The following is a 72,089-nucleotide window of genomic DNA, read 5'->3' as shown; positions in this document are numbered from 1 at the left end:
GATCTGACTGATGCTAGTATATCAGATGAATTGATCGAGGAGTCAACTGAGACTGCTGTAACAAATGAGTCAATTGAGGCTGTTGTACCAAGAATAAGAAGTCAGAGAGAAACAAAAACTCCAGGTTACCTTGATGACTTTGTTTGCAATGTTGTGATAGCATTAGCTATTCCATATTGGCATATCGCAATGCAAGAGGAGCTGGAAACACTCAAAAAGAATGATACATGGAGTCTTGTTCCCAGGAAAGTAGGTATGAATGTCATTGGCTCGAAATGAGCGTTTAAAAAAAAAAAGGTACAGAGAATGATTTTGAAAGTCTGCAACAGTAAGGATAGTTTTGAAAGACACCTCACAGTTCCTTGATAGCAGGGGCGGATCTATGTAGGGGGTTACAACTGTGAGCAATTGTAACGACTACAGGTATCTGCTTTTCTTAAATTTAACAGTAATGACTACAGATATCTGTCGATTCTCACATGATACCAGACCTTTCTGAAATTTGAAACTAATTTCACATAGAAGAATTGATACATGGCTTGTGCACTCTTTGGTGCACCCATCATACAAATCCAATTATTACTACTTCAGTGTTACTTACTAAAGCTTGAAGTGTAATTGTTTATCATAACTAAATTAAATAGAAAAGAGAAACATATTATAGACTATCGTCTTGTTTATTGGAAGGATGTTCCAAGATTTATCCTGAAACTTGTTTTGACTGCTCATTTAAATAATGTTTTGTTGCTACAGGAAGCTATTATGAATGTGAATTGGAGCTGACTTCACTGTTATGTGGTAAACTTTCTTGCGTTCAGCTATCATATCCATCGGTGCAAAATGATTCAATCAGATACAGATTCATCACCTCCAACTGCAGCTAATGTTTCGAGTTCAAAGACAAGCACGTACGGAAGTGAACATGCTGCACAAGATCAATCACTTCAATCTAATCAAGCTTCACCGGTATTATGTTGAGACAGGGCAGTAGCTTCCAATGGAAAGGAGACTTAACTGTAGAAGAGAGTGAAGAAATATTCTGCATTCTGTAGCTGCATCTGGCCCAATAGGTTGGCCAAGATCGTTCAACTCAACATGTAAAATGCCATCATCTTTTCCCCATCCCGAGTGCATTTTAGTAGGACCCCTAGGTCGCTTAGATTGTTCTTCGCTAGCATCAAGATCTGTTTGATTGGGACAAGAAACTCTGCTTTCGGTTACTATTGAATTTTCTGATTGATTGGGACATTTTAGCAAGTGTATTGTTTATGTTTGCATTTGTTATGTTCGTTATAAAACTGATGCCACCTGAGTCCAAGTGGGGAGCGTTAGAAGAAATTAAAGCATCAGTGACATTGAAAAGACAGATTATTACTGTACAAATTACTTGTCTACTATATGTACGTTAGTGTCTACACAAGCTTAATGTTGACGATATTGTATTTTGCTAGTGGTTCTTGTACGTATCAAAGGCATATATATAGTGCTAGACATCCACAATTTAAAAATAACTTGTCTTACTAAGTTTAATGCTATGAGTTTTAAAATAATACGTACACAAATTAGTATCGGTCTTTCAACATTAGAGAAAGAAAACTTTAGATCAATACAACAGAACTTCCAGATAAAATCTCCAAATGATATAAATTTCTATAGTTATCTTCATTGATATAAGGGAAAAACTGAAGCTCGGCACATGGGACAATCCTTTTTCCTCAGCAACCATTGCTTGATGCAGCTTGCATGATATTCCTTCTACTTTTATAGTAGTGTGGGTTAAGATGTTGGTATCAACATGTATGTTTATTATTCAAAATCAAGTTCAGTTTTCAATTTTCATATTTAGGCTTTTTTAAAAAAATAATAAAAATATTTAGACATTTGATACTTGTCCAATACTATTTTTCTTTTTGACAAAACGGGAACGGGAATATCATATATATATAATTACGAACTGGACATTACATTATCACTATTAGTACTTGCGATTACAGATAGGTTGCCAAAACGAGCTAACTTATTACATGTAGACCATACTACTACTTTACTAGAAGATACTCCATTTTGATCTGCCTGAAGCTTCTTCTTTACTATATCTGGTGGAGTTAGAAGGATACATGGATTAGTGGCCTGTGTTAGCTTGCAACCTAGTCTGGACAAAACGTCGGCTACCTTGTTCCCTTGCCAGAGGCTATGGCGTACCACTGGATTCCCCAACTTCTTCAATATATATTGATCTGCAATGCAAAACAATGGAACTGTAAGTTGGGTGCATATTTTCCAAGAGTTCTATGGCTTCGATGGAGTCAGTTTCGACTTCAATAGGCATTAAATTATGGGATAGAGCCACATTTAGACCATTTAGGAGGGCCTCCAGTTCAGTCATGGTATGATTGTGACTACAACTTCTTTTGTGAAAGCCCAAGATCCAGTTTCCAGTGGCGTCTCGGATAACACCACCAATTCCACCCTTTCTTTTATGTTTTGAGAAAGCACCATCTGTGTTTAGCTTATAAAAACCAGCATGGGTGGGAGGGGGGGAACCATTTGAGATGAATATCAACAGTAGCATTGTGATTACTAGGGGAGTGACAGTGACTGATATATTCAATGGTTTTATTCTTGACCACAGATGTGAGAGGGAGATCACTTTTCCCGTTGTGGTTTCTGTTGAGCCAAAGTTGCCATAGAGCAAAGGGCATGAGGTCTGATACTTAATATATAATTCCTTCCATTTTAGATTTACATATCATTTATTCCTTCACTTAATTTTTACTTGTCAACTATATTTATTAAAAGTATATATTTATTTTTGTTTGTCTAGATTTATTAACTTTAGTTTATAATTTATCATTATTATTAACTATTGTCATTCCATAATATATTTTTCAAAATATTTAATTTATTAAGTAAAATTGTGATTCTATTTATTGTTTCTTAAGATTAGAGGTGGAAGCGGGGTTCGTGAGTTCGGACAAATTCACTAGCTTTTTCGTATACCCTATATTCGTATTAGAAAATTATATATATATATTTGATTGACAGCTAATTAGTAGCAAGGATGGGTGATGGAAATACTTTTCACACTAGTGTTGTGTGTTTGAACCCCACTATCAACATGCTTTGCAATATTTTTCTTTTATGTCCTAATTGAAATTTAGAACCCCAAACTCCAAATCGAATAATTGTGGCTCAACCTCTGCCTAAGAGTTAAGAAGTGTGAGAAGTCAATACTAGACAAGTAAAAATAAACAAATGGAGAACTGTTAATTCTAGAAGAGTGTGTTAAGATTTGGATATCTATCTAATTTTTATGATGTTTTTCTTTTGGGATAAGGGTCTGAAAAATACCTCAATTTTGGTCGAATTTGCTGCTGCGATACTAAACTTTCATGAGGACCTATTACCTCCCTAGATGATTTAATACCGTATTTTAAACATATATATTTGCCCACGTGGACATAAAAAATAATGCAAAATTATAAATAGTAATGTATCCACGTGAGCACATATATACCTTTAAAATACACTATTAAATAGTTCAGGGGGTAAAAAATACGGTATTAAATAGTCTAGGGATGTAATAGGTCCTCATGAAAGTTTAGTATCGCAACAGCAAATTTGACCAAAGTTGGGGTATTTTTCAGACCCTTATCCCTTTTCTTTTCATTAAGTGCCGCTTTAGGTCCTTTCAATTTTTACAAATAATATTCTTTTCGTTTCACCTTTTGAATTTAGAGAGTTAATTTTAAATAAATTTTTGACATAAAATCTATAATAATAATAATCATCATCATCATAATAATAATAATAATAATAATAATAATATTAAAGTTTTTTACATATATGGAAACGACGTAAAAAAATACTACAAGTCACAATAATAAATAGTTTTAAAATATTTAAAACACATTTTGACTAACCGTTTAACATGTATTTTTCACTTAAGTAGTATTTTTATGTACTTTTTAAATATCTATATTTTAAATTTAAATATTAATTTAATCTAATCTGATTTAATTTTAAAAAATAGTTAAATTAACTTTAGAGAACTAAAATATGACAAGTATTTGAAATGAAGGAAATAGTGAATTACCACCATATTTAAACTACGTGACTATTTTTCGAAAACTATGTACATTAATTTTTTAAAAATCTATTGGACTTAATCATATTAATTTATAGTTAATTCATATGCTTACCTTTATATTGCGATATACGAACTCTCCAATCATATATAAAAAGATATTAGCATAAGAGGGAATTACAAATAATTCAAGGCATTAAATTATGATAATAAGTTCATATTTTTTATAAAAGAAAATAAATAAATTCAGAAAGAGATATATAGGGAATAAAAGAAACCTCTATTAATGAAATAAAATTGAACCCTTCATTTCAATTATAAAAATAACGATCAATCTGCTAGTTTATACTTATCTATGTTATTAAATAACTAGTAAACTGAACCGCGCCTCGTACGGTATATTAGTATTTCAAAAATTAAATTGAAACAAATAATATTTTATTTAGACCCGCAACTTTTTCTTTTATATATCAACAAATCATACCAAAAAATAAAACAAATCATCAAAATAAGGTGAAACACCATAAAAATAATCAGAAGAAAAGATAATTATTTTTTTGAATTGGATTTGCCTCGTCAAAAAAAAAAGTAATAACATTATTTATTTTTTTAAATCTATGTCCGAACACCTACTTAAAAGATTTTAGGGATGTTGAAATTGTAAATGGACTTTGCATATTTAAAATCGTATCTCAAATGAAAAAAATTGTAAGAATAATATTTCGCATCTACTTTACTTGTTATGTTCTTTCTTTCCCTTATTTGCTATCACGTCAATTGCTCATTAAATTTTATTTTAAACACTATGTAACCCATAAAAAATATCATTACATGCTATTCAAAATCAATATTAAAAAACAAAGAAAGTGAGTAATGACCTAATGAAAAACTCAAAAGGGAATATTAGCAAAGAATTGACACCGTAATAACCTTTAAAAATTATAGAATTTCAATATAATTTTCAAATGTTGTTTTTTTTTTCACACAGGTTTTGGGCTTTTAAATATAAGGGGGTGTTTGTATTGAATTGTTTTAAGTAGCTTATAAGTTAAATGATATATAAAAGTCATAAGTTAGGAACACTCAATTTTTGGCTTTTAACTTTTTAAAAAATAAAATAAAATCAATTAAAGCACTTTTTGTATTTCCCAAACGCATTCAAAGTTTTTTTTAAAAAAAAACTTAAAAATCGAAAACCACTTAAAATATATATAGAGAGAGAGAGAGAAAGAGAGAGAGAGAGAGAGAGAGAGAAAATGGTAGTTATGAGGAAAGAAACATCTATAGCATTAATTTTCGAAATTGTGTTTTAGTTCTAACAAATAAATATGAATGTTGAACTAAGAAGAGTGTCATGTCACTTTTTTTATTTTAGCTTTATTATTATGATTATTATATAATAATAATAATAATATTATATAATAATGATATTATATAAATATTATTCAAAAAATTTTAAAAAGGCAAAGCAAATTCGGTAAAATTATTTTTTGCAATTCTTATTAAGTTATAATAACATATTTCTAGGAATAAAAAAATAAAAGGAAAGGAAAAAAAACAAAAGAAAGAAAGGAAAATAAGTGATTTAAGGAAATAATATAAATAAAATTAATGATGACATTAAGGGAAGGAAGTAAAAGAAAAAATAGCAATAATGATCATAGGAATTATATATGGTTATTTTTGATATTTTATTTAATGTAAATTTTTCAGTCTTTAAAAATTAGGAAAAATATAATTAAAGTAAAATAAATATCGTTGCATAATTTTATTTTAACTTTATTATTATAATAATAATAATAATAATAATAATACTAATAATAATAATAATAATAATAATGATGATGATGATGATGATGATGATAGTATATAATATTATTTAAAAAAAAGGCAAAGCAAATTTTGTAAAATTACTTTTTGCAATTCTTATTAAGTTAAAATAACATATTTCTAGGAATAAAAAAATAAAAGGAAAGGAAAAAAAATAAAAGAAAGAAAGGAAAAATAAGTGATTTAAGGAAATAATATTAATGATGAGATTAAGGGAAGGAAGTAAAAAAAATTAATAGCACTAATAATCATAGGAATTATATATGGTTATTTTTGATATTTTATAAAATTTAATTGTAAAATTTTCAATCTTTAAAAATTAGGAAAAGTGTAATTAAAATAAAATAAATATTGATGCATAATTTTTTTTGAAGAGTAACTTCATTTTTGAGCATTTATTTTAATAAAAATGTGTAAAAAAATATCAAAAGAATTGATATAAATAAATAAATATCAATGCTAGACTAAGAAGGGTGTTATCCCATTTTTTATTTTAGATATTATTACATATAAATATAAATCATAAGCAGTAGAAATGATCTAAAAGATATGACATATTAAATTTTCTCTCTCTATATATATATATAATTCGTATAAAGTTATAATAACTAATTTCTTGAAATAAATATATATTAAATTTTGTTTAGCAATTCTTATTAAGTTATAATAACATATATTTAGGAATAAATAAATAACAAAAAAATAGAAAAAAAATAAAGTGATTTCAGGAAATAATATAAATGACATTAATAATGAGATTAAGGAAAGAAAGTAAAAGAAGTTAATAGCACTAATGGTCAAAATTATTATCATTTATTGTCCAAATTTTTCATATTCTTTATTGAAAATCAAAACTCATCCACATATTGATATATGAAATCATTGATATTCGCTTTTAACTTCTTCATCTTTATGTAGTGTTTGGATTACATAATTTATTTAGTTTCTATACAAAATTGATATTTGAGCTCTCTTGTGTATTTATTATTTCTAATTTTTAATGTAATTTTTTTACGAAATATCAATTTTTATGCCTTTCATATGAAAGTTTTGTGTTTTTCGTATGCCGGAGGGATATGAAAAAGATACTTTCAAAGTAATTCTGCTATTTCGAATATTCCATAAGTTTTTAGATATTCGCAAAGATATCATAAAAACATTAAATATTATTTTTGAATGATCTCAAATATCTCATAAATTATTAGATATTTATAAAGATTAAAATCTCAAATATCCTATAACTTTTGAATATTCACAGAGAAATCATAAAAATATCAATATCGTCTTTCTTAAAGAAATATCGAATATTTCATAAATTCTTAGGATATTCATAAAAAGATCAAGAAGATCTAAAATCAAAGGATAAACAACTTTGTAACTATAATATTTATCAATAAGTTTTTATTTCTTCATAAATAAATATAAGAAAACGATCGTAATTGGGGTAAACGGGCGATAACACTAAAAGTTTGACATGGCACCTCTCTTTGGCCAGAATTGTCATTTAGCTATTTTGTCAATTTTTTGAATTTTCACATAATTTATTCTTAAAAAAAAATAAAAAAATATGCAGATTTAAATTTTCTCTTTTTCATTATTACTACACTATTTATATCTTCCTAAGATTCCTCCCTTTCCTTCTTTATTTTCCGTTTTTTTCCTCACCAAAATAATTGTGCTTTTAATTCCCTCCTTTTCCTTCTTCATTTTACGTTTTTTTTTTCTTACCAAATTAATATTTTCAGAAAATACCTACAGGCTACACGCTTACAATTTCTCTTTCCTCATTAATATTATACTATTTATATCTTTCCAAAATTCTTTCTTTTAACTTCTTTATTTAATTTTAAAAACATTTACAAATATAATTGTAATTAAACTATAACAAACGTATTTGTTATTTATATATGCATGAATAAATAAAATCGGATATAGGCCAAGTTATATTTATCTCTTTTTTCTCTTTTTTTTTTTTGTTTCGATTTTTTTCTAATTTTTCACAGTTAATTATTTTAAAAACTCTTAAACTATTATAAACGTAATTGTTATTTATATATACAAAAATAAATAAATAAGATATAGACAAAGTTATATTTATCTCTTTTTTCTCTTGTTTTTTTTTTTTTTTGATTTTTTTTCTATTTTTTCACAATTAATTTCTTTTTTAAAAAACTCATTTTTGTAACTCACATCTCTACATTTATAAATGATACTCTTTTAATTATATTAATAAAATACTCATAATTATCTTATCTTTCATATTTATTAATTTCATTATTTAATTTTGCATGTCTAAAATATGGGAGAAAGAAATATTTACTTATTTTATTTTTAAAAATTAAAAAAATATTTATTCAACTAATCAACTTTTCACCTCCTACTATAATTGTCTTCTTTATTATAGATTTTAGTGTATATGCATGTATTCACCCCCCTTCAATTTTTATAATTCTTAATTAATTTTATTAATGTAGAGTAATAATATACTAAAAGATGGGAGATGAAAAGACAAAATTTAACTTATATATATCTTTCACTACCAAACTATGCTACCAGACTATGTATATATGAATCAACCATTTTAGTTTAGTTGTTCAATCTTTTAAAATTAGGAAAAATGTCATTAAAATAGAATGAATATCGATGCATAATTAATTTTGGAAGAGTAACTTCATTTTTTGTGCAATTATTTTAATAAAAATGTATTTTAAATGTCAACATAATTGATATAAATAAATCAATATCAAATGCTAGACTAAGAATGATGTCATCACATTATTTAATTTTATATATATATTATTATTATTATAAATTTCAAAATAATTGATATAAATAAATAATTATGTAAATTTTGTTTTGCTATTCTTGTTAAGTTATAATAATAACTTATTTCTAGGAATAAATAATTAAAATAAAATAAACAAAGAAAGGAGAAAATGTGATTTATGAAAATAATATAAATACTATTAATGATGAGATTAAGGAAATTAAGTAAAAGAAAACAATAGCATATAGTAGTACTTAAATATGGTCATTTTTTTTATATTTTATAAAATTTTAAGGAAAATTTTCCAAGTCTTTTAAAATTAGTAAAAAGGCCAAAAAATAAAATAAATATTGAGGCATACTTTTTTTGGAAGAGTAACTTCATTTTTGAGTAATTATCTATCTATATATAAAAGGAGAAGAAAAAGGGTCACGTGTCAGCACCACAAAAAAAGAATTTATTAATTATTAAAATTAATTTAAAATATAAAAATCTAAAAATAAAAATTTCAATCACTAAAAAAAAAACTGTCTTTTAACGTTTAGAACTTTTCTTCTTCTTCCTCTTTTTTTGGAAGTTTTCAAATTTAATATTAATTATTTATTTAAAAATAAATTTTAATTATATAACATATTTGAAAGAACTACCCACGTTCTTTGGAAAAAACATATATTCATAATAATTTATATATATATATATATATATATATATATAAAAAAAAAATTAAATAACAAATTACTATTTATTTTACAACTAAGGTTTTTTTTCTTAATTTAAAACAATTCTAAAAAATAGGATGCGTGATTCCTTTTTTAGTGGAAAGTTATCATATTTTTATTATTATTAATAATAATAATAAAAATAATCTTTTATATCTATCTATATGTATCTATCTATATATCTAAAAAACAGATATTTTTAATAATTAATATATATGTAAATAATCAAATAATAAAATAGTATTTTATTTTATAACTAAACGTTTCTTTAAAATTTAAAACAATTTAAAAAAATATAGAGTTTTTACCATAAATAAATAAATATATAGATTGTCTTATTCCTTTATTTTTTTTTGGGGAGGGGGTGGAGTTTTCATTTTTTATTAATAAATAATAAAAAAATATAATAATAATATTAATAATAATTTATTTAATATTTGCAGCAAAAAAATTATTATTTATATTATTAATAAAAATATGAAAACTTCCCCCAAAAAAAGAATATGTTAAATTCGAAATTAAAAATAAAAATTATATACAATTTTTTTTATATATTTTTATTTCTTAAAGTTTTAATTTAAATTGATCTGAATCCTTATTTGATTGATGTTTTTTGAATTTCAAATTGATGACAACTTAACGTAAACGGTTTATTAACTTTTCTGAATGTCTTTTTACTGCATTGCAATTATCCTATAAATAAACTACCCAGTAAGTCTTCTAAACCAACCCCACTCACTTCTTCTAAAAAAAAAATACCGCAATTCGAAATTACTATACATTGTTGTATCTGTTCAAAAGTTTTATTATAATTTGAATATTTAATATTTAATTATTTCAGAAGGGCAATAGTCTTCTCATGCGTGATGATGGAAACAATTCATCAAGAAAAAATATGAATATGAGTAGGAGGTGCTAGACAGATATGTATTTAATCACTCAAAATATGAATTTAAATGCTTTTCATGATTTTCTTAGTGCCAAGTTATTAAAATGTCACTGAGTCTTTTTGGTATGTATATCAGTTACTCCCTTTAGTTCTGCATACTTCTTTTTTGTTTTTTCCATGAATTGTAGTTTTTGATATATAGTTCGTTTTGTATATTTTGTTATTCATTTTTTAGATTTGCAACTGTATTCAAGATTTTGCAAGTTATATGGGATTAAGTTTTACATGTGTTACTAACTTTATTAACTATGGAAAGAAGCATCATGTAAGTGTTTCTTAATAGTTTCACATTATCAAAAACTTATTAAAGTTATTAATAATTAAGGAGTTGATTGTTAATGTTGATGTACCCATTGTTCGTAAAATAACTTTATCATTTTAGCTACAACAAGAACACAAGTTTAGATGTGGAAGAGAGCATAAGCAAGACGAAGCATAAGAGGAGCACAATTCTTTGTAAGTGTCTTGCTTCTTATTACAAAATTTTAGAGTTATTGAATTCAAATTAAAGACAATATTTAAAGTTCACATATTATTATTATCAAAAATAATCTTTAAAGGATACTAATACGTCATAATCTTTAACAAAAAAAAAAGAATAAAAAGATAAATTCATAGAAGGAACAAAAAAATATTAACTACTAACAAATATGTGACTGAAATAATGCTACATGCACAATGAATAAAGATTTGTTCAAAAGATAAGGATACTTTTCAATCTGAAATAAAAAATAAAAAAAATCGAGAAAAGGATTAAAAATAATTAAATTTGATTATAATATGTTGCAATAATAATGCTGATAATTATCAATACAAAAAAAAATCACTATATTAACCAAAAAAATTACAAAATATTACGCTTATAAACGTTATAATTTTAAAAATGAATTAATCTTTATTTTAGAAAAAAACATTTATCCAACTAAATAAAGAGGTTTTAAAACTTCTTTGCCAAGTAGCTAAAAATTAGGATTAGATAACTACTAATTAATTCATATTGAATTTTGAATTTTAAGTTTTAAACAACCCAATTAAATATTAAATAAATAAGTTATGAATATATTAATTATTTAAATATTATATAAAGTCATATATTAAATTAAATATAACTAATCACTTTTAAATTTCATCAATCTTTAAGCAATTGGTGAAAAGGATTTACTCTCCATTATGCAAAGAAATCCTAAATTTCATTTTGTCAAGGTAATCATCAATTTTTATCACTTCTTTTCATATTTTGGTATTGAAAATCTCATGAATCAATCTTCATCACTTCTTTTTATAGTTTGGCATGTATAGGATTGTTTACTGAAGAAAACAAGAATACGACTCCTATAATTTTTTAATGCAACAAAGAAATAGTAGAAAGATTTACAAGTATGAAATTTATTATAGGCCAAATCATAGATCTATTTGATATATGCTAGAGAAAGAGATTTTGTGCTTGAAGTGTATCCACAAATATTAGATATGTATTGAAATTTTCTTAATTTTCAGTTTTCTATTAAAAAATCAACAGAACAAATGATTTTTATCTATAAATTTTGTTTTGACTTTTTATTAATGCCTATATCTTTTATTTTATTTTTGGATTAATTTTCAGGTTTTTCTTTCGTTTATATGAATGATGAAAGAGATGCGATGGTTGATATTGCTTGCTTTTTTATTTCTTCTTTTGAGACTAAAGAAGATAAAATAGATGGCAGAAACTAGAAAGTTTGATTGCAGTTTACATAATCATGGTTGCTTTTTTTAATCATAATAATAAAAATAATAAATAAGTATACAAAGATTTTACTTGAAGAGAATGTAATAAGTAAAATTATTATTATCATTATCATAATAATAATAAAGAATTATCTTCTTTTTAAAGTCTTTTATAAAATTATTTAAATTTAAAATTGAGAAGTTAATTAGTTTTAAATGATAAAAATCTAAGGGTGAGTGGTTCCCTTTTTTGTGGGAAGTTATCACATATTTAATTTGAATAATAATAATAAAAATGTCTTTTTGTACGGTTATTTTTTTAAAAATAATATACTTTTAAAAAAAGTACTTTTTTTTTGTTGGCGGAATTGTAAACAGAAAAATTGAAACTCGAAACTAAAATTTAAAAAAAGTAAAATACAGAATTCAAATTTCCACATAAAAAAAAATGAAACATGTCAAGTTTATTTTTTTTAATGAAACGTAATCTATCTATATAAATAAAATATTAAATTTATTTATTAAAAGATTACTTAAAATTAACGAAATATAATCATTTTATAATTTTCAAAATTTATATAAGATAATAACTAAAAAAATTAACTATCCAAATCTGAAAAACAAAAAATAAACATTGCAGAACATGAGTGTGATTATTAATTTAAAATTTTAAAAAAATAAAAATAAAATTGCTCCACGTTAGTCAGTGGATAATTTTAAGGAACAATTCAATTAGTGGATAATTTTAAGGAATAATTTCACATTTTAAATTATTATAAAATAAAAATTACAAACTTAACTAATAATAATAATAATAATAATATTAATATTTTTTCAGAAATGTTCCAAATGACAGTCACACATAAAATTCTTTTCCCGGTATCAATTTTCAAAATAAAATTCCCCCAGAAAAATTCGAAAATATTAAAAATATACAAAATCTATATTTTTTTATTTTTTATTTTTTAATTTGAATTGATCCTAATCCTTATCTGATTGATGATTTTTGAATTTCAAATTGATGACAACTTCTTATCAACGATTTATTAACTTTTCATAATGAATGACTTTTTACTGCATTACAATTATCCTATAAATAAACTACCCCACTTCTTCTAAACCAACCCCACCCACTTCTTCTCCTTTTGTTTTTTTCCCCATTAATCAACAGGGAAAGAAATACTTTGGGATGCATACACTTACTTTGTTTTCGTTGTCTTCTTGAATTTATTTTTCATATTGAAAAAATCTCTGATAGTTCAAATTATGAGTTTTTTGATATAATATATTATCATGATTATCTATATATGATTAGTTTTCTCTTATATATATATCAAAGTAACACATCCAAGGAGGGATCAATCCTCCATTAGTGAAGGAGATTTTCTATATGCCAATATCCAATCAAAGAGTACAATTCTATATATGTCAATATCCAATCCAAGAATACAATAGTGGTACAATTATTGGTTTGATGAAACTAACGGTAATTTATGCTATCCTATCATGTAGAAGTCTAGAGATCACTTTATTTATGAAATTGCTCAAACTAATTGGCCTTAAGTCAGAAAAGTTCTGGACGACATCTTTTTTAGGCACTAAGACCAAATTAGTATGTGTAATTGATGCAATTGGTTTTTAGTTAATTTATTTTTCTGGCTAAATCTTCGACGATATCTTTCCCTTAAAACTTATTATGATTCACTCGTTAATAATTATTGATTTTGGAATTTCTTATTTTTTATTTTGAGGCTAATACATCGTAAGTTCATTATGTATTGAAATTCAGACGTATTATTTCATTGTTGTGTATATCCTCTACCGTTCTACCATAATTAATTTTGGGATGCTAATTAGAGACATTGCTAAATCATTATGTATGGGTTCGTACGAATCTAATAACTTTTGCTTATAGACCATGTAATTTTATTAGGAAATCTATTAAATGTATCTAAATATATAGGTGTCAAGTTGAGAATCCATATGATATTATTAAAAATGGAATTAAATGTATCTAAATCTATTAAATGTGTACAATATTTTCAAAATCACTTTATGTAAGCATACACTTATATGCAACAAAAAAAGTAAACTTATTTATGCTTTCCAGTTCATTCTTTTACATTGAAACTGTTTCTCTCTCTAATTGTTGTTATTTAAAAGTTATAGAATTCATTCAATATTTTATTATTTTAAATTTACTTGATTTCTTCTTGTTTTTTAATCTGTATACGATGCATGTACATGTGAAGCTGCATAATTTATTATTATGCTATAAAAATCTTATGATATTAGTAAATAATTCAATTTTTTCAGCCTTATTATTCAACGTAATGGATATTAATTTTTTTTTATACATGGTCTTCAAACATTACATCTTCACAACTAATAATTTAAGTGCAACCTACATATCAGGATGATAATATTTTAAAAACTATTTGATATTGTAGTCAGATTGTCCATTTGATATTAAGTCTTAATTTGGTGTTACACTTCCTTCTCTTTTGATTACTTAATTTTATGAATAACTATTTTATGAGATTTCTTTAGAAGATAAAGCAAAAATAAATCATTCAGATTCGAAGATAAGTTTTTTTTCAAATAAAAATTGTTTGCTATAAATAAATTATCTTTTTTCAGTTTGATAATGGTAACAAAGAATAACATTCCACAATGTGATTAGTTCCAAATCCCACCTTGAACTATAGTAAATTTGATAGCAACTGAAAAGAAATAGGGAAATCAATGTTTATTATTATTATCAAGTCTATGCACAAGTCTTGCTATAGAAATTTGAAAGAAAGCTACAATACACAATTTCATTCAATTTGATGAAAAATTCAAAAGCTTGCAAAAGAAACAAAAATAGGAAAAAACAAACAAAGGAAACTGTTTTTTGGTTCAAGAACCAGCAAATCTTTAAGCTGGATTTAGACATTTATTTAGCTAACATATCTACAGTTTACATTAATTACAATTCAAAACTTACTTTTAGCTATATTTACGTTCTCTCTCGCCTCTCGCCTATCTTCCTCTCTTTCTCCCGCCTCTTTCCCCTCTCTCTGAAATCTTGCTCATCACTCTCCTCTTTTTCTCCCTTGCCTCTCTCGTCTCCCTACCCAATCTATTTCTCGCTTCTCTTCTGCCAATTTCTCTCACGTTATACAAACAAATGTATAATTTGTGTTTGTGTTAATACAAAGCGAGAGAGACGGGATATACAAATACAAATACATATCTTCCCGCCCTATACATTTATAATTATACAAATACAAATCTTCCCCTGTCCAATTCTCTTTTTTCTTACTCTCTATCACCTTATAGAATTTTTTTTTATACAAATACAATGTATAATTTGTGTTTGTATAAAACGAGAGAGAGAGAGAGAGATTAAATATACAAATACAAATGTTTTAACTTGATTCAATTGTATAGGAATTCAAATTGTATGCAAATATACAATTATAATAATTGATACATATATAGTAGTTACATATATACAATTATCTAACTGAAAAGAAATAGGGAAATCAATATTTGTTATTATTATCAAGTCTATACACAAGTCTTGCTATAGAAATTTGAAAGAAAACTACAACACACAATTTCATTCAATTTGATGAAAAATTCCAAAGCTTGCAAACGAAACAAAAATAGGAAAAAACAAACAAAGGAAATTGTATTTTGGTTCAAGAACCAGCAAATTCTTACGCATGATTTAGACAATTATTTAGCTAACATAGCTACAATTTACATTAATTACAATTCGAAACTTACTTTTAGCTATAATAACGTTCTCTCTCGCCTCTCTCCTCCCTCCTCTCTTCCTCTCTTTCTCCCGCCTCTCTTCCCTCTCTCTGAAATCTAGCTCGTCACTCTCCTCTATTTATCCCTGGCCTCTCTCGTCTCCCAACACATTCTCTCTCCCGCTTCTCTTCTCTTTTACCAATTTTTCTCACTTTATACAAACAAATGTATAATTTGTGTTTGTGTTAATATTAAGCGAGAGAGACGGGATATACAAATACAAATACATATCTCTCCACCCTATACACTTATAATTATACGAATACAAATTTTTTCCTGTCCAATTCTCTTTTTCCTTTTTCTCTATCGCTTTATACAAACACAAATTATACAAATACAATGTATAATTTGTGTTGTATAAAACGAGAGAGAGAGATTGAGTATACAAATACAAATGTTTCAACTCGATTCAATTTTATACGAATTCAAATTGTATGCAGATATACAAATACAATAATTGATACATATATATAGTGGTTATATATATATATATATATATATATATATATATATATATATAATTATCTAACTAAAGAAATAGGGAAATCAATGTTTGTTATTATTATCTAGTCTATACACAAGTTTTGCTATAGAAATATGAAAGAAAGCTACAACTCACAATTTCATTCAATTTGACGAAAAATTCAAAAGCTTGCAAAAGAAACAAAAATAGGAAAAAACAAACAAAGAAAACTGTTTTTTGGCTCAAGAACCAGCAAATCTTTACGCTTGATTAAGACATTTATTTAGAAAACATTGCTACAATTTACATTAATTACAATTTGAAACTTACTTTTAGCTATAATTACGTTATCTCTCGCCTCTCGCCTATCTTCCTCTCTTTCTCCCACCTCTTCCCCCTCTCTCTAAAATCTCGCTCATCACTCTCCTCTTTTTCTCCCTCCCCTCTCTCATCTCCCTACCCAATCTCTCTCTCGATTCCCTTCCACCAATTTCTCTCACTTAATACAAACAAATGTATAGTTTGTGTTTGTGTTAATATAAAGCAAGAGAGATGGAATATTCAAAAAGAAATACATATCTCTCTGCCCTATACACTTAAAATTATAAAATTACAAATCTTCCCCTGTCCAATTCTCTTTTGCCTTTCTCTCTATTGCTTTATACAAACACAAATTATACAAATACAATGTATAATTTGTGTTTGTATAAAATGAGAGAGAGAGAGATTGAAGATGCAAATACAAATCTTTTAACTCAATTCAATTGTATATGAATTCAAATTGTATGCAGATATACAAATAAAATAATTGATAAATATATATAGTAGTTACATATATACAATTATCTAACTTAAAAGAAATAGGGAAATCAATGTTTGTAATTATAATCAAGTATATGCACAAGTTTTGCTATAGAAATTTGAAAGAAAGCTACAACACACTATTTCTTTCAATTTGATGAAAAATTCAAAAATTTGCAAAAAAAATAAAAACAGGAAAAAACAAACAAAGGAAACTGTTTTTTGGGTCAAGAGCCAACAAATCTTTACGCTTGATTTAGACATTTATTTAGCTAACATAACTAAAGTTTACATTAATTACAATTCAAAATTTAGTTTTAGCTATAATTACATTCTCTCTCGCCTCACGCCTCTCTTCCTCTCTTTCTCCCGCCTCTTTCCCCTCTCTCTGAAATGTTGCTCGTCACTCTCCTTTTTTTCTCCCTTGCCTCTCTCGTCTCCCTACCCAAACTATTTCTCCCTTCTCTTCTGCCAATTTCTCTCACGTTATACAAACAAATGTATAGTTTGTGTTTGTGTTAATATAATCCGAGAGAGACGGGATAAACACATACAAATGCATATCTTCCCGCCCTATACACTGAAAATTATACAAATACAAATCTTTCCCTGTCCAATTCTCTTTTTTCTTTCTCTCTATCACCTTATACAAATACAAATTATACAAATACATATGTATAATTTGTGTTTGTATAAAACGAGAGAGAGAGATTGAATAAACAAATACAAATGTTTTAACTCGATTCAATAGTATACGAATTCAAATTGTATGCAGATATACAATTATAATAATTGATACATATATATAGTAGTTACATATATACAATTACCTAACTGAAGAAATAGGGAAATCAATATTTGTTATTATTATTAAGTCTATGCACAAGTCTTAATATAGAAATTTGAAAGAAAGCTACAACACACAATTTCATTCAATTTAATGAAATATTACAAAGCTTGCAAAAGAATCAAAAATACGAAAAAACAAATAAAGGAAATAGTATTTTGGTTCAAGAACCAGCAAATCCTTACGCATTATTTAGACATTTATTTAGCTAACATAGCTAAAGTTTACATTAATTACAATTCAAAACTTACTTCTAACTATAATTACGTTCTCTCTCGCCTCTCTCCTCTCTTCCTCTCTTTCTCCCATCTCTCTCCCCTCTATCTGAAATCTCGCTTCACACTCTCCACTTTTTATCTCAGGCCTCTCTCGTCTCTCTACCCAATCTCTCTCTCTCTCGCTTCTCTTCTCTTCTACCAATTTCTCTCACTTTATACAAACAAATGTATAGTTTGTGTTTGTATTAACATAAAGTGAGAGAGACGGGATATCCAAGTACAAATACATATCTCTCCGCCCTATACACTTATAATTATACGAATACAAATCTTTCCCTGTCCAATTCTCTTTTTCCTTTCCCTCTATCGCTTTACACAAACACAAATTATATAAATACAATGTATAATTTGTGTTTGTATAAAAAGGGAGAGAGAGATTGAATATACAAATACAAATGTTTCAACTCGATTCAATTGTATATGAATTCAAATTGTATGCAGTTATACAAATACAATATTTGATACATATATATAGTGGTTAGATATATATATATATATATATATATATATATCTAACTAAAGAAATAGGGAAATCAATGTTTGTTATTGTTATCAAGTCTATCCACAAGTTTTGCTATAGAAATTTGAAAGAAAGATACAACTCACAATTTCATTCAATTTGATGAAAAATTCAAAAGCTTGCAAAAAAAACAAAAATAGGAAAAAACAAACAAAGGAAACTGTTTTTTAGCTCATTAACCAGTAAATCCTTACGCTTGATTAGGGCATTTATTTAGATAACATTGCTACAATTTACATTAATTACAAGTTGAAACTTACTTTTAGCTATAATTATGTTCTCTCTCGCCTCTCGCCTATCTTCCTCTCTTTCCCCTCTCTCTGAAATCTCGCTCCTCGCTTTCCTCTTTTTCTCCCACGCCTCACTCGTCTCCCTACCCAATCTCTATCTCGCTTATCTTATGCCATTTTCTCTCACTTTATACAAACAAATGTATAATTTGTTTTTGTGTAAATATCAAGCGAGAGAGACGGGATATACAAATACAAATGCATATCTCTCCGCCCTATACACTTATAATAATACAAATACAAATCTTCTCCTAACCAATTCTTTTTTCTCTTTCTCTCTATTGCCTTATACAAACACAAGTTAAACAAATACAATGTATAATTTGTGTTTGTATAAAATGAGAGAGAGAGATTGAATATACAAATACAAATGTTTTAACTCGATTCAATTGTATACGAATTCAAATTGTATGCAAATCTACAATTATAATAATTGATACATATATACAGTAGTTACATTTATACAATTATCTAACTGAAGAAATAAGGAAATCAATGTTTGTTATTATAATCAAGTCTATGCACAAGTCTTGCTATAGAAATTTGAAAGAAATCTACAACACACAATTTCATTTAATTTGATGAAAAATTCCAAAGCTTGCAAAAGAAACAAAAATAGAAAAAAACAAACAAAGGAAACTGTTTCTTGGTTCAAGAACCAACAAATTCTTACGCTCGATTTAGACATTTATTTAGCTAACATAGCTATAGTTTACATTAATTACAATTCGAAAGTCACTTTTAGCTATAATTACGGTCTCTCTCGACCCTCTCCACTCTTTCTCTCGCCTCTCTCCCAAATCTCACTCGTCACTCTGCTCTTTTTCTCCCTCGCCTCTCTCGTCTCCCTACCCAATCTCTCTCTCACTTTTCTTCTGCCAATTTCTATCACTTTTTACAAACAAATGTATAGTTTGTATTTGTGTTAATATAAAACGAGAGAGGCGGGATATAGAAATTCAAATACATATTTTTCCGCTCTATACCCTTATATTATACAAATACAAATCTTTTCCTGTCCAATTCTCTTTTGCCTTTCTTTCTATTGCTTTATACAAACACGAATTATACAAATACAATGTATAATTTGTGTTTGTATAAAACGAGAGAGATAGATGGAAGATACAAATATAAATGTTTTAACTCAATTCAATTGTATACGAATTCAATTGTTTGCAGATATATAGATACAATCATTGATAAATATATATAGTAGTTACATATATATACAATTATCTAACTTAAGGGAAATAGGGAAAACAATTTTTGTTATTATTATCAAGTCTATGCACATGTCTTGCTATAGAAATTTGAAAGAAAGCTACAACACACAATTTCATTCAATTTGATGAGAAAAACCAAAGCTTGCAAAAGAAACAAAAATAGGAAAAAACAAACAAAGGAAACTGTTAGTTGGCTCAAGAACCAGCAAATCATTACGCTTGATTTAGACATTTATTTAGCCAACATAGCTACAGTTTACATTAATTACAATTCGAAATTTACTTTCAACTATAATTACGTTTACTCTCGCCTCTCGCCTCTCGCCTCTCTTCCTCTCTTTCTCTCGCCTCTTTCCCCACTCTCTGAAATCTCACTCGTCACTCACCTCTTTTTCTCCCTCGCTTTTCTCTTCTCCCTACCCAATCTCTCTCTCTCTCGCTTCTCTTCTCTTCTACCAATTTCTCTGACTTTATACAAACAAATGTATAGTTTGTGTTTGTATTAACATAAAGTGAGAGAGACGGGATATCCAAGTACAAATACATATCTCTCCGCCCTATACACTTATAATTATACGAATACAAATCTTTCCCTGTCCAATTCTCTTTTTCCTTTCCCTCTATCGCTTTACACAAACACAAATTATATAAATACAATGTATAATTTGTGTTTGTATTAAACGGGAGAGAGAGATTGAATATACAAATACAAATGTTTCAACTCGATTCAAGTGTATACGAATTCAAATTGTATGCAGTTATACAAATACAATAATTGATACATATATATAGTGGTTAGATATATATATAGGGAAATCAATGTTTGTTATTGTTATCAAATCTATCCACAAGTTTTGCTATAGAAATTTGAAAGAAAGATACAACTCATAATTTCATTCAATTTGAAGAAAAATTCAAAAGCTTGCAAAAGAAACAAAAATAGGAAAAAACAAACAAAGGAAACTGTTTTTTGGCTCATTAACCAGTAAATCCTTACACTTGATTAGGGAATTTATTTAGATAACATTGCTACAATTTACATTAATTACAAGTTGAAACTTACTTTTAGCTATAATTATGTTCTCTCTCGCCTCTCGCCTATTTTCCTCTATTTCCCCTCTCTCTGAAATCTCGCTCCTCGCTCTCCTCTTTTTCTCCCTCGCCTCACTCGTCTCCCTACCCAATCTCTATCTCTCTTCTCTTATGCCATTTTCTCTCACTTTATACAAACAAATGTATAATTTGTTTTTGTGTAAATATAAAGCGAGAGAGACGGGATATACAAATACAAATGCATATCTCTCCGCCCTATGCACTTATAATAATACAAATACAAATCTTCTCCTAACCAATTCTTTTTTCTCTTTCTCTCTATTGCCTTATACAAACACAAGTTAAACAAATACAACGTATAATTTGTGTTTGTATAAAATGAGATAGAGATATTGAATATACAAATACAAATGTTCTAACTCGATTCAATTGTATACGAATTCAAATTGTATGCAAATCTACAATTATAATAATTGATATATATATGTAGTAGTTACATTTATACAATTATCTAACTGAAGAAATAAGGAAATCAATGTTTGTTATTATAATCAAGTCTATGCACAAGTCTTGCTATAGAAATTTGAAAGAAATCTACAACACACAATTTCATTCAATTTGATGAAAAATTCCAAAGCTTGCAAAAGAAACAAAAATAGAAAAAAACAAACAAAGGAAACTATTTCTTGGTTTAAGAACCAACAAATTCTTACGCTTGGTTTAGACATTTATTTAGCTAACATAGCTACAGTTTACATTAATTACAATTCGTAAGTCACTTTTAGCTATAATTACGGCCTCTCTCGACCCTCTCCTCTCTTTCTCCCGCCTCTCTCCCAAATCTCATTCGTCACTCTGCTCTTTTTCTCCCTCGCCTCTCTTGTCTCCCTACCCAATCTCTCTCTCACTTTTCTTTTGCCAATTTCTATCACTTTTTACAAACAAATGTATAGTTTGTATTTGTGTTAATGTAAAACAAGAGAGGCGGGATATAGAAATACAAATACATATTTTTTCGCCCTATACCCTTATATTATACAAATACAAATCTTTTCCTGTCCAATTCTCTTTTTCCTTTCTTTCTATTGCTTTATATAAACACGAATTATACAAATACAATGTATAATTTGTGTTTGTATAAAACGAGAGAGATAGATGGAAGATAGAAATATAAATGTTTTAACTCAATTCAATTGTATACGAATTCAAATTTTATGCAGATATACAAATACAATCATTGATAAATATATATAGTAGTTACATATATATATATATATATATATAATTATCTAACTTAAGGGAAATAGGGAAATCAATTTTTGTTATTATTATCAAATCTATGCACATGTCTTGCTATAGAAATTTGAAAGAAAGCTACAACACACAATTTCATTCAATTTGATGAAAAATCCATAGCTTGCAAAAGAAACAAAAATAGGAAAAAACAAACAAACGAAACTGTTATTTGGCTCAAGAACCAGCAAATCATTACGCTTGATTTAGACATTTATTTAGCTAACATAGCTACAGTTTACATTAATTACAATTCAAAACTTACTTTTAACTATAATTATGTTTTCTCTCACCTCTCGCCTCTCTTCCTCTCTTTCTCCCGCCTCTTTCCCCTCTCTCTGAAATCTCGCTCGTCACTCACCTCCTTTTCTCCTTCGCTTCTCTCGTCTCCCTACCCAATCTCTCTCTCGCTTCTATTCTGCCAATTTCTCTCACTTTATACAAACAAATGTATAATTTGTATTTGTGCTAATATAAAGCGACAGAGGCAGGATATACAAATACAAATACATATTACTACGCTATATACCCTTATAATTATACAAATACAAATCTTTCCATGTCCAATTCTGTTTTGCCTTTCTCTCTATTGCTTTATACAAACACAAATTATACAAATACAATGTATAATTTGTGTTTGTATAAAATGAGAGAGAGAAATTTAAGATACAAATACAAATGTCTTAACTCGATTCAATTGTTTACGAATTCAAATTGTATGCAGCTATACAAATACAATATTTGATAAATATATATATATATATATATATATATATATAGTAGTTACATATACAATTATCTAACGTAAAAGGAATAGAGAAATCAATGTTTGTTATTATTATCAAGTCTATGCACAAGTCTTGCTACAGAAATTTGAAAGAAAGTTACAACACACAATTTCATCAATTTGATAAAAAAATTCAAAAGCTTGCAAAAGAAACAAAAATAGGAAAAAGCAAACAAAGGAAACTGATTTTTGTCTCAAGAACCAGCAAATCATTACTCTTGAATTAGACATTTATTTAGCTAACATAGCTACAGTTTATATTGATTACAATTCAAAACTTACTTTTAGCTATAATTACATTCTCTCTCGACTCCCCCCTCTCTCCCAAATCTCACTCGTCACTCTCCTCTTTTTCTCCCTCGCCTCTCTCGTCTCCCTACCCAATCTCTCTCTCGCTTTACTTCTGCCAATTTCTTTCACTTTATACAAACAAATGTATAATTTGTATTTGTGTTAATATAAAGCGAGAGAGGCGGGATATACAAATACCAATACATATTTCTCCACCCTATACCCTTATATTATACAAATATAAATCTTTCCTTGTCCAATTCTCTTTTGTCTTTCTCTCTATTACTTTATACAAACACAAATTATACAAATACAATGTATAATTTGTGTTTGTATAAAACGAGAGAGAAAGATTGAAGATACAAATACAAATGTATTAACTCGATTCAATTGAATACGAATTCAAATTGTATGCAGATATACAAATACAATAGTTGATGAATATATATAGTAGTTACATATTTACAATTGTCTAACTTAAAAGAAATAGGGAAATCAATGTTTGTTATTATTATCAAGTCTATGCACATTTCTTGCTATAAAAATTTGAAAGAAAGCTACAACACACATTTTCATGAAAAATTTCAAAGCTTGCAAAAGAAACAAAGTTAGGAAAAAACAAACAAAGAAAACTGTTTTTTGGCTGAAGCACCAGCAAATCCTTACGCTTGATTTAGACATTTATTTAGCTAACATAGCTACATTTTACATTAATTACAATTCAAAACTTACTTTTAGCTATAATTACATTCTCTCTCGCCTCTCGCCTCTCGCCTCTCGCCTCTCGCCTCTCGCCTCTCGCCTCTCTTTCTCCCGCCTCTTTCCCCTCTCTCTGAAATCTCGTTCGTCACTCTCCTCTTTTTCTCCCTCGCCTCTCTCGTCTCCCTACCCAATCTCTCTCTCGCTTCTCTTCTTCCAATTTCTCTCACTTTATACAAACAAAAGTATAATATGTATTTGTGATAATATAAAGCGAGAGAGACATGATATACAAGTACAAATACATATTTCTCCGTCATATACCCTTATAATTATACAAATACAAATCTTTTTGTGTCCAATACTGATTTGCCTTTCTCTCTATTGCTTTATACAAACACAAATTATACAAATACAATGTATAATTTGTGTTTGTATAAAACGAGAGAGAGAAATTTAAGATACAAATACAAATGTTTTAACTCGATTCAATTGTATACGAATTCAAATTGTATGCCGATATACAAATACAATAATTGATAAATATATATAGTAGTTACATATACAATTATCCAACTTACAAGAAATAGGGAAATCAATGTTTGTTATTATTATCAAGTATATGCACAAGTATTGCTATAGAAATTTGAAAGAAAGCTAACAACACACAATTTCATTCAATTTGATGAAAAATTTAAAAGTTTGCAAAAGAAACAGAAATAGGGAGAAACAAACAAATGAAACTGTTTTTTGGCTCAAGAACCAGCAAATCATTACGCTTGATTTAGACATTTATTTAGCTAACATAGCTACAGTTTACATTAATTACAATTTGAAAGTTAGTTTTAGCTATAATTACGTTCTCTCTCGACTCCCTCCTCTCTTCCTCTCTTTCTCCCGCCTCTCTCCCAAATCTAACTCGTCACTCTCCTCTTTTTCTCCCTCGCCTCTCTCGTCTTCCTACCCAATCTCTCTCTCGCTTTTCTTCTGCCAATTTCTCCTACTTTATACAAACAAATGTTTAATTTGTATTTGTGTTATTATAAAGCGAGAGAGGCGGGATATAGAAATACAAATACATATTTCTCCACCTGATACCCTTATATTACACAAATACAAATCTTTTCCTGTCCAATTCTCTTTTGCCTTTTCCTCTATTGCTTTATACAAACACAAATTATATAACTACAATGTATAATTTTTGTTTGTATAAAACGAGAGAGAGAGATTGAAGATACAAATACAAATGTTCTAACTCGATTTAATTGCATACGAATTTAAATTGTATGCAGATATACAAATACAATAATTGATAAATATATATAGTAGTTACATATGTACAATTATCTAACTTAAAAGAAATATGGAAATCAATGTTTGTTATTATTATCAAGTCTATGTACATGTCTTGCTATAGAAATTTGAAAGAAAGCTACTACACACAATTTCATTCAATTTGATGAAAAATTCCAAATCTTGCAAAAGAAACAAAAATAGGAAAAAACAAACAAAGAAAACTGTTTTTTTGGCTCAAGACCAACAAATCTTTATGCTTGATTTAGACATTTATTTAGCTAGCATAGCTACAGTTTACATTAATTACAATTTGAAACTTACTTTTAGCTATAATTACGTTCTCTCGCGTCTCTCGCCTCTCTACCACTTTCTCCCGCCTCTTTCCCCTCTCTCTGAAATTTCGCTTGTCACTCTCCTCTTTTTCTCCCTCGCCTCTCTCGTCTCCCTACCCAATCACTCTCTCACTTCTCTTCTGCCAATTTCTCTCACTTTATACAAACAAATGTATAATTTGTATTTGTGTTAATATAAAGCGAGAGAGGCGGGATATACAAATACAAATACATAGTTCTCCGCCATATACCCTTATAATTATACAAATACAAATCTTTCCATGTCCAATTCTCTTTTGTCTTTCTCTCTATTGCTTTATACAAACACAAATTATACAAATACAATATATAATTTGTGTTTGAATAAAACGAGAGTGAGAGAGATTTAAGATACAAATACAAATGTTTTAACTCTATTCAATTGTATACTAATTCAAATTGTATGCAGATATACAAATACAATAATTGATAAATATATATAGTAGTTACATATACAATTATCTAACTTAAAAGAAATAGGGAAATCAATGTTTGTTATTATTATCAAGTCTATGGAGAAGTCTTGCTATAGAAATTTGAAAGAAAGCTACAACACACAATTTCTTTCAATTTGATGAAAAAATCAAAAGCTTGCAAAAGAAACAAAAATAGGAAAAAACAAACAAAGGAAACTATTAATTGGCTCTAGAACCAACAAATATTTACGCTTGATTTATACATTTATTTAGCTTACATAGCTATAGTTTACATTCATTACAATTCGAAACTTACTTCTAGCTATAATTACGTTCTCTCTCGCCTCTCGTCTCTCGACTCTCGCCTCTCTTTCTCCCACCTCTTTCCCTTCTCTCTGAAATCTCGCTCGTCACTCTCCTCTTTTTCTCCCTCGCCTCTCTCGTCTCCCTACCCAATCTCTCTCTCGCTTCTCTTCTGCCAATTTCTCTCACTTTATACAAACAAATGTATAGTTTGTGTTTGTGTTAATATAAAGTGAGAGAGATGACATATGTAAATACAAATACATATCTCTTCGCCCTATACACTTATATAATTATACAAATACTATCCAATTCTTTTCTGTTTCTCTCTATCGCCTTATACAAACACAAATTATACAAATACAATGTATAATTTGTGTTTGTATAAAATGAGAGAGAGAGATTGAATATACAAATACAAATATTTTAACTCGATTCAATTGTATACGAATTCAAATTGTATGCAGATATAAAATTATGATAATTGATACATATATATAGTAGTTACATATATACAATTATCTAACTGAAGAAATAGGGAAATCAATGTTTGTTATTATTATCAAGTCAATGCACAAGTCTTGCTATAAAAAAATTGAAAGAAAGCTACAACTCACAATTTCATTCAATTTGATGAAAAATTCCAAAGCTTGCAAAAGAAACAAAAATAAGAAAAAACAAACAAAGAAAACTGTTTTTTGGTTCAAGAACCAGCAAATCCTTACGCTTGATTCAGACATTTATTTAGCTAACATAGCTACAGTTTACATTAATTACAATTCGAAACTTACTTTTAGCTATAATTACGTTCTCTCTCGACTCCCTCCTCTCGTCCTCTCTTTCTTCCGCCTCTCTCCTAAATCTCACTCATCACTCTCCTCTTTTACTCCCTCGCCTCTCTCGTCTCCCTACCCAATCTCTCACCCGCTTCTCTTCTGCCAATTTCTCTCACTTTATACAAACATATGTATAATTTGTGTTTGTGTTAATATAAAGCGAGAGAGGCGGGATATACAAATACAAATACATATCTCTCCGCCCTATACCCTTATAATTATATAAATAGAAAATTTCTCCTGTCCAATTCTCTTTTGCCTTTCTCTCTATCGCTTTATACAAACACAAATTATACAAATACAATGTATAATTTGTGTTTGTATAAAATGAGAGAGAGAGATTGGATATACAAATACAAATGTTTTAACTCGATTCAATTGTATACGAATTCAAATTGTATGCAGCTATACAAATACAATAATTGATACATATATATAGTAGTTACATATATACAATTATCTAACTGATATACATATGCATTTCACCTATCTCCACTCTTTGTCCTCTTTCACTCGCCTCTCTCCTCCCTCCCCCAATCTCGCTTGACTCTCTCCTCCCTCTCCCAATCTCGCTCACCAGATGTACAAATACATATGTATAGCAGTTACATATATACAAATATTTTGACAGATATACATATACAATTCGTCTCTCTCCACTCTCTCTCTCCCCTCTCTCCTCCCTCTCCCAATCTCGCTTTCCACTCTCCTCCCTATAACATATAGCTACAAATCGTAATTAGCAAACTATAGTTATGGAGTATAATTAAACTATTTTTGAGTGGCTATATGTGAATATTTCCTATATATATATATATATATATATAATGAATAACATTATTAGACCGATAAATGATTTATTAGTCAAGCATATTTGAATAGCTACTGTCATTTTCAAAAATTAGATATGACTAAGTCATATGATAGTGTTTGTTTTGGTATAATTATAATATATCGAGCTGTTGAGGAACCTGATTGGACGTGATATTATATTAGAAATAGACATGACTTTTTTTTTGTATTTATAATTCTTTATTTTTCATTCAATTTTCAACTCATATTAAGGCACTTAGTAATCTAGATTTTCGTTGCGTGAGACGCATCAAAGGCATAAGCACTAATTTTTTGATGCAATGTGCCTCCAAATATCTTTTTTGTTGCGCCTGAAAGTAATTAAGGCGGAAATTTCAATGAAAATTACTTTAACACATAAATTTTCCTTTCACTTCGAATTTTCATATTGAAATAAATTGTTTATGAATTTTATTATCAAAAGAAAAAGAAAAGAGAAAAAGTCAAGCAAGGCAACGACTTTTATATCTAAGAGGAAATCACCTAGGTATATTGTATTAAAAAATATTTACAATCTATTAATAATTTTTTAGGATAGTGCATAAGCACCCACTAAATAATGACCGAAATTCCAGCTACACATCTTAACTTAATCAGAGTCCTACTACCCCCAAACTCATTTTTTTTTGTATTTTCGTGCACCTTTTGTGCTGATATGACACATTCAACCTGTTGACTGTGTTTGTTCAACATGCGTCCGCCACGTGTGTAATTTTTAGTTTAGTTTTTTTTTTTTTAAAACATTTGTTTTAATTTTTTTAATTAAAATTTCTTTTTTTTCTTTATCTTGTATTTAAATTAAGTCAATACATATAATTTTTTTATCTTCATCTTATTTTTTACCTTCATTCTTTTTTTTTCTATTGATTTATTTTTTGTTTTCTATGTCTTTTCTTTTGATTTAGTTTCAAATTTATTCAAAAATTGTATTTAAATAAGTTAAATTCATGGATATCAAAATTTGGACATAGCCCCTTAGGGCTATGGCCGGTGCCACACACCTAAGGGGCTCCGTCCAGATCTCAAACTTGAGAGAATAATATCACATAGTCCAAGCGCTATAAGAGACAAAAAATCTACACCACTGACGCTATCACTGGCGCGCCAAGCCTATACTAGCATTATTTTGTATGAACAATACATTATATCATAGTTTTAATTGGAGCATGAGCGGCTAACCGCTCTTGTTCAAGGTTTATAACTATATTATGATTGTTTATTGAATGATTTAGTAGACGAAGTTTATTTATCCATATTAGTTGTTTTTATATTCTTGTTTTTACTATTTCAATGCTTAGCTATCATTGAAATAAAAGAATAATCTCTCCGTGAATTAGAAAGACAGATCATTTAGATATCACGAAAAATATAGAGAGTAGAATCTTTAATTTAGTAAAATAAAGAATTAATTTGCATTTACAATAGGAATGTACCTAGAAGGTCCTACTTGATTACGAAACAGAAATATAGTTATATATGTTCATGTTGGGTTATCACATCTCTGCTAAAGATATAATTGTGAGGTCAATGTAGATAGATGATTAGAAGTCCGAAAGAGCATGATCATATTGTTAACCCCGTAGATCAGCAACTAGATAAATAAACTAAGTCTAAGAAATCAAATACTAGACATAAATGTTTACGAGAGACGTAACCTTGATATTTTTCTCAATCAATGATATCAACCAATTTTACTTGCTTTCATTAGTTTAATTGAAATAGTTACAATTTATAAACATACTCTCCTTGGTCACTAAAACACTTGCATACCTTTCTACTCAAGGCATTCACCATCACATTGACCATGCTCGGGTGATAGTCATGCCATAATCCTTAATCAACTCCAACCACCTTTGTGGTCTTAAATTCTGATCCTTCTAATTGAATATCTATTGTAAGTTGATATGACCGGTGAAAATTTCACAATAAACTCCACACAAATGGTGCCTCTAAATCTTCGAAACAAATACTACTGTTGCCAACTCCATGTCATGATTGGGATAATTTTTCTCATGGGCCTTCAAATGCCTCAAAGCATATACAATCATTTTTTCTTCCTGCATCATAACACAACCAAGCCCAACTCTCGAAGTATCACTATACACTAGGGGTGTGCACTATTCGAATTAAACCGAATAACCAAATCAAATCAAATCATATTTTTATTTGGATTGGTTTTTTTGGCTTTTCGGATTGGTTTTGGATTAATAAATTACTTTTTTTGGTTTTTTGGTTTGGTTTCGGGTTTTAAAAAATAAAAACCGAAAAAGACTGAATTATATATATATAATGTTTAGGTTTAGAATTAAATTGGAGTTAACCACTTTTGTCCCTTTTTGGTTATTGCATTTCATAATGATTACGTTTATATTTTATGTTTGAATTACATCTATAATAGGTATACTTATAAGTATTGTGCTTTAAGTTTTACTTATGATTTATATTAGAAAGTATATTTAAGGGATTAAATATTATTACTTTGGTTATGTTATTAATTATTGACATAACTGAATAACCAAACCGAAAAAAATCGAACCAAATAGAGGAAAACCAAACCAAACCAAATTTATTTGGATCGGATTGGGTTACACTTTTACAAAACCAAAAACCGAAAAATCCAAACCGAATAGTGCAAAATCAAACCGAAAAGCCGAATGAACACCCCTACTATACACCGTGAAGCCTTCACCTTTCACAAGCAAAGTCAAAATAGAAGTTGAAGTTAACAAAGTTTTGAACTTTTGAAAGCTTGCCTCACACTTATCGATTATTGAACACAACATTCTTCTAAGTCAATTTAATAAAAAATGATGCAATAGAAGAGAAGCCCTCCACAAACTTCTTGCAATAACTTGCCAATCCAACAAAACTCTGGATCTCGATAGATGAAGTAGGCCAAGCCCAATCTTGAACTACCTTAATCTTAGTCGAATCTACCATAATATTCTCCTTGGACACCACATGTCTCAAAAATGACATAGACTTTAGCCTAAACTCATACTTCAAAAACTTAACATACAATTATTCATATCTCAAATCTTTGGAGTATAATCCTCAAATATTATGTTTGCTCCTCACTATGCGAGTACATCAAAATATCATCGATGGCTACAATCACCAAGCAGTCCAAGTACTATTGGAACACCCTATTTATCAACTTCATAAAGGTCCAAAGCATTAGTCCACCCAAAAGACATACCAAGCTATTTTCCTAAAAACATATTTACATGAAAAACATTTTACTTCATACCAAAAACACTCTAAGAATTATTCGATTAAAGAGATCTATAATTGTGAAAACAATGTCGCTTATGTTCGAGAAATTTCTCTTGAACACATATGACCAACCACTTTGAAGCATTAACAAGGTAAATAACAATTTCAACACGTAATATTCTTGGATCAATTTCTAAATTAAGAAGATTTAAATAAATATATAGATTGATAAATGAATTGGCAAAGGGACAAATGCAGAAAGAAGAAACTAGCAAGCTATGCACAGTATCCAGCTTAACTTTTAACAAACAAGATTTACAAATTTTCCCATTTCCATGTTTGAAGCATCAAGGTATAGACACCATCCTGCTTGAACATAATCTATATATAATACATCATTATCCCAACCCATTCGAGAAGAATGATTTTTCACTTCATGTGTCTTTTCTGGAGCTAAGAAATCCTGACGTCCCTAGCCAGGGAAAAACAACCAGAAGTTGTATCTGTTGACAGCAATGGTAAAGTTCAAATGAAGACCTGGCGTTCTGCCGAGCAAAATCCAGTACAGTATATTACTTGGTGAACTATCTTTGGGGCAGCTTGAAATTGGCTTGAGCATCTTGTTCAAGCATCGTCAAAAAAACAAGCAGGAATATCTGGAGGATGCAATGCAGCCACACACTTGTACTGCATCCAAATATTTATTTTTACGAGAAGGGTCATGGATAGAATATGTTATAAGGCAGACAACATTATCAATTATTGCCTATAGCAGAAGCCTAGTACAGCTCAGGGGCTGCATTATTTAGGAGGAAAGCCCCAGCGAGATATATTTAGGCTTAAACAGAATTCTGCCAGCACTAGAAAGTAAAGTAATTTCATATACAAATCAAAACTAAGTACCTTGTGATTCATATATTTTTCTCTTAATGCCCGCCCAGTTGCTTCCATTCTACTAGATTGCAACTCATGGATAACGAGAACACAATCCTTCAGTTCAGATGGTTTATAACCTGTACTTTGTTGAAGTGCCAAAGTCTGCAAAACCAAAATAATGATCAAGACTGTTGGACTCTGTACAGATCAGTGCTGACAATTTCAGCATCTGACATAATGGCTGAATAGTTTTCAAAAAAAGTAGATCTTAGAAGCTACTATCTTTAATAATTCATATCATATTAAAAAATAAATAAGTAAAAAGCATGTTGATTATATCAAATTTGGAGGCCCCAATAATTTTTCTCGTAGAGAATCTAACACATCAGAAAACGATATATAGATTAAATACTCCATACGTTTTCTCATTGAATACCTATATTTGTTTTTAGAAACTTCTTGAATATATTAAACTCTACAAAGAAGTAAATGAAAGCCACGTTGATTCTTCTAAAATCAGGTTTTTCATCTATTCTATTCTTAGTAAAATCTATTGTTTGGTCGCATATGTTCCCTTAATTAAACAATAAGCACACAATGAAACTACTTCAAGATCTTACTTTAACTATCACACAAAACCAAACCAAGAGAATCCAAACTTTAAGAATAAATAGATTTTGACGAACCAATACTTGTGATTGTGTTAAATTTATGACATTTTTTAAGACTTAAATGCACCAAAAGACATTCCTCAACATCACTCAAGTTTGTAGTTTTTGTCTAATGTGTCTTCTATTCAATACATAGTGGAACAACAACATACCCAATGTAATCCCACAAGTGAGGTACGGGAGGGTAGCCTGTACGCAAACCTTACCTACTAGCCATACTTTTACCCAGTTCGTGTCCTCTATAGCCTCCTATCTAAGGTCATCCTCGGTAAACAGTGAAGTGCTAAAGTTACCATAGGATCCTAATAACTGTATGTTCCTAGTAATCCTGGTTTTTTGTAGAAGCTAACGATGCTTGTATTAAAATAGGATCAGTGGAGGATCACAGAAGGACCTAAAACTCAAACATTATCCTACCACTTTTGGCAATTTTATATGTTTTTGTTATTTCCGATATTTTATTTTACCACGTAACCTCTGCATTACAAACCCAGACATAGTTTCATTGTAAATAGATATAAACAACAATATAGCATAAGATAAACCACATATTCAATACCATAATTTGTTCAACATTACTAGATTTAGAATTTTTTTATGTATACTTCATGCTACAGTTTTGAACGAGAGACATTGAGCTATAGTATTCTATTTGGCCTCGATTTTAACATACAGTAGGGTTTTACTAAATGTCTAGTAGTCATTCAAGAAGAGATATGCAGTTTTATTTAGGATCTCGATTTAAAAATCAGATTCAGTGACTGGATACGAAGATCTTTACGACAATATCATATCTAGCGTCCCAATCTTCAAAACAATCATTGAGTATTCATGGGTTCAACTTTATGGATGCCTTATAAGTTATAACAGCTAAGTAAAAAGAATCTATCTTTTAACCAAATGCAGTTTTAATTTATGTTCACATTAGAAAGTGAAAGTCTTTCTCAAAAAAAAGAAAGTGAAAGTCAGTAAAACATAAACAGCTAAAGTGAAGTTGCACACTTGAAGTTCAATAAGCTCCTCATATCATGATTTAGGTTAGAGAGAGCTCACTACTTCCCCTACCATCTGGTTCTCGGTGCTGATCCCATAACCAAACAAAGTGATGGCCTAAAATTCACATGTGATATACTCCAATACATGAAAAATGAAGAAAAAGACAATCTTACCCATGGGCAGACTTCAGGCAACACAGTAAACCTTGATAGAAAGATAGCTGAAGCAGCAGTCATTGATGGCAAGAACCGCACACAACTATAATCTAACAAACTCAGTTCCGCGAGATAACAGCTCAAGAATTCAAATTGCAAAGTTAAAAACTGCAGCAGAGAAAACAATTTATTATTGGGAAATAATGACATTAAGAGAAACATATTGACCAGAGACCTACAAGCAAAACTTACAGGAAAATTATCTTGGGCAGCCTTGATAAAGATTCTGCAAATTCACCAAGGGAATTTTCATCATTGTACAGCCATATACATAAAACTCTAATTTAACAAGAGTAAATGCATGAATACAGAAGGCAACAACTAGGATTAAATGTATGGGCTTGAGGATGAAAATGATGATCAACTACTTCTAGAAATACTGTGTGCATCCAAACCTGAGAAATGTTGTTGTGGTGGGACTACTGATCTCAAAATTCAGAAAACTGAGCAAATCTCTCTCCATATTCACTACCTGAAGTTCAAATCCAATTTATTCAATATAAGAGTTTGCATATTAGTCAATAAAATGATTGAAAGAGATGTAAATCAACCTCTTCTCTGGTGTATGTATTGTCTGTAATGTAACAAAAATCTTCAACATGAGGCGGACTGATCTCTTCATACTTTCTGAAGCATAAAGCACTATAAATGAATATATCTGATGTAACAAACAGTTTTTAATTAACAAAATAAGAGTTTTAAAATCCATACGATGCAACAAGCATGCAAGATACACCGAGAAGCTGAAGCTTATCCATGGCTAAAACGTGAGAAGACAAAAATCTGTCGATGTATGACACTGCAAGATAAAGGGTGTCTGAAACAAGTTTGTATTCTTCTGTAACCTCCACCAACCAATCAACTAAAACCGTACGCATAGAAGGAATCACGTTATTCTGAACCTTCTCCATGTAGTTAGACAAAGGCCTCCTCCTTTCCTCAACCTACATACAAAATTTAGTATCAGATTGATGCATTCAAAGAAATTTTTACACTCCAAAACGTTAAAGACCTTGAGATAAACAATATGTGTAAAGATTTGCAATAAGCTACTGGGACTTGTATGGTAAGTCTTGCCTTACAGAACTACAGAAACTGAAACAATGGTGGAACAGCCTTCAATTTTTGGCTGTTTTCTTATTACTAACTATTCTTGATACGGTACAAAAACTTCCACAAATTCACGTCCATGTAAAAGTAACAAATCTGGCAGTATCATTTGACTCGTTTGCCATTGAGTCTTTCATCTAGTTGCAAAGATGAATCCGGCATATAACCAGCGGATGCACGTATATCCACTGTCTCTTAAGAATATGTACATGTATGATTGCCTTAAAATTTTGGATCCACCTCTCCCAGATGGTAACCAGGGTTCATAATGAAGAAACAAGTTTGATCCCTGTTTTCCACTTGCCATTCCCACAACAAGAAAAAACGAAAAGTTGGGACTCACATCTTTCTACAAAGCACATGCACATAAATTACAATTAGGACGAACTATGACGGACATTTGGTCATTGATGTCAAAAGTAGCGCGCTTAAGCCCTCAAGCGAGGCTCAAAATGTGTTGAGCTTTCGCCTCACTTAACGTACGCTTCAGTGTCGAGTCGTCATCAAGGTTCTAAGACATACTTTCCCTTGCCAATGAGCCTCTTTTGAAGAGCGATACTAAACAATTGATATTTCACTTTATTGTTAAAAAAAATCAATTTCTTTGTTCGTATATTTGTATTCATGCTTATAATTATCAGTCTTGAACTAAACATACATATTTGTAAACACACATATTTGTATTTTCTCAAAAAAAACATACATATTTGTATTTTTTTTTCTCCCTTTAGGCCGTTTTTCATTAAAGTTCATGCTTTATTTTCACTTTGTACTTAAAATCCCAACAGACCTTAGAGCTTTTCGCTTTTGATAACACTGCATTTAGTTAACAGAATAATAATTACATTGACAAAGTTTTCAGCTAAATCTCAGAGGGTCACAAAACCAAGATTGTAATAAAGCATAGTAAAACTTGAGTAAGAACAGCACTATGCAAGGAAAAAAAGTGAGGCCTTTGTGATCAAGGAGTATAACAAAATCACAGACTTCAGGAAATATTTTAAAACTCAGGATACAAAATATATACCCCTAAATCTGACAAAAGAGAAACATCCAAATTCACCCAAAAAGCAAGTTGATACCAGCTACTGTATCATCTAATTAAAAAATGTGTAGGATTTACCTAAAAAAGAGCAAAAATTCAAAGCATCAAAAATAGAAAACTAGTTAAAAGGCAAACAGAAGAATTAAGTACAACAGATTTCCTTTTCATTTCAACAACCACCACCATGCCCTCAGTCCCTAACTAGTTTGGGTCGGCTATAAAAATTCTTAATACCCAATTCATTGTGTAGCAAGTTACTAAACCAAATTAAAAAAAACATTTTTTTCAACATAAAATTATGAAATTCCCAAAATGAGTGTACCTCCAAGGAATGAAGATGCTGATAAATGAGAGGACCATAAGAACATTTCTGCAGATTATCTTTAGGACTAGAATTAGCACTAGTCTCGGGTTCGACAGTTTCTTTAACTACATTTCTGGTTGTAGTTTTTCTCAACTTGATTTTGCGCTTGGACTCGTGGGTTTCTGTCAAATCCGAATTTTGGGTCGACACGGCAACGTTCCCCAAGTTGTTAAGCTCCCCCAAAACAACCCTTTTCTTGTTCGCGGGGTATGGTCTCTCTGAAATTTGCAGTGGATCATTTTCATTGGTTATGGCTATGGAATCAAAAGCCCGTTTGTTGGATCCTCTACCGGAGGCGGCGGCGGCGGGAACCTTATTCTCCTCGTCGACCATTTTGACAACAAATGATTTAGGATGTGGTTTGGCGAATTTAGGGTTTACTAGGCTGAAGGGCGAAGTGAAGAACAGCGGCGCTTCCTCTCTATTCAGTTTTTCGTAGCAAAGGCCACGGAATTCAGATGCATTTCCACCATTTCAAGAGGATGAGATGTTTCATTTGATGAGTATATTTGGAATATGGTGACTCAATTATTACTCTGTACTAGTTTTCTTGGAAAAAGTCATTTTTATCTTTGTTTTATAATGAAAAAATCACTCAATATAAGAGTAATAAAAAAAAAGAATAACCAAATAATATAAGATAACTTTTTTTTCATGTATATAACATAATCCTCTAGATCTCTACTCAGTGTCTACACATAATGATGAAGAGTAATGGAAATATTATATTTAGTGGACATTCAAATAATATATTTTATAACATTCTCCTTTAGATATCTATAGATAACGTATCTCGTTAAAGCCTTACTCAAAATAATTTAGTGGGAAAAAATTAGTGAAGGAAAAAGAATACACATATCTTGAGATACACATTACTTATTGGCTTGTTAAAAATCTTGTTAGAAAAATTAAGTTTAGTGGGAAAAAATTAGTGAAGGAAAAAGAATACACATATCTTGAGATACGCATTACTTATTGGCTCGTTAAAAATCTTGTTAGAAAAATTAAGTGGGATAAAGCTTGACTAGGAAAAAAGAGTACATCTCGTATCTTACTCCCCTGATAAAATCATTGATTTATTTCTCTAAGTATATGCATCTTAATCTTATATACATTTGAACACCGAGTCTGAAAAAACTTTGTCAAAATGTTCTTTATTTGATTTCCTTACATATATTCTGTAACACCTCGCAATTCTACTCTAAGATTCGAATCGGTTTTCATAAGTGTATTAACTTGGGTCGGGTGATATACTACTTGTTCATATATTTTAAGGTTCATTCCTAAGTATTAGACGTGCTTTGGATGTGAGTTAATGTCATGATGAATCTTTAGCATAAGTCGAGTTGAGAGGTTCCTTGATGATTAAGTTTTTTGTGTAAGTTCATTAAAGGGTCAACTTCAATAAATCATATCTCCTAACATATGAAGAATTTTATGGCTTAATACCAACACAATGAAAGGTTTTGAAGTCTTCTTTCAACTGTTTCTGACCGTTCGTCAATCCAAGTTATGTGCTAAAAGTTATGCCCATTTTTCTTGGCACTACGTAGTTTGTATCAATTGAAATCCACAGTGCGGAAAGGTTAGTCTTACTGTTCAGGTTGCGCGAAGTGCCGTGCTAACTAAGCTTCAGTTGCGCAACCGCACACGTTACTTAGAACTCTTTTAGTTTTCTATTTTTTTCAGTTCTAGGAGGGATATTTTTATCTTTTCTCATCCCATAACCCTAACCCACGACTATTAACTTTCCCCAAAAGCCAAATTAAATTAGTTTTCATTACTTCAACCCTCCCACTCTCAAAAATTTTTATGCTCAAGAACTTCAAGAAACACCAAGGCTAGGGCTAACCTTTTAAGGTTTTACCTTAAAATTCGTCATTAAAGTATGTAAAGGAATTATTTACATGCATTGACTTCTGAATTAAAGTAAGTTCGAATACTTTAAGTTAACAGTTGAGAAGAGTTTTTATACTATTGTTCCAAATGCACTATTTTGTATTGAAAAAAGTATTGTTAATTTAAGAAGAGCATAAATACTTTCATAAGAAGTTTCAGTCAGTAAAGTAAAGACCAGTTTTTCCTAAATAGGGCCTTTTGAGTACTAACTCAACACAGATATCAGTATGAGCATTATTGCATATTATCGGAGTAATAGTGAGCACTGATTTGGTATGGGTTTAGATAACTCAAACTCCATAACCTGCGCCACTAGCGTAGATAACATCGTTCCATTTGTTCGGACGACTCATCATCCATCCTCATCGAGGGATTTTAAGAAAGACCATAAGTTACATTTTGTTGTATCATCACGAGGCTCGTAGTGATAGTTGTCATTAGAGAAACTCTCCGAGAAAAGTAGATTACTATTTTAGAATTGATACGCATTACCTTATTCATATGCAAAGCTTTATTTATTTTATTACATTGCATGTTTTTCTTTCCGTCATGGTATTTTTAGTATTCTTTCAGTTCAAATACTGTTTCATCTAGCCTTATTGCATACCGTACATTTTATGTACTAACGTCTTTCGATGTTGCATCATTTTATGATGTAGATACAGGTGCTCAAAACTATCAACATGCGCTCCATTGAGATCACTATCTCATCAGTCTTTGGTAAGACCTTATTGCTTTCGGGGAACTCCATTCATTATGCTTATCAGTAGTAGTAGTAGCCAGTTAGTACTTTTGAGGTAGTCGTGGATCTTGTCTGGGTACCTACCTTCAGTATAGTAGAGGCTTCTTGGACAAAGTTAGAGAGTAAGTTAAGTACTTTCTTGCAGCCGCTTTGAACATTTACATTATCTATATTAAGTATTTTTAGACAGTGAAGGAGATTTAACTAGGTGTTTTTTTATGCTCATCATTAAAGTTTTTGTGTGTATGTGTTTATTCTTCCTCTAAGTAGTCAGCCACACCAAGGGTTCACTTGGGATAAACAATGGTTTTCAAGTGGCGGTCACTCCTAGGGTGTAGACTCAGGGCATGACAAACTTGGTATCAGAGCACATAGTTCAAGTGTCCTAAGTTGTCTATGAAGACATATCTAGTAGAGTCCTTCTGATCGATGTGAGTGCGCCACATCCATAATAAGGGGATCCTTCTTTCATACTCTAGTTCGTGCGATAGAATTTAACTCTATAAAATTTCTTCTAACTCGTGTGTTTACGTATTTTAGATCATGCCTCCATAGCGTACTACCATTAAAGGAATGTTGCAAGTACTGAGGTTCCCCTTCAAACCAATGTAAGAAATCTGCCTCCACCGACTAGGATGCGGACTAGGAACAGAGCTCGCTCGACAGATCAGAGCCTAAGTTTTGGGGATCAAGTTATGCCTACTAACACAGTCAAGGTTCCAAAATCATCTTTTCCTCAACGTGCCCATACTACTACTTCAGAGGTAGAGTTTAGGGGAGCTATTCATATGCTCACTTAGTTGGTAGCTGCTTAGTTAGTCATCAGGGCACTATAGTCACTAACTCCAGTTCCCAAGAGTTGTCAACTGTGACAAGGATCGAGGATTTCCTAAGGATGAATCCACCAGTATTTATGGGATCCAAGGTAGAAGGTGATCCTCAAAATTTCATTGATAATATGTGGAAAATTTTGAAGGTGATGCATGTTATTGAAACTGAGGGATTTAAACTTGTTGCTTACCAACTTAAGGATGTGGAGAATATATTGTACGAGCAGTGGAAGGAGAGTCGTGATGAGAAGGCTGATGCAATTATTTGGCATGAGTTTGAAGAGAACTTCCTAGACCACTTCTTTCCCCAAGAGTTAAGAGAGGCTAATGAGGAAGAGTTTGTGAATTTGAAACAAGGGAAATGAGTGTGAAAGAGTATGGTCTAAAATTTGCGCAACTGTTCCGTTATGCCCCTGAGATGATTCCAAACATGAGATTTAAGATGAGGAAATTTGTCTAGCAAGTATGTGAAAAAGGAATGCAAGGTTGCCTTGTTGATCAATGACATGGATATCTTCATGCTTATGGTGTATGCTCAACAGGTTGAGGAGGACAAATAGAGGGATAGTGAAGAGTACAAGAATAAGAGGGCAAAGTCAACTGGTCACGAGCCCAATCAACAGATCAGTGGAAATGGAAATAAGTCATTCTTTCACAAAAGATCATCTGGACCTGCCTATCGCTGGCTAGTGCATATGCACCAAGGAATAGATATGATCAAAGGTTCTAGAGTAGTCAGAACTTCAGAGCTCAGGGTTCTCAATCTCAAGGTAGTAGGACACAAGGATCTACTCGGAACCCACCTTATGATAAGTGTGGTAAGACCCATCTGGGAGAGTGTTGAACGTGGTTGCTATAAGTATGTGGAAAAATAGGTCACTTTTTGAGACACTTGTCCTATGTGGAAGAAAGGTAATAGGGGTAATAACTCACATTCTTCTTCAACGGCTCCATCAAGCAAGGTCTCTTAAAAGGGTACTACATTAGGAACATGCAAAGGTTCAAACTGTCTGTATGCTATGTCTAGTCGTGAGGATCAAGAAAATTTGCCAAACATCGTCACTAGTATGCTTAAAGTTTTTTCCATTGATGTTTATGTCTTACTTTATCCACGTGCTAGTTTGTCTTTTGTGACTCCATATGTAGCCATGAAGTTTGTGACTTGTCCTAAACGACTTCTAGAGCCTTTCAGTGTTTCTACTCCTATCGGTGAGTCTATAATAGTAAAACGAGTCTATAGAAATTACACCATCTCTTTCCATCATAAATATACCACATATGACTTAGTAAAATTAAATATGGTAGATATTAATGTTATTCTAGACATGGATTGGTTATATGCCTATTATGCCTCAATTGATAGTAAAACTTGAGTAGTCAATTTTAGTTTCCTAATGAGCCATTCTTAGTGTGATAGGTGGTCCAATAGTGCCTAAGGGTAATTTAATTTCATACCTTAAGGCCAGAAAGTTAGTCTCCAAGGGGCGTATGTATTACATAGTCAGAGTTAAAGACTCTAGTGTTGAGACACCATCCCTCTAGTCAGTTTCAGTTGTGAATGATTTCCAGAAGTCTTTCCCGATGATTTTCTCGGAGTCTCTCCCAATAGGGAGATAAAATTTGGAATTGACTTCCTCCCCAATACTCAACCCATCTTGATTCCACCATATAGAATGGCTTCAGCCGAGTTGAAAAAGTAGTTAAAATATCTCTTTGATAAGGGTTTCATCAGACCAAATATCTCACATTGGGGTGCTCTAGTTCTTTCTGTGCGAAAGAAAGATGGTTCCCTTAGGATATGTATCAATTATCGCTAGTTGAATAAGGTCACCACAAAGAATAAGTAACCTCTCCCTAGAATTGATGATATATTTGACCAACTTCAGGGTGTGTGATGAGTCCACAAATTGGACTCATTTAGGACTTTATTTTAATAGAAATAGTGTCCTTGAATGCTTGTTTTTATCTCAATATCTGATTAAAATGCTGAAGTTTCAGGTATTTAAAATTTTAGTGGAAGCATGGACACTTAGGCGCAAAACGGAGCAAATAGGACTGAAAAGAACAAGAAATGGAATCCTGCGGATTGCCGAGTTCAACTTGGCGAGTCGCTGAAATGACATGAATTTCCAGTGCGTGAAGCCTTGAAGGAAGTGGATCAAAAAGCGAGGAAAAGAGTAGTCGGCGAGTCACTAATTAGTTTCGCGAAGTAGCACTGTACCGCCCAATGATTTAGAATGCGAGGATGCTAAAGGCAAGCCACTGAAGGCGATGAGCTGACCAAAAGGTGGATCGCCGAGTTCATCGGCGATCTTGACTAATGTCGCCGAACAATCCTCCGCAACACAATCTGTGAAAACTATAAATACTAGTTAGAATTGTTGTCTTAAGGGTGGAACATTTTTAGACTAAAAACTCTTATTAGTCTATAGTATTTTTCTCTCAAGCTTAGAGAGGGTTTTGCGGAGACTTGAAGAAAGGAGTTCTTCTTCCCCAAGTTGGAAGTGGGTCTTCTTTATTCACTTTCCTTTGCTTAATTCAAGGTTTAATTTCTTATACCCAGTTGATTTCATTATCATGTTAGGTATAATTTTTTATTTCTTGATGTGTGGCTAAAAACCCCAGTCTTGGGGTGTGATTTAACAAATATGGGTTGATATTCTTGTTGGGTCTTACTTGTTGATCGGTTAGATGTATGTTAATGGTGATTTCACCTAGTGGTTGTGGATTAATCTAAAGGGTTTGTAGTTGCAAATACAAAGCCACATACGTGTTTTTGGCTTGCCCGAGAGGGAGGTCGCGAAACCAAAACCACTAGACTGATGGCCTAAGGAGTGGGTTGACATGAGGTTTAACCCGAGAGGGTGATCCCTAGTCCCATATCCTAACACTCAGCTCGAGAGAGTGAGTGGGGTAAGGCGTAGGCTGGTCTTCATGTGGCAAATGGGTGTCTGAGAGGAACGCATTTGAAACGGGGTAAGTTGCTCGAGAGGGAACTTATTTCCTTTTAAAGCTTAGCCTAGTCATTATTATCTTGCAAATTTCCTATTGAAAGCATGTACCCAATAATTTATCTCAACTTGTATTGTGGTCACATCCCAAGAAGCTTTCCCATACTTGATTTTCGTGTTTATTTTGCTGTTTGAGTACTTGTTACAAAACCCCTTTTGATATTTGACACTTTTGTGTCACCTCTTTTTAATTTTACTATGTCTTTTATCGCAAATGTCTTTAACTACGACTAACTTGAATGAAATTCTAATTGGTTATTAATTCTCAAAACCGCTCCCTTGGGACATGATCCCAAACCTCGGTTGGGTTACTATATTATTGACTATCATAGACATTCATATCGTAGGATAGTGTCATTGGTCACGATAAGCATCAGTGTGCCACTTGTTTCTCCAAGATAGACCTCAGATACGATTATCATCAATTTAAAGTGAGAGATAGTGACACCTCGAAGGCAACATTCAAAACCCATTATGCCATTACGAATTTCTTGTCAGTCATTTGGTTTGACTAATGCTCCACAACATTCGTAGATCTCATGAATAAAGTATTTTCGTTGTATATGGATATGTTTGTAAACGTATTCATTGATGGCATTTTGATCTACTCTAGAAAAGAGGATAATCATGTGGTCATCTTAAAATACTCCTCCAGATTCAAAACATTGTGAGTTATTTGCCATGTTTTTAAAGTGTGAGTGTTGGCTTGAATTTGTGGTGTTCTTAGGCCACATTGTATTAGGTGAAGGTATCCATGTTGATTCGCAGAAAATAGAGACAGTGAAGAATTGGGTCAGACCCATATTCCTAATTGACATAAGGAGTTTCTTGGGTTGAACTGGTAACTACAAAAGGTTTGTAGAAGGGTTTTCATCCATTTCATCCCCATTGACTAATTTGACCTAGAAGAAGGCTAAGTTTTAATGGTCTGAGACTTGTGAGAAAAACTCTTAGGAATTGAAAACTCGATGGACTACTGCTCCAGTATTGACCCAACCAGAGGGTATAAACGGTTTTGTTTTATACTGTGATACGTCCCGAGTTGAACTTGGTTGTATGCTGATATAGAATGGTAAGGTTATAGCCTATGCCTCTAGACAACTTAAAATCCACAAGAGGAGTTGCGACTTATGATCTTGAGTTGGTAGCAGTGCTATTTGCTCTAAAAATATGGTGTCATGATCGCTATGGTGTGCATGTGGATGTGTTCGCCGACCATAAGAGTCTTCAATATGTTTTCAATCAGAAAGATTTGAACCTTAGACAAAGAAGATGGCTCAAACTGCTTAATGTTTATGATATAAGTATCCTCTATCACCCAAATAAGGCTAATGTTATCGTTGATGATCTTAGCAGATTATCCATGGAGAGTACCACTCATATTGAGGAAGGAAAGAAAGAGTTGGTTAAAAAAGTGCATAGACTTGCACGGTTGTGAGTTTTCCTTGTAGACTCAAATGAAGGTGGAGTTTTTGTGCTAAATGAGGTTGAATCGTCTCTAATGGTGGAAGTAAAGGAAAATAAAGACAAGGACCTCATTCTACTTCAGTTGAAGGAAAATGTTCATAAGAAGAAGGTGTTGGCTTTTGAATAAGTGGGATGTGGTGTGTTGAGGTACCAAGGCAAGTTATTTGTTACAGATACTGACGGTTTCCAAGATAGAATCATGGCGAAATCCCATAAATCCAATTATCTGATTCCTTCAGGTTATACTAAAATGTACCATGACTTGAGAGAAGTTTATTGGTTGAATGAAATGAAGAGAAATATTGCACATTTTATTGCTAAGTGTTTGAATTGTCAACAAGTCAAGGTTGAGATCTAGAGGTCATGTTGCCTGGCTCAAAACATAGTTCTTCTAGAGTGAAAATGAGAGATAATTAATCAGGACTTCATTACTAGCTTACTGTGATCTTGCCGATAACACAATTTGATGTGGGTGATAGTAGATCGAATGACTAAATCAACCCATTTCTTGCCAGCAAAGACAACTGATTCATTATGGCGCTACACCAAATTATACATCCTGAGATAGTTTGACTCCATGTAGTTCCATTTTCCATCATTTCAGATAGGGGAGCTTAGTTCACCGCCCAATTTTAAAAGTCGTTGCAGTAAGGTTTGGGTTGAAAGATAAATCTTAACACTGCCTTTTACCCTCAAACAAATAGTTAGGCAAAGAATACGATCCAAACTCTAGAGGAAATGTTGAGGGCTTGTGTCATTGACTTTAAGGGAAATTGGGATGATCATTTACCTTTCATAGAGTTTGCCTTCAATAATAATTATCACTCCAACATTCAGATGGCTCTTTATGATGCTTTTTAGGGACTAAGGTGTAGATCTCTGATTGGTTGGTTTGAGGTTGGTGAAGCTAAATTGATAAGTCCAAACTTGGTTCATCAGGCCATGAAGAATGAGATGATTATTCAAGAGAGGTAAAAAATTGCATAGAGTCGTCAAAAGTTGTACAATGATGCTAGGCGAGGAGATTTAGGGTTAGAAATAAATTATTGGGTTTACTTGAAGATTTTACCCATGAAAGTTGTCTTGAGGTTTGGAAATAAAGGGACGCTCAGTCCCCACTACATTGGTCCCTACCAAATTTCAAAAAAGGTTGGCAATGTAGCGTATGAGTTGGAGCTACCACCAAAATTAACAACTTTTCATTCAATATTTCATATCTCCATGCTTAAGAAATGCTTGGGCGATTTATCACAATTATGCCCACAAAGAGTATTGGTGTGAAACATAGTTTGTCCTATGAAAATATTCAGATTCTTAATTATTAGATTTGCAAGTTAAGGACCAAAGAGGTTGTATCAGTCAAGGTTTTGTGGAGGATATTTTTGTTGAAGAGGCTACATGGGAAGGTGAAGAAGATATGAAAGCAAGATACCCTCATCTATTCATCCCTCTGACGTTGATGTTGAAGGTAATCATCCCTTCCCTATTTCAGATTCAGTGTTTATTCATGTGTTGAGTGCTTCAGTTTATTATCCATTGGCGTATTTAATCCTATGCATTGTATTCATTCCTTGTACATTTCATAGCTTAGTCATCATTCGAGGATGAATAATCCCAAGGGGGATATATTGTAACACCTTGCAACTCTACTCTTAGATCTAAATCAGTTATCGTAAGTGTATCAACTTGGAATGGGTGATATACTACTTTTTATATATGTTAAGGTCCATTCCTGAGTATTAGAATTGTTTTGGATGTGAGTTATGGTCATAATGAACCTTTAGCACAAAGTTGAGTTTAGTGGTTCCCTAACGATTAAGTTTTTCCTGAGTTAACTTCAACAAATCATATCTCCTAACACACGAAAAGTCTTTTTGCTGAATACCAACAAAATGAAAGGCCTTGAAGTCTCTTTAAACCGCTTTTGACCATTCAATCCAAGTTATATGCTAAAAGTTATGTCCATTTTTTCTAGGAATTATTTAGTCTGCGCAAACTGGCACATATAGTCCACCTCACGGCAAGGTTAGTGTTACTGTTAAGGTTGTGTGAAGTGCTGCGTGAACTAAGCTCCCGTTGGGCGACCGTGCACGTTACTTCGGAATTCTTTTAGTTTTCTCTTCTTTTCACGTTCTAGGAGGGATATTTTTATCTTTTCTCATCCCTTAATCCCAACCCACGAGTATTAAGTTTTCCCAAAAACCAAAGTCAATTAGTTTTCATTACTTCAACCCTCACGCCAAAAAAATACTACGCTCAAGAACTTCAAGAAACACCAAAGTTAGGGTTCATCTTCCAAGGTTTATCCTCAAAATTCATCATTCAGGTATGTAATGTCACTCATAGTGATGGACTAAGTTCGTCCTCATGCCCTACATCTAAAATTCAGTCAGTAAGAGTTAAATCTATGGGTTTTACCCAAGTTTTCATGGATTTTGAATTGGCCTTTATTCCTTGTTATTGAATTATGATTCTTATCATTGAGATTATAGTACTTCATGTGTTTTGGTTCTTAATTGTTGTTCATGCTTATTTTATTACACGAACCCTATTTAGTTGAGAATTGTTGAAAGTATTTGCATAATTATTTTCATGCATTGACTTTTGAACTAAAGTAAGTTCACATATTTTAAGTTATTAGTTGAGAAGAGTTTTTAAGGGAACACTATTTGTACCAAATGCACTATTTCGTATTAAGAAAAGTATTGTTAATTTAACAAGAGAATAAATAATTTTAGAAGAAGTTTTTGTCAGTAAAGTAAAGACCATTTTCCCTAAAGAGGGTCTTTTGAGTACTAACTCAACACAGATATTGGTATGATCATTATTTATTATTTTGGGAGTAGTATTGAGCACCAATTTGAATACGAGCTTAGATAACTCAAACCCCATAACTTGCACTACCAGTGTAGATAACATCATGCTGTTGGTTCAAACGAATCCTCACCTATCCTTATTTAGGGCATTTTAGATGGATCCATAAGTTAAGTTTTGTTGTCCTATACTCTGACAAGGTATATGATGACTCTAGCAACGTTCGCTAGACTTTGTATCATCACGAGACTCGTAGTGGTGGTTATCGATTAGAGAAACTCCACAAAAAGTAAAGTACTATTTTAGAATTGATACGCATTACCTTATTCATAGGTAAAGCTTTACTTCTTTTATAACATCGCATGTTTTACTTTCGGTCATTGTATTTTCAGTATTCTTTTAGTTCATATACTATTTCATCCAACTTTATTACATACCATATATTCCATGTATGGACATTTTTCGATGTTGCATCATTTTATGATGCACATATAAGTGTTCATGATCACCAACAAGCCTTCTGTTGAGATTACTATATCTTCAGCCTTTGGTGAGCCCTCCTTGCTTTCAGGGAACTCTATTCATAGTAGAGTAAGAGCGACGTAGTAGTAGTACTAAGAGCGAAGTAGTAGTTATTTCCTTTCATACATATTGAACATTTTCATTATCTATATTTAGTATTTTAAGACAGTGCATGAGATTTATCTAGGTGTTTTGTTTTATGCCCCTCATTAAAGTTTCCGTGTGTATGTGTTTAGTCTTCTACTAGTTAGTTAGTACTTTTGAGATAGTCATGAGTCTTGTCCATACAAGTCCTTCAGTTAAGTAGCGGCTTCATGGATAAAGTTAGAGAGTCAATTAAGTATTTCCTTTCATACATATTGACCATTTTCATTATCTATATTTAGTATTTTAAGACAGTGCATGAGATTTATCTAGGTGTTTTGTTTTATGCCCATCATTAAAGTTTCCGTGTGTATGTGTTTAGTCTTCTACTAAGTAGTCAGCCAGGTTAAGGGGGTTCACTTAGGAATAACAATGGTTTCTGAGTGATAGCAACGCCTAGGGTGTAGACTTGGGGTGTGACATATTCTCCATTCAGTTGAGATATACAAGAAACATCATTTTCATATAATTTTGAAATCTTTTTTCCAAAAAAAAAACTCACACATATTTAATATGTTTAGTCACTTTCTTTATAAGTTGCTAGTATCTTGGTAGGAATTGAATAAGTATCAATATTGGCAGTCTAGTAGAATATGATAACGTGACTGTACACATGCAAGCAAATAACTTATGTAGATCAAATATCTTTTTATATGGATAACCAATAATCACTTGATAATCTTGATTAGAAATAATAAATTCTACTCAATATTTTATTTATATTCACATGTAAGTGACTTATATCTTGCATGCACATTATAAAATATATTATCGCATGAATAGTAATAATGTGCTACACAATCACACCAATTTTACTTAAACATGATACTTCCTCACTAATTTCATGAAATTAAAATTGATCTTTCTTTATATTAAGTGATCACACAACTATTGGGGTATTCAAAGGAATCCTTTTAAAATCTTTTAAATCCTTCAAGATTTTTTATATAAACTTTGTTGTCTATCTAGATATATAAGACAACAATTTCATTACATTTATTCAAGTTTTTTCATTACATGCATTCAAGTTTTTCATATATTGCCAAATCAAACAAAACCTCATTAATTGCATCCTTTGATGACTCAGTATTTTACCAACTTATTGAACTTAAATTTATAAATTATTTCTATAAATTAAAATGACTGAAACACACATGCGAAGGAATTGGCGTCCTATAGGACCCAGTTGGCATCTAGCTGGCTTGAATGAAGCAGAATTATTTATGCATACACTAATGACTCATTGGCACTGAACAATTACTAATTGACATTTTGTCAACCCCAGTGCAAGTGCCTTTGAATAAGTAAAGGCTGAAGCAACGATATGATTGGCACTACACAATTGTGGATTGACATTTCGACGGTCCATAAAAGTCGAGAAGCAAAAATTGAAGGGCAAAAATGTACTTAGTGGATAAAGTGCTTCCTTTGGAGGGTTCTAAGTATAGAATATGGATTTGTGCAATTATGTATCTTAATTTTCTTCCCAATGGGAATAGTCTAGAAGAACACTTTTGAGTAGTGATACAAATTAGCTAAGAACTTCTCTTACTTGTAGCAGAAGATAACTCAGATTTGTACCATTCTAAGCTTGGATTTCAAATTTTGTTAGGCAAATTAGCTTGAAATGGAGATTTCTGACCTAAGTATCGTCTCTATTTCTTCTATTATGATTAGCTAAATCTATATCTAGGGGTGTTTATGCAAGGTATGTGTGTAAAATCCAATTAATGTTGATTAATTAGTTCTAAAATCAATTGTATTGCATGGATCTATTGTTGTCTAGAAATTTTAATCTATAAATCGATGGTTCCAAACATCGATTGAGCTCTCTACCACTATTTTGGCTAGAGAAAACAAAATGGAGTTAGGTAATACTCTATAGTGATGACTTGGTGAAGTTATTCTATGGATTTGAGGTAGGAATGGGATAATCCGAGTAAATTCTCATTTAATGATATAAGCTAGGGATAGTCTATCTACTCAAGCAGTGTTTGATGTTTTATTGATTAAGGTCTTGGAATTTGAGAGAATCCAAAGGAAATACTTTAATAGTTTGAGAGATTATCGAATGTAGCCTAGACAAAACATTATCATGTATGAATCAATTTGATTATGATTAATCTTTACTTATTGTGTTTTAACTCAATCATAATGCACACACCCCTAGTCTTTTCCAATCTTGGTAGATCATATTTGCATTGATTTCTTGTGTTTTGGTACTTAATATTGATAATCTTTNTTATCATGAAATGGAATGATTATATGATGTTTATGGTTTTCATGCCTCCATGATCAAATTATGAAGGTTGTTATATATGTATATATATATATATGTATGTATGTATATATATATATATATATATATATGTATGTATGTATGAATGTTTTAGGTTGGCAAATTATTTTGAGAACGATTCCATCTTCAAATACTAGTGGTTTGACCTTGATCTTTAAAGTTGGGTATTATTATTTTACATACGACCGCCTGTGCCCTAAAAATGGGACATAGTTTAGCATTTATAAAAAATGGTGTCGTCGCAGAGATTGGTTAATGATCATCTTGTGTTGATTTATGAATTCAAACTTTTGTGCATTTTGTGTTCTTGCTACTTGTTGTTTGTTGAGTTGGAAAATAGGGTAAAATAAACCAAGCAGATGTAAATGAAAGCGTGACTAATTTTGCTAATGAGCTTTATGATGAACCTATGGAATTGGGTGTTGCAAGAGCTATTCACTTACAACTAGAGGTAGATAATGTTTTGTTTCAAGTTAATAGTTCTATACTTCACCTCCTACAAATGGAGGGATTGTTTTGAGAGCAAGCCATGGAGGATGCAAACAAACACTTGAGAAACTATATGGATATTTGTCTCCTTTTCAAGATGCGGAACATTCACCAAGAATCTCTTTGGCTAAGATTGTTTCCTTTCTCACTAACTGGAGAAGCCACCTCTTGGCATGCAGAATTTCCCCAAGGGCCGATTACATCTTGGGCTGAACTAAAAATTGCTTTCCTTGAAAGATGTTTCCCACCCTCGCGAACCCTTAGATTGGGGGATGAGATTAACAACTTTCAGCAATTATCGGGAGAAGCTATGCATGCGGTGTGGCTAAGGTTTAAGAAAAATGTTGCTAAGTTTTTAAATCATGGGTTGTCTAACCAAGTATTGCTACAAATTCTTACCCCTCATTAGATGAGGTGAATCAAGCGGTAGTTAATAATTTTACTGGAGGTTCCTTCATGAGTTTTACCTATCCATTAGCTTTCATTGCTCTTGATCAAATGGAGAATACCAATAGGTTATGACATACTAGGGACAATGCAAGGTCCAGAGGAGCGAGACAAACATATGGCTAAGATAATGACGTATGTAGAGCTCTTAGACAAACACATAATGTGTACCAGAGGAATAAACATGAATGCCAATGGAACATATAGTGCATCGTCAATTGAAGAGGAGACTGCTTATGCCTTATTTGATGAGGATATTGATACTTGGTGAACCAAGGTTTGGGTTCTCAATCGGTGTATTAAGAAACCAATCAAGGTTCTTGGCGTCCTCAAGATGAGAATCAAGGTTGAAGAGATTGAGATGGTCCATGGAGAGACCAAGAAAGGTATTGGAGTGAGAAATATTGAGCATGAGTAGATGATAGGTACTATCATCAGATTTCAAATTCGTATGTACCTCCACCAAAATTCCAATGGTCCCCACAACCAAGTCCTAATCGGCATTTTGCCAACCCCAACACATATGCCTCTAAGAGAAGTAAGGGCTGAAGCGATGATGGATTAGTGCTGCACAATTGTGGATCAACATTCCACCGATCCAGCGCAAGTCTAGGAGCGAATGCTGGAGGACAAAAATGTACTTAGTTGATAAAGTAGTTTCTTTGGAAGGTTCCAAGGATAGAATAAGAATTTATGTTATTATGTACCTTTATCTTTTTCCTAATGAGGAATAGTCTAGAAGAACACTTTTGAGTAGTGATAAAAATTAGCTAAGACCTTCTCGTGCTTGTAGAGGAAGACAACTCATATTTGCACCATTCTAAGCTTGATTTTAAAATTTTGTTAATCAAATTAGCTTGAAATGGAGATTTTCAATCTCTGTATTCTCTTTTTCTTCTATTATGACTAGCTAAATGTGTATGCAAGTTGTGGGTGTGCAACTAAATGGGTGTTGATTAATTAGTTCTAAAATCAATTGTATAATTTATTATTGTCTTGAAGTTTTAATCTAAAAATGAGTGGTTGCAAATATTGATTTAACTCTCAAACACTATTTTGGTTTGAGAAAGAAAAATGGAGTTGGGTTAGACTCAATAGTGAGGACTTGCTGAAATTATTCTATTTTTTGTGTTAGGAATGACATAATCCGAGTAATTTCTCATTTAATGATATCATCTAGGGATAGTCTCTATACTCAAGCAATGTTTAGTGTTTTATTATTAAGGGTGTTGGAGTTCGAGAGGATCCAAAGAATATATGTTTGATAGTTCAAGAGACTATTGACACACACACACATGCATACGCACACGCACACGTGCGCGCACACACACGAACATGCACACGCACACGCGCGCACATACACACACGCACATGCACACGCACACACGTATACACACACACCACCCAAAATATATGTTTTCTTTCGTAACTTGCACTTTGTCCTATCATTTTTATATTCAAGCCCTAATCTCCTTATTTCTTTGCAAAATAATTTAATTATTATGTTTATAATCTTTGTGTAAGAGCAATGTTAAAATAATAATAATAGTGTCACGTCCCAAGCCTACACCCCGGACATGGCTGACACTCGAGAACCATTGCTGGTCCCAAGAGAATCCTTGGCCTAGTTTGCTTACTCAGCGGAAGACTTAAACTTCATAAATAACCTCAAATAAAGAACTTATGAAACCTCTTAGAATGTCTTTAAAGAAAGCATTCAAACTAGCCAAAATGGCTATTCAAGTCTCATAGCAAAACATCTGAAATACGAAGTTAAAAGACTGATAACTAACTGTTTGACTATCTATTAAGCCTCTAAAACAACTGAGATGGATGTTGGGACAAACCCCACAACATCCTAATGAACTGATAATAAAACTAAAAGCAATAAAAAAGAGTCTCTGAAATGCAAGGAGGCTCACCAACTGACTCTGGGATGCTCAACTGGATCAACGGTGCGCTAGATGTCGATCCTAATTACCTGTATCTGCATCATAAGATGATGCAGGCCAACTGGCATCAGTACATTGAATGTACAAGTATGCGAGTTGGAATGCTAAACACAACATAGGTTTGAAAGGAATCTGAGGAACTTACCTGGCTCAACTCAACTCAACATAACTAACCTCATTTCAATATAAAACAGTTTAAAACAAGTGCAATATAAAGAAAAGTTATTTAAAAACATGATGTCAACTATGTGTATATGCAAAGATACAACATAATCTCTGAAATGTATGTAAAAATACAAATAACTATGTGTATAAGAATACAATAACTTATGTGGGAGTTTCTCTAACCGACAACCATCACGTAAGAGCTATTGTGATGATACAACATTTTGCCTCACGCTGCCAGGGCTGTCCTATACCTTGCCATGAGTATAGAACTTGAACTACTAAGTGGATCCACTAGTTTATGCTAATAAGCACTAAATGAATCATCTAAAAAGTATGACCCTTTTCTACCCATGGTGGCTACATGGTTTATGGGGGCTGTGAGTTGTTTGAACTCTCCCCCATATCGGTGCTCAATACTACTCCCAAAAATATAATATTAGCTCTTCTGTTTAACAACATACTTCTTCTGTGATTTGAGATTAGTACTCAAAAGCTTAGCTCAAAGGCTATCTTGGAAATCAAAGTTTTCCCTTTTGCTTCATTTAGAAAGCGATTAATCTTTTCTGAAAACTAGCCCAAAGGCTCTTTGGAAATCGAAGTTTCCTTTCTTGTTTAAATATGAAAGCATTTTAAACCCTTTGGGAATACATAGTATCCATATACTTTTGAAGAAACGAACTTCAAGCTTTACTCTTTACTTTTTACTCAACTTGAACTTTAAGTCTTAAAACAAAGTTAAAAGCATTTGCAAAAAACTTCTTGAAAAGACTCTAAGAACTTCCTAGACTTGGCTCTTAACTTTCCTTGAATTTGATGTAATGGATTCAAGGTTGCATATCATGTTTCTAGATGATTTCTAGATGTTTAGAAGTCATTTAGATTAGTTAGAATCAATAGGAAGTGTTAATACACTTTAGAAAGGCTTAAACGGACTAAATGACAAAAACTGGATGAAAATGACGATCCAGGCACATTCGGGGCCCGCCGCGCCAGGCGCCAACTTTCTGGGGCTCACTTTGGGCGCACTGCTGGCGCGACGCCCCAGGTGCGTCTGACGAGTTTTTCAACTAGTTTTCTGATCCTAATCATTTTAAATTGATTCCTTTTTCTCAATACTTTCTTAGATTCAGATACCTAACACATGTACACTAGAATCTCACTCGAAAAAACTCTTAACATTGCTAAAACGTCTCAAGAAAATGCATCAATCACATGTAATTTCAAGAATGAAAACAATTCACGAACACAACTCAAGAACAACAAATTCTAACTCTTTTAGGACGAAAATCGCTGAATTAAACATGATTGGCACATGGGTGAATGGACCCAACGCTATGTGATCTCACATACCTTGTAGGGATCAGCCCCAACGAAATCCACAAGCTAATCTCAACGAATCTTGAACGAATCTTGAACGTTCTTCTCCTTTCTCGTCTTTTGTCCTTTCTCCAAGGCCTAGTGTGAAATTCACTTTCCTAAAACTTACTAAAATCAGACTTTACCCCGATTAAAATCCTAAGAACGAATTAATTAAGTTGGGTAAGGAAAAGACCAAACTACCCTTCCAAAATCCGGATTGGACTTTCCTTATTTGAACAACCCAATTTTCGGAGGACATAACTTACTCATATGAACTCGGAATTGTACAAACTTTGCAGCGTTGGAAGGATAATTCCAAGAGCTTTCCAACCATATCTGGAAGTACACCTAAATAATCCTGAGCTAGGAGGTATGGACGTTTGAAGTTGACCAAAACTTAACTTTTCTTAACCTAAACAAATTTCCAGATTTCCATTCTTTCGAAAAATGACTATTTCCAATTATTAGCTTCTTCCTAGTTACTTCAAATTGTGAGATGTTACAATATATCCTCCTTGGGAACATTCGTCCTCGAAAGAGATTACTCTTACTAGGCTAAGGGTGGTAACATCAAGTTCAAACACCTAACAAGCAAATGCAAACAAACAACATGCTCACTCAAAATTTAAAGAGTATTAAGAAGAAAATTAGTACCTTGGTCTGCACTTTCTCCGGATTCGAAGAGATGTGGATATCTCTTTTTCATATCCTCTTCAGCTTCCCAAGTAGCTTCCTCAACAAATTGGTTCCTTCAAAGGACTTTGACTAATGCTACCTCTTTTGTTCTCAACTTGGCAATCTAGAATCTGAACAGGAATCTCCTCATAAGATAAGCTATCTTTGATCCCAATATTTTCAGTTGATATGATCAATGAAGGATCACCCATGCATTTCTTCAACATGGAGACGTGAAATACCGGATGAACTACTACTAACTCTTGTGGTAGCTCTAACTCATAAACTACTTTGCCAACCCTCTTGGATATTCTGTAAGGGCCAATATAACGGGGACTAAGATTTCCCTTCTTACCAAATCTCATAACACTCTTCATGGGTGAAACTTTCAAGTTGACCCAATAATCCATTTTGAACTCTAACTCCCTTCTCCTAACATCAGTGTAGGATTTCTGACGACTCTGCGTTGTTTTCAACCTCTCTTGAATCACTTTCACTTTCTCCATAGCTTGATGAACCAAGTCCGGTCCTATCAACCCAGCTTCACCAACTTCAAACCATCCAATAGGAGATCTGCATCTTCTCCTATAAAGAGCCTCATAAGGAGCCATCTGGACGCTGGAGTGGTAACTATTGTTGTAAGAAAATTTGATAAGAGGTAGGTGATCATCCTAATACCTTTGAAATCAATCACATAAGCCCTCAACATATCCTCCAAGGTCTGAATAGTGTGCTTTGCTTGCCCATCTGTCTGAGGATGAAATGCAGTACTTAAGTTGACCTTTGAACCCAAGCCTTTTTGGAATGACTTCCAAAACTGTGCACCCCTATCTGATATAATCGAAACAGAGACTCCATGAAGTCTTACCACCTCTTGAATATATAACCTGGCATAATCCTCTCCTCTGCTGAATGGGTAGTCTTCGCCGGAAAAAAGTGGGCTGGTTTGGTCATTCGATCCACAATTACCCAAATAGAATCATGCTGCCTGTGAGACCTTGGTAAACCTGTGATGAACTCCATATTAATCATCTCCCATTCCATTCCGGAAGTTCTATATTCTGAGCCAAACCACAGGGCCTTTGATGCTCTACTTTAACTTGTTGGCAATTTGGACACTTAGCAACAAATTCTGCAATGCCCTTCTTCATACTATTCCACCAATACACCTCTCTCAAGTCACGATATATCTTTGTGGAACCCGTATGAATGGAATATCTAGAGCTATGAGCTTCCTCCATGATCCTCTCTTGGAGTCCATCCACCATTGGTACACACAATCTACCTTGATATCTTAATACACCATCTCCCCCTTGTTCAAAAGCTAATACTTTTTGCTTATGAACATTTGCCTTTAACTCAAGCAAAATAGGATCTTGGTCTTGCTTTTCTTCCACTTCTAACACTAATGATGATTTAGCCCCATTCATCACCACTACTCCTCCTTCTGTGGAATCCATTAGTCGGACTCCTAATTGTGCAAGTCTATGCACATCTTTCGCTAACTCTCTCTTTTCTTCCTCAACATGGGCGGTACTACCCATAGACAACCTGCATAAAACATCAGCAACAACATTAGCTTTACCTGGGTGATAAAGAATACTTATGTCATAATCCTTGAGTAATTCTAACCACCTCATTTGTCTGAGATTAAGCTCTTTCTAAGTGAACACATATTGAAGGCTCTTGTGCTCAGTGAATACATCAACATGAACACCATACAAATAGTGACGCCATATCTTCAAAGCAAATACTACGGCAGCCAACTCTAAGTCATGGGTTGGATAGTTCTTCTCATGAACTTTCAACTGTCTGGAGGCATAAACTATAACTTTGCCATTCTGCATTAACACACAACCCAAACCACTTTGCCATTCTGCATTAACACACAACCCAAACCACTTTGCCATTCTGCATTAACACACAACCCAAACCAACTCTAGATGCATCACAATACACCACAAAACCTTGAGTACCTTCTGGTAATGTCAAAATTGGGGCAGTAGTCAACCTCGTTTTCAATTCCTGAAAGCTTTTGTCACAAGCTTCAAATCATTGAAATTTAATTGTCTTCTGAGTTAACTTGGTCAAAGGGGATAAAATGGATGAGAACCCCTCTGCAAACCTTCTATGATAGCCAGCCAAACCTAAGAAACTCCTAATATCAGTTGGAGATGTGGGTCTAGGCCAATTCTGCACTACCTCAATTTTCTGAGTATCAACTTTAATTCCCTTTCCAGACACAATATGGCCTAAGAATGCCACAGACTCAAGCCAAAACTCACATTTAGAGAACTTAGAATATAACTCCTTATCTTTCAAAGTCTGAAGAACTATTCTGAGATGACTAGCATGATCTTCTTCATTCCTTGAATAGATTAGTATGTCATTAATAAAGACGATAACAAACATATTTAAATAAGGTTTGAACACTCTATTCATAAGGTCCATGAACGTTACAGGTGCATTGGTTAAACCGAATGACATGACCAAGAACTCGTGATGACCATAACGGGTCCTGAAAGCTATCTTTGGAATATCACATTCCCTTACTCTTAAATGATGGTAACTTGATCTGAGGTCAATTTTTGAAAAACAAGAAGAACCCTAAAGCTGATCGAAAAGATCATCAATCCTTGGAAGAAGATACTTGTTCTTAATGGTAACCTTGTTCAACTGACGGTAATCTATACACATCCTAAGGGAACCATCTTTCTTTCTCACAAACAAAACCGGAGCGCCCCAAGGTGAGACACTTGGTCGAATAAAGCCTTTATCTAATAGATCTTTTAACTGCTCTTTAAGCTCTTTCAACTCTGCTGGTGTCATTCTAAATGGAGGAATAAATATAAGACGAGTATATGGAATAATATCTATATCGAAATCTATCTCTGTCAGGAGGGACTCCGGGAAGATCATCAAAAAAGACTTTTGGAAACTCTTTTACTACTGGAACTGACTGAATATGAGGTACCTCAACACTTGAGTTATTAACTCGGACTAAGTGATAGACACACCCCTTGGAAACTAACTTTTTTGCCTTAAGGTACGAAAAGAAACGAACCTTAGGCACTGTTGAACTGCTTTTCCACTCTAAGACTGGCTCATTTGGAAATTGAAACTTGACAACTCGAGTTCTACAATTAACTGAGGCATAACAGGCATGGAGCCAGTCCATACCAAGAATGACATCAAAATCTACCATGTCTAACTTAATTAAATCAACCATGGTACTCTTGTGATTGACGAAAATGGGACAATCACGATAAACTCTCTCTGCTAGAATGGACTCACCAACAGGTGTAGAAACACTGAATGGTTCACTAAGTTACTCAGGAATAACAACAAAATTCATAGCAACATATTGAGTTACAAAGGATAAACTAGCTCCTGGATCTAGCAAAGCATAAACAGTAAAGTGAAAGACTTGGATCATACCAGTGACAACATCTGCCGAATCCTCTTGCTCTTGGCGACTGTTGATAGCATATAAGCGGTTGTTCCTCCGCCAGTACTGGAAGTATTCCCTCTAGGTGCAGCTCTGTCTGGTGGAGCAACTGAAGATGATTGGGCTCTATTGCCCCCATTACCATTACCTTGTCTGTTCTTTGGACACTCTTGCATGAAATGCCCATTCTGACCACACTTGAAACAATCAGTGGAGCCCTTACGACAAGTACCTGAGTGGTTCCTACCACACTTGGCGCATGTAGGAGGCTTACTACCCCTTTGCGCCACACTACCCTAAGAATAGGCAGGTTTAGCTCTGGAATTCTGACTATTGTACTCACCTTTGTCCCTAGGTGCAGGTGCACTAGCAGATGATTGAGCAAGTCCCTTCTGTTTCTGTTGGAAAGATGACCGGTTGGCATTACTCTTCTGCTACCCGGACTCGTTCCCTGTCTTAGCTCGCTTGTTCTTAAACTCTTCCCTATCCCTTAGCTTCCCTTCCTCAACCTGCTGCACATATACCATCAACCTCGAGATGTCCATGTCCCCAATATGCATTGCTACCCTACCTTCCTTACTCACCAAACGAGACAACCCAGCAACAAATAAGCTCATTCTACTCCTCATGTCTGCAACCATCTCCGGAGCATAATGGGATAGTTGGGTGAACTTCAACCTATACTCATGAACACTTAGCGACTCCTGTTTAAGGGTAAGAAATTCTCGTACCTTAGCCTCTTTCAGTTCTCGGGGGGAAGAAACACCCTAAAAAGCCTCCTCAAAACAAGCCCAACTCGCAGGTGGTGCATTCTCAGCTCTACCCTATTTCCATTAGTCAAATCAAGTCCTAGCAACATTCTTCAGTTGATATGCATCTAGTTCAACTCGTTCAGTATCGGCAACATACATGACCTCAAATACCTTCTTCAACTCTTCAATAAAGTTCTTCGGATCCTCAGTAGTGCTTGAACCTGTGAAACTTGGAGGGTTCATCCTCAAAAACTCACGAATCCTTGAAGTGTCAGCCCCTTCTTGCCGAGCTCCTCTTTGCTGCCCAACCTGGTTAGTTACAACTTGACTCAGCATCCTAATTGCTTCTCTGAACTCAGCGTTAGTGACTTCCCCTTGAGGTTACACTCCAGGTGCATTTGGTAACTCTTGCTCCTCAATATTACGTCTAGCAGGGCGACATCTAACAGCTCTTCGAGGAGGCATGATTATTTGAAAACACGCGCAAACACGAATTAGAAGGAAACTTTTTAGAGATCAAACTCTAATGCACGAAATGAGTATGAAAGAAGTGAGAAATTTTCCTAAATATTGCAGCCTCCAAATTATAGATGTGGTGTGCTTCACACCGATAACTAGGACTCTACAGACACGGCTTCATAGACTCACTAGCACTCTTGAACTCTGGGCTCTGATACCAAGTTTGTCATACCCCAAGCCTACACCCCGGACGTGGCTGACACTCGAGAACCCTTGGCCTGACTTACTTACTCAGCGGAAGACATAAACTTCAGAAATAACCTCAAATAAAGAACTTATGAAAAATCTTAGAATGTCTTTAAAGAAAGCATTCAAACTAGCCATAATGGCTACTCAAGTCTCATAGCAAAACATCTGAAATACAAAACTAAAAGACTCGTAACTAACTATCTGATTTTCTATGAAACCTCTAAAACAACTGAGATGGATGTTGGGACAAACCCCACAACATCCTAATAAACTGTTAATAAAACTAAAAGCAATAAAAAAGAGTCTCCGGAATGCAAGGAGGATCACCAACTGACTCTGGGATGCTCAATTGGATCAACGGTGTGCTGGATGTCGACCTGTATCTGCATCATAAGATGATGCAGGCCAACTGACATCAATACATTGAATGTACGAGTATGCGAGTTGGAATGCTAAACACAACATAGGCTTGAAAGGAATCTGAAGAACTTACCTGGCTCAATTCAACTCAACATAACTGATCTCATTTCAATATAAAGAAGTTTAAAACAAGTGCAATATAAAGAAAAGTTATTTAAAAAAATGATGTCAATTCTGTGTGTATGCAAGGTTACAAACATAATCTCTGAAATGTATGTAAAAATACAAATAACTATGTATATAAGAATATAATAACTTCTGTGGGAGTTTCTCTAACCAACAACCATCACGTAAGAGCTATTGTGATGATACAATATTTTGCCTCACGCTGCCAGGGTCTTCCTATACCTTGCCATGAGTATAGGAGCTGAACTACTAAGTGGATCCACTAGTTTATGGTAAAAAGCACTAAAGGAATCATCTAAAAAGTATGACCATTTTCTACCCATGGTGGCTACATGGTTTATGGGGGCTGTGAGTTGTCTGAACTCTCCCCATATCGGTGCTCAATACTACTCCTAAAAATATAAATTAGCTCTTATGTTTAAAACCATACTTCTTCTGTAATTTGAGATTAGTGCTAAAAAACGTAGCTCAAAGGCTATCTTGGAAATCAAAGTTTCCCCTCTTGCTTCATTTAGAAAGCGATTACTCTTTTCTGAGAACTAGCGCGAAGGCTCTTTGGAAATCGAAGTTTCCTTTCTTGTTTAAATGTGAAAATATTTTAAACCCTTTGGGAATACATAGTACCCATATACTTTTGAAGAAATGAACTTCAAGCTTTACTCTTACTCAACTTTAACTTTAAGTCTTAAAACAAAGTTAAAAGCATTTGCAAAAGACTTTCTTGAAAAAACTCTAAGAACTTCCTAGACTTGGCTCTTAACTTTCCTTGAATTTGAAGTTATGGATTCAAGGCTGTAAATCATGTTTCTAGATTATTTCTAGATGTTTAGAAGTTATTTAGAGTAGTTAGAATCAATAGGAAGTGTTAATACACTTTAGAAAGGCTTAAATGGACTGAATGACAAAAACTAGGTGAAAAATGACGATTCGGGCGCATTCGGGGTGCGCCGCGCCAGGCGCCAACTTTCTAGGGCTCACTTTGGGCACACTGCAGGCGTGCCGCCCCAGCCTCCTGGCACGATGCGCCTGGCCCTCCGCAGGTGCGTCTGACAAGTTTTTCAACTCATTTTCTGATCCTAATCGTTTTAAATCGATTCCTTTTTCTCAATACTTTCTTAGATTGAGATACCCAACACATGTACACTAGAATCTAATTCGAAAAAACTCTTAACATCACTAAAACGTCTCAAAAAAACCCATCGATCACATGTAAGTTCAAGAATGAAAACAATTCAAGAACATCAAATTCTAACTCTTTTAGGACGAAAATCGCTGAATTAAACATGACTGGTGTGTGGGTGAATGGACCCAATGCTATGTGATCTCACATACCTTGTAGGGATCACCCCCGACGAAATTCACAAGCTAATCTCGCCGAATCTTGAACGAATCTTGACGTTCTTCTCCTTTCTCCTCTTTTCTCCTTTCTCCAAGCCCTAGCGTGAAATTCACTTTTTTAAAACTGACTAAAATTTGAATTTACCCCAACTAAACTCCTAAAAATGAATTAATTAAATTGGGTAAGGAAAAGACCAAACCACCCTTCCAAAATCCGGATTGGACTTTCCATATTCGGACAACCCAACTTCTGAAGGCATAACTTACTCATATGAACTCGGAATCGTGCAAACTTGGCGGCGTTGGAAAGATCATTCGAAGATATTTCCAACCATATCTGAAAGTACACGTAACTCATTCTGAGATAGGAGTTATGGCCGTTTAAAGTTGACCAAACCTCAACTTTTCTTAACTTAAACAAATTTCCAGATTTCTATTCTTTTCAAAAATGACTATTTCCAATTATTAGCTTCTTCTTAGTTACATCAAATTGCGAGATGTTACAAATAGTAATAATAATAAACTTTAATGGGAGTGTTTTCTTTCGTAACTTGCACCTTGTCTTATTATTTTTATAATTCAAGCCCTGATCTCTTTATTTCTTTGCAAAATAATAAAATTTATATTTTTATAATTTTTGTATAAGGTCAAAGTTATAATAATAATAATATAAAAAAAAACTTTAATGGGAGCCGAAATAAAATTATTTTGCGTTTACTCCTCCAAAAAAATCTCACCCTATTACATTGTTAAATATTAACCTGAAGACTTATGTTCCCCAAATTCATATTCTTCATTTACATGGAAACATCGAAAAGCCCTCTCCTATATCCCTCAATTCACATTCTACACCCACTTGAAAAAAACATAAAAAAGGTTTGCCTTCTATCCCTCAAATTCACAGATGATTTAGATAGATCAACAAGAAATTGACAGCATCCCTTTTCTATTTTAAATCGGTATTCTAATGCTTGATTTTCAACTCAAATGCACAATCAACTTGCTTGTCAGCACATTCATCGGCAGAAGGCAAAATTTTGGGCTAAACAAGATTAAAAAATCGAGCACGCTACTTCATGTATGGTACCATTCATGTCTTTTTCTTCTGTTTCTTTAAGTGTGTGTTTGTTATTTCTATTTTTGGGTAGTATGTTTAAATTTTTTGTGTGTCGCATAATTTTCTCTCTTGTTAAAAAATTAGTTGGGTTCTTCTTTGCTATAGGATAAAAAATAACAAATTGGTGTGTGTAATTTATTCTAGGCGGGGTCGTTGAGCTATGATTTTCTCTCTAATTTTAACTAAAATAATTAGTGTCTATTGAATTTTAGTTTAACAGGAGTTGGTATTTGATGGTTATTATTACAAAAGTACTTAGTTTAGAAGAATATACTGCAAGTACAGTATATGCTTCTTTATTTTTTTGGACGGATTTTGATGCATATCATTTCTATTGTAGTATTGGATTGATATGCAACAAGAAATATTCTCAAGGTCAACTAAAAATAATAATCACATTATTTTAAGACTTAATTTGCCTTTACTAGATTATATAACTTATTTGTTAAAGGTAAAATTATGCTTGTATCTAGAAAAATAACCCTTTTATTAGCTGATTTGTATGAATTTAGTAAAGATAATTTTTTTAGTTAAGTTACACTTTTCTATATTCATTGAGTTTGGGCAGTAGAATATAATATCAAGCATTTCTAAATTAGTAGTATTTAAATCAATCGCTCAATAGTATTTTTCACTTTAATATCTAATAATTTAAGTAATTAATAAAAACTTTTTTTAGCTTAAGAAACTGTTGAATTATAAAGGCAAGTCAAGAGGCTTCGAAGAGTACAAATTCTAAATTGTAAGAAAAAATGACAAACTTGTGACAAGAATCTCAAATTTTTACTAGCAAATGTTAGGGAAAGGTCTTCAAACAAAAAACAAGTAGCTATCAAAATTAAACAAATCTTGTTGTAATTCCTTAGTTGTTAATTGCTTCTATTTTCTTCCACATTAAATCTCTTTTCCATGTATTAAACCTTCCACATTAAATCTCTTTTCCATGTATTAAACCTTCCACATTGTAGCCCTTGTATCTTGAAAACTTTGTAATCTAATAGAATTTCTTACACGTTACATATATTTCTCAGCATTTATCATGATGTTGCAAATATGAGCTTGTGCAGACCTATGAGATAAATTATCCTCCATTGTTCTTCTTTTTTTGTGAATAAAAATAGCATATACAATTGTAAGAGACAACACATTGAATCCTTTCTAGTAAAGACTTCATACTTTTATTGGTCTTGGAGATTTATTTATATGTCAAACCAAGGAAGTGGACTCAAAATGAATTACTTATTTGAGCGGGATAGTTTGAGATGGAGTTATTGAATTTTGGGAATGACTATTCTTCTTGCAAGTTATTTTGTTGTGACCAATTCACAAACACTTGCTATACCTTCCTTACTTCTATTTCTTACTCAATTTGGTAACATCTATGATTACACCATGTGTTTCATTTGATGTAGTGTATTTTTTTTTCATCAATTACTTTTCTTTTTATGACTTTAAGTTTATTAGGTTATTTTCTTCTGTTTCTGGATAGTTTACCTTTTTTTGGCTCATAATTAGGACGTTCAACAAGAAGTAGTTCCGTACGATTCCACATATCATGTTCATCCATTGGAATAACGATTGACGCATAAAATCTCATTTGAGTAGCCTTCTTATAACAATCATTATCAAATTTTCTAGATTCTCTCTTACATGGGAATGTGCAACTTACTGCAAGTGAGCATGAGATTTCTATAAGGTCCCATACCATGTAAAATTAGGCCCATCCATTCAATTCAACACTCAATTGTTCACCATTCATAAGTATTTGAAATAATAATTGTCCAACCCTAGTATGAATTCATGTAGCTACCTCTACTTTCTTTTCTTCAATCATACTTTTTGCATGATGGGTCAGCGAGGAAATGGGAACAATGGCTTAAGCCATTAGGTGTAGTTCAGAGGTGGAATATTTTAGTTCTTCCTATTTGACCCGAAACTGATCGAAATCTTCCTTGTAAACTAAGGCTATGACACGCTTGATAGCAAGAAGCTAGTTCTTTCAGGTCATTAACTATAACTTGCACGAGGTATCACAGTGGGGTCTATCTTCTGTCTGGTTCTTGGGTCCGGTCGAGCATCTTTGAAATTACATCAATGCCTCTCGTCTAACACGAGTTGCCCCGCTCCTTTGGCAATTAAAGTAGCAACCCTTGAACCTGAAGCGACTTTTATGAGCTGTCTTATTAGTGACCGACTTTATTTTATTAGTTGTATGATTAGTGGCTTAGCTATTAGCTGTCTAAAAGTTACGGTAAAGAAAATCCTTTTTTTTTTTAAATAAACCACTAATCTGCCTTAGGTACTCTTTCAAGTCCATGCATGGCAGAGGGAATGAAGGGACCTGTAGGAGTTTTCGTATCTCAAGGGAGTTCAGTTCCCCGAGGATGAACAAGCAAGATTACAAGGCTACTTCCGGAAGTATCTACTCGTTACGAAATCTCAGGTGTTAAAGTGTTGATTTCATATAGTAAATAAAAGGGGGACCTGCTATATCCGAAACTATGTATAGGTTGGGTTTTCTGGGCTTTGATGCTTAACTTTTTATTATTAAAAGGGGAGGGTTTAATAAAGGATATGAAAGCCACTTGACTATAAGGAGAGGAGGTCTTTAGAAGAATTTCCACATATATAGGGCTAAGACTCGGATTAGAGATTATACAGAAGCACCCCAACCCCCTTCTTGTTCTTTCTTTCGAGTAGGTCCGCTCGCCTATCTCACCCCCTTCCTTCAGTTGGGTGACCCTTCGCCTTTTGGATCGTCTTCTGCCCAATGCGGTACCCCCCATTTTTTGGTTCCAGAACCTATAAAAGAAGATGGTTGTGGCGCAAAGTACTCTTGTGCACCTACGTCATTCGGATCGCGCATAAAATGTGGGACTCATAGTCTTCCAGGCCTGCTTTGGGGGGCTTCTAATACAGATATGAGTAGCGTGCGTGTCCGGATATGTTCTCGCAAGGCCGGAAGGAGCGCACACCAAGTTAAATAGAGCAAAGGGGTTCCTGTCAAGTCAGTCCGCTAACGCCTTATCTTTTTATTTATAAGATAGTCAACAACTCGTTGGGCCTCAACACATTTCTTGTCTTACCTCCCATGATTAAGGCAAGAATGAGTGAGGTTGCCTTTCTGATTGGACAACCATCTCATGTGCCAAAGTGAGATGGTTGTTCTTCCTTCTCCGCTCCTTCTTTTTCTACATATGCGGCGGAGGGTTACTAGAGAAGGGGGGACAACTCCTTTCTCCTTTTCCTTGCTCCTTTTGATTTGCTAGTTTCCAAGAGGGAGAAGGTCATATGGAAATCTCAAGCATACTACTAATCGGTTATTTGGCCTGATCGAGCAACTATGAAAATTGTCGCCTACATAACCTACCTCCCAGACCAAGGAAAAAAGGTATCAGATCGCATTTTAGTGTACTTGTTACTAGGTGACAAATGAGTGGATTGAATTAGATTTGGATGGATTGAGTATGAATTGAGTTAAAATGGATTGGACCACAATCCACCCAATAAAATATGGGTAAATATGGATTTGATCAAATATGGTTTGGATAAAATGATTGTAACCTACTCTAATTTTCTAAAGTAAAAAAAATATTAAATCAAAGCTAAATTGTTAATACCTCCATCCCTACTACCTCACTCCAGCCCACCTTTATATTATTATTTTTTAAAAAATATATTTTTTCATACAAAAAAAAAAAGAAATTTAATTTTTTTACTTGTACCCCCACCTCCCACTCACCCCACCCAAAAAAAAAATTCAAAAATAAAAAATAAAATAAAATTGCCCACCTTATCCCCACCCCACCCCACAGGGACACCCCCACCCCCACCCCCTCCCACTATAATTTTTTTTTAATAACTGTTTTTTTGTTTAAAAAAAATGCCCCTCCCCCCTCCCCCAAATAACCAAAAAAATTGTCTACCCTAACCCCCACCCCACCCAGAACAACCCCCACCCACACCCCAGAACACCCAAAAAATATTTTACATAAAAAATTGGGACGCAATTTTCTTTTCAGCTAAATCCTAAAAGAATGACATATTCTTTTTTTTAACAATTATTTAATGACAATATCAACATTTTATCCATGTTTGATCCTACTTATTTGCTAAAAAATGTCCACAAAAGTCTGCTCTTCTATTTAAAAATTCACTATTTTAATTAAGGTAGTTTTGTTTCCTAATTATCCTAAAATAAGGTCGCAAGTAGGAGAAGGAACTACATAGAGCCGAAGATGGTAAATGGGGTGAGCCATGTGGAGAAGGAGGAAGTAGATGGGGGAGTTGTTGATTTTTATGAACATCTTTTGAAAGAGGAAGCAAGGTCGATAAGCCTAATTTGAGGGGATTAGGGTTCAACCAATTTGGAGGGGAGAAGTGTAAGTTTCTAGAAAGGACAATCAAGGAGGTGGAGTGTTCCATAGGTGACATAGCTTCGGGACTCAATGGTTTATCTTTTGTTTTTTTATCAACATTGATGGAATACAATTAAAACTGAGTGATGTGTACTATTGTTGAGTTTCATGAAAGAGGTGAATTAGAGAATAGTAAGAATGTTTCATTCATTGTCATTGTTGATACCAACTTTTGGCTTGATATTTTCAAAGCTAGTATTTTAAAATATTTTACTTGTTAAATAGTTCAAAATGCAAGTTTTTCAATTTTTATGTGATTTATCAATAATTTTCCTTGTTTTGTGAAAATGCTAAGATTTTTATTTGTTAATTTTGTACATTATTGATTTTAGCATAATCCATTAATTACATTCGTTACATTTGTTTATATTTATTTAAATATTTTTAGCACAATTTAGAAATATATTGAAACACATATAAGAATTGCATACACATATATTGTTTTTATTAACCAATGATTTTGAGCACACATTTTTGAGCCCATAGTATTGTACAAAAGTAGTTTTTAAAATTTCATATTTAAGTCCTTACTTCATCCAAAAATAAAGGTGGTGGTGGATAGTTACAATTTTCCTAGATTGAAAAAATCCCTAAAAAAGCTTTCCTCCCTCATTTTCAATTTTTCCAGTAGCCGCCACCACACCACTTGAAACTCTAACACTTCACTTTTCCCTTCCATTTCCGCCACCGAACCACCAAATCTCCTCCAGCCCACCTTACTTCCTCCACACTCTTCTTCTCCGAAAAAACCAGAACCAAACCCCAACCATTCAAGTTAAAAAACAACAGCCAACAACAACGATGCCATCTCCATGAAGCTTTAGGACCCGATGACCGCCAGTCCTTTCCCTTTACCCCTTTTTGATAGTTTGTTTGTTTTTTGCAGGTTATCAGTGAGCTCAAAGCTCCATCAAACAACGGGCTCAAAGCTCTAAACTCCATCTCCGGCGTGGCTCCAACTCTGTTGAACAAAAATCGAAGCGCCGTGGTGACTCTAACTCCGGTGGACAACAACTAGCCGTCGTGAAGATAAATCCAGCGAGACTTCGACAGTGAGGCAAATCTCTTCTCCTTTTTATTTTTTGTAGAAATCAATTTATGTTTTACAGGTCGTTGTTACTCTATTTTTGTTGTTATTATTTGACTTTTGGTTTCTTCTCCAGTGAAGTTTTCTCCATTGTTATTTTAAGTATTTTGTTTTGATCTAAACTAATTTCGAATGTTACTCGTTCACGGTTATGTTGAATTGTGTTATTATGTTTGTTGATTTATTTTTTTGTTTTTATTATCCTAGTTAAATCTTTTGTTTGCTGCTATGTTTAGTGTTTTTACCGCCCTTTTGTTTTAAAAAAATCATTTCTAGTATTTTTTTTTGGTTTTTCTTGATTATGCTAAGGTACTGTTGGTATTGTTTCCTTTGGTCTAGTCTTTCTTTTTATGATTATGGTTTAATGTTTTTATTCTCAAATAGTTTATTTATTGTTTTGATTCTATTAGTGGCTCATTAATTATTGATCATTGTTGTTGCCATTATATTTTTTCTTAAAATAGTCTTGGTATTGCTATTGTAATTTATATTAAATATAGATGGTTAAAGTTGGCCAATGAAAAAAATCTCTCTATCGAATTTTGAGGCCTCTCCATTTTAAAAGACGAAAATTTTAGTTTAAGTTCATTTACTTTGTATGTTAAAATTGGCCGATGAAGAAATTATCGTCGATTTTCAAGGCCTCCCATGTATATAAGACAGATTTTATATTAAGTTATTATTTATTTCATTTATTTTGATTCATATTAATCCAGTACTAACATTTTTACTAAGTGTGTTTTTGGGTACCCAAAGTTGGTTTCCAAGGAAGCTATTCGAATGAAGTTTGAATAATACTTTTTGATTCATTATTATGTATATTATTAACGATAGATAAACATTAGGTCGTTTCTTATATTAATATTTTACTTTATTATTTGTGTATATTAAATATTTATTATATTTGTATATTATTTTATCTTCTCCTCAATTTGAAAAAATGAGTTCAGTCAGACCTACATTTGTTGATTTTGAAGAATGCTTAATACCTTTCCCTTGAGATCACTTGAACTCATTTATAGAATCTATTGATTTCATAGATATTTTCAACTCAAATGCACAATCAACTTGCTTGTCAGCACATTCATCCGTAGAAGGCAAAATTTTGGGCTAACCAAGATCAAGAAATCGAGCACGTTACTTCATGTATGGTACCATTCATGTCTTTTTCTTCTGTTTCTTTAGGTGTGTGTTTGATATTTCTATTTTTGGGTAGTATATTTAAATTTTTTGTGTTTTGCATAATTTTCTCTCTTAAAAAAATAATTGGGTTATTTTTTGCTATAGGATATAAAATAATAAATTGGTGTGTGTAATTTATTCTGGGCGGGGTCGTTGAGCTATGATTTTCTCTCTAATTTTAACTAAACTATTTAGTGTCTATTGAATTTTAGTTTAGCAGAATTTGGTAGTTGATGGTTATTATTACAAAAGTACTTGTTTTAGAAGAATATACTGCAACTAAAGTATATGCTTCTTTATTTTTGTGGACGGATTTTGATGCATATCATTTCTATGGTAGTATTGGGTTGATATGCAACAAGAAAATATTCTCAAGGCCAACTAAAAATAATAATCGCATTATTTTAAGACTTAATTTGCCTTTACTAGATTATGTAACTTATTTGTTAAAGGTAAAATTATGCTTGTAGCTAGAAAAATAACCCTTTTATTAGCTGATTTTTATGAATTTAATAAAGATAACTTTTTTATGTTAAGTTACACTTTTCTATATTCGTTGAGTTTGGGTAGTAGAATATAATATCAAGTATTTTATAAATCAGTAGTATTTAAATCAATCGCTCAATAGTATTTTTTGCTTTAATATCTAATAATTTAAATAATTAATAAAACTTTTTTAGCTTAAGAAACCGTTGAATTATAAAGGCAAGTCAAGAGGCTTCGAAGAATACAAATTCTAAATTGTAAAAAAATAATGACAAACTTGTGACAAGAATCTCAAATTTTTACTAGCAAATGTTAGGGAAAGATCTTCAAACAAAAAACAAGTAGCTACCAAAATTAAACAAATCTTGTTGTAATTCCTTAGTTGTTAATTGCTTCTATTTTCTTCCACATTAAATCTATTTTCCATGTATTAAACCTTCCCATTGTAGCACTTGTATCTTGAAAACTTTGTAATCTAATACAATATCTTACATGTTACATATATTTCTCAGCATTTATCATGATGTTGTAAACATGAGCTTGTGCAGACCTATGAGATAAATTATCCTCCATTGTTCTTCTTGGTTGTGAATAAAAACAATATATACAATTGTAAGAGACAACACATTGAATCCCTACTATTAAAGACTTCATACTTTTATTGGTCTTGGAGATTTATTTATATGTCAAACCAAGGAAGTGGGCTCAAAATGAATTACATATTTGAGCGAGATAGTTTGAGATGGAGTTATTGAATTTTGGGAATGACTAATCTTCTTGCAAGTTATTTTGTTGTGACCAATTTGCAAACACTTGATATACCTTCTTAACTTCCATTTCTTACTCAATTTGGTAACATCTATGATTACACCATTGTTTCATTTGATGTAGAGTATTTTTTTTCTCTTTTTTTTTTTCATCAATTACTTTTATTTTTAATACTTTAAGTTTATTAGGTAATATTCTTCTGTTTCTGGATAGTTTACCTCTTTTTGGCTCATAGTTAGGACATTCAACATGAAGTAGTTCTGTACAATTCCACATATCAGGTTCATCTATCAGAATAACGATTGACGCATAAAATCTCATTTGAGTAGCCTTGTTATAACAATCGTTATCAAATTTTCTGGATTCTCTCTTACATGGGAATATGCAGCTTACTGCAAGTGAGCATGGGATTTCTATAGGGTCCCATACCATGTAAAATTAGG

General features: G+C 32.2%; 1 protein-coding gene and 1 long non-coding RNA gene across 2 annotated transcripts in view; one reads left to right on the top strand and one right to left on the bottom strand.

Annotated features, from left to right (window-relative positions):
* LOC125864883 (uncharacterized) overlaps nucleotides 1–812 on the top strand; it is a 1,356-nt gene extending 544 nt beyond the window's left edge. The window contains exons 1-3 of the long non-coding RNA XR_007446293.1: nucleotides 1–253; nucleotides 373–423; nucleotides 754–812. The exon at nucleotides 1–253 is cut by the window's left edge and continues 544 nt beyond it. This is a non-coding gene — a long non-coding RNA (uncharacterized LOC125864883). The remainder of the gene's footprint in view (nucleotides 254–372; nucleotides 424–753) is intronic.
* A 31,090-nt stretch (nucleotides 813–31,902) lies between these two features.
* Nucleotides 31,903–37,509, bottom strand: LOC125864862 (G2/mitotic-specific cyclin C13-1-like). The gene is made up of 8 exons (XM_049544957.1): nucleotides 36,937–37,509; nucleotides 35,171–35,403; nucleotides 35,011–35,086; nucleotides 34,855–34,931; nucleotides 34,652–34,685; nucleotides 34,418–34,567; nucleotides 32,605–32,739; nucleotides 31,903–32,388 (listed from the first exon to the last, which is right to left on the bottom strand). The coding sequence occupies exons 1-8, from the start codon at nucleotides 37,309–37,311 to the stop codon at nucleotides 32,326–32,328; spliced, it is 1,143 nt and encodes a 380-aa protein (XP_049400914.1). The 5' UTR covers nucleotides 37,312–37,509; the 3' UTR covers nucleotides 31,903–32,325.
* Between the last annotated feature and the right edge of the window lie 34,580 nt (nucleotides 37,510–72,089).

This window comes from Solanum stenotomum, chromosome 5 (genome assembly GCF_019186545.1).
Source record: "Solanum stenotomum isolate F172 chromosome 5, ASM1918654v1, whole genome shotgun sequence".
NCBI classification, from domain to species: Eukaryota; Viridiplantae; Streptophyta; class Magnoliopsida; order Solanales; family Solanaceae; genus Solanum; species Solanum stenotomum.
Note: the sequence above shows the minus strand (reverse complement) of the source record. Positions and strands in the feature narration are given on the sequence as shown.

Excerpts from the sequence above, each read along its gene's own strand:
- LOC125864862 (XM_049544957.1), bottom strand. The coding sequence starts at position 37,311 with ATGGTCGACGAGGAGAATAAGGTTCCCGCCGCCGCCGCCTCCGGTAGA. Across the intron at positions 35,087-35,170 it reads TCTTGCATGCTTGTTGCATC|AAAGTATGAAGAGATCAGTC; the intron begins GTATGGATTTTA and ends TTTATGCTTCAG. Across the intron at positions 32,740-34,417 it reads TGCCTGAAGTCTGCCCATGG|ACTTTGGCACTTCAACAAAG; the intron begins GTAAGATTGTCT and ends TTGGTTTTGCAG.